This window comes from Mustela nigripes, chromosome 6 (genome assembly GCF_022355385.1).
Source record: "Mustela nigripes isolate SB6536 chromosome 6, MUSNIG.SB6536, whole genome shotgun sequence".
NCBI lineage: Eukaryota > Metazoa > Chordata > Mammalia > Carnivora > Mustelidae > Mustela > Mustela nigripes.
Window position 1 is genome coordinate 44,302,304 of NC_081562.1, and position 72,089 is coordinate 44,374,392.

The window sequence follows — 72,089 nt, forward strand, 5'->3', positions numbered from 1 at the left end:
TAGAGTTCCTGGACTGATGATGGTTTGTTTTTATTTAAGCAGATAGTTAAGTTAATGGTAATTCATTTTGTACTTTGAGAGAGTTGGTTTTAGACTCTATTAGGACAAACTCTGGAAAATTCAAGGTTTTTAGTAAACACCTATAATTCAATAGGACTCAAATGCCAAATGCTATCTCTGTTCCTTTGGCCAAAAGCTGAAATCTGTTCTTAGCCTTTCAGTATTTCAGATTTTGTATGTGTGTATGTATATAGATATTTTTAACACATGGCTCTTTGGAATGTCCCACATGGGTGCTCACTTTAGGGGTAAGCCACAGTTTTAAAGGAGTTTATGGACATATCTGGGGACAGGCCCTATAGAATTTCATCATTTCTGAGATTTATCTCCTTAATTTATAGACACTCTGGTTACCTAAAATTTCATCTTGTGAGACAAGGTTATAGGACTGTATCCTTCCACTTGACTTGTCACCTCTCCATTCATAACCTGAGGAATATCTTCAGAGAAATGCTAGGTGTACTTAGATCTCATCCAGTTAAGTTACGTTATGAAGTATATAGATAACATAAAGTTTCTTCCTGCTTTGGATAGCTCTCTGATACCTTGTAAAATGGTTCCCTTATTCTAGAGTTTATAGTGATTATCTTTGGACTGGTTATTCCAATACAACATACTTTGTAATTTCTGGAGTTGTAATTCACTAATTTATTTTAAAAGTAGGGTAAGTAGGCATTGCTTTATCATTCACTTATTACATTTTTTAATTCTGATTTTTTACCACAGGTATTTAGATTCTGATAAACCACAGGAAACATATATTAAGGATCACATCATTTCAGGAAAGTATTCAGAGTTCAGTTGTAATACATTCAACTACTATGTGACATATATTTACCTGAATTCACTGTCAAATTCCTCCAAAAACTAGGTTTAAAATAACCAACTTATATTTTAATGGTGCTCACTCATTCAAATTTAGTGACCTGAGATTTGAAATGTAAAATAGCACAAATAGATGACAGCTGGTTTCTTAACTTACAACATATTTGTTGTATTCTATATACCTAGCTCTTAATGTTCACAACACACTCAGAGAGATGCTCTTATGCTGATGTTCTTAGAATGGGTTAATATTAAAAAAATAAAATAACAGAAAATCATAAGAGAAACAAGTTTGCTAATCACAATAGAATTGTTAAACTTCAGTAATATCTATAATTAGATTGATGATATATTTGCCTTTCAATACAAAGAAAAAATATGGGTCTTACAATTTAGCATCCAAAAATCACAGGTAACTTTTTTCTTTTACTCTTAAGGAAGTGAATGGTTAAAGATAGTTATTTTTTTATGCAGTAAGTTATTTTGCCAAATAGCAACATCTTCCTCTTGCAAAGTCTCAAAAGTTTGAAAGGTGGTACTGGTTAAGGGAAATTTCTTCCTGGCATTCATCCAAGTTGACTTATACTTGTACAGATTCTTTTACGGTTGCAGAAGCCTCAGACCTCAAAACCTCTTAACGTCTTTTCCAATAGTAAGAGGAAAAATCCTTTCCCTAAATTTCAAGCAAAAGTTATTTTTAATTGACTGTTATTTATCATATGAGGATTTTCTAGTCACAGAAGTTGAAGTATATGATGGTTTGCTTCTAAGAGGTTTTGTTCATGTAAACTTGATCAAATCTTGTCAAAAGTCATGGATGGAAGTTCACCCCCAAGATACACAACTGAGAATGGATACATGTGTGATTTTCTTTAATGAAAATTGGAGGAAAATAGTCACTGGGCCACAATATAACTAATACCAACCAACTAGTCAATTCAGTGTTGTGGTTTCACATTTGGGCCTCATCTAGAAAGATTTATCAATAACCCTATTGCAGATGCGGTTTTAGTTGGAATGCATTCCCACATCATGAGTTCTATCAATTCAGGTTTCTGTTGGGGAAAAGAGAGAAGTAAGGAAGGATGGAGGGAAGGAAGGAAGGATGGAGGGAAGGAAGGTAGGCAAGAATGAAAGCATTACTTCAGTTCTTAACAGCCTGTGAAGTAGGTTAGAACCATTCTATTAATAATAGGACTCACATTTCATTACTCTTAAGCGATGTTCCTTCTTTTATACATATTAAGCTTCTCAAATGGTGCATAACAAAATATCCCCACAACAAAAAAGAAGGTCATAATCAATATGCAATTCTGATCTTTGTTTTTTCTCTTTGATGTTTGTATGTTGGATTGGGGGATGGAAAAGCTCATGGTAAAGTTATTTTGAGGTACCTTTGTGCTCCTTATTAGTAAGTCTTTATTAGCAGCTTTTTATTACCAGCTTCCCAGGCCATTTTGACATGTTTTGAAGATAACTCTTTTGTTCCATCGAAACCATAATGCTTACTTTAATCTGCAATGAATTAAAAAGAGAGAGAGAGAGAGAGAGAAGAAAAGGCCAATTAAATTATAAAATACCTTTAAAGTCACTGCTATGCACAACTAGCTTTTATACCTTAGATAATATTAAATTATAGATCCTTTAGTGAAAAATTATATTTTGCTTTGAACCCAGTCTGGCAGCAATAATATGTGCTTCCATACAATGATAGATGTCAATAACCCCTTTAGAGCTAAAAGGAACCGATAAATGAATTAACTTTAGAGAAGCCACTATTTACTATATAAGCACCTTAACTAAAAGAAAGATCAACTACAGTATTGATGTGTCAAAAAATTTAATGACAACTTATTGTGTGCAATCATTTTTACTAGGTATTGCAGAAATCCATTTTATTTCCTATTTGTTAATGTAAGCCGTTATATGATCCTCACTATTGTTCTTGTCACTACTTTATAAACACTGTGCGTAAGGACAACTTTTTTTTTTAAAGATTTTGTTTATTTATTTTAGAAAGAGGGAAAATGAGCAGGTGGAGGGGTAAAGGTAGAGGGTGAGAATCTTAAGTAGATTCCACACTGGCTGTGGAGCTTGTTGAGGGGCTTGATCCCAGGACACTGAGATCATGACTTGGGTGGAAATCAGAATTGGATGCTTAATTGTCTATGCCACTCAGTCACCCCACAACTTTAATTCTTAAAACCAAATATTGTTACTACTCCATTTTTCCTTAAAGAAATTGAGACCTGGGGAGGTAACAAAATTATCCACTATTGTAACAACAATTACTACAAAATATTACATGTATCATTTAGTTTCAATAATCTAGGCATTAACTCCTAACTCTTTTTAAAGGGTAATGCATGTTTTCTTTCCCCTTCTGTTTCCTTTCCACATGTCTCTGAGGTGATGTTTGACTCTCCCCACTTAGTTGTTCCCTTTAATTTGGCCAAACTTCTTACTAAGCACCTTTACAAAAACTTTCCTCCTCTTCCTAGGACTTTGCTCACAGGATTCTCACACTAATAAAATGATTTCTGTTCCTCACATACTCAATTAGATTCTATTTAATGATCTTTAGTGATACAGCCTCTATGACTTCTATTAACACATCTATCCTAGCTTATTCCCTCAAGATTTTGTTCAACACTCACTTTCTCCAGGAGGCAATAGGTAATATCCTTTTCTTATTTCCTCATTTACCCATTCTCTATTTACTATGACTACAATTTGTGTTGACTATTGTTGATGTCTGTATTCCTAATGCATATACACAGAATTTTATGATGAAACAAAGAATCAGAAGACAAAAGCCAAAGTTAGATAATACTGGTCAAGACATTTTTTTAACTGTCATATTTCTTCTTGCCCCCCAGATATTAACAATAGCAATTATAATTATTTTAATTTAAAGACTTTTTAGTAGGATGAAATATAAAGATACAGATAGACATGCTTTATAAAACCGCATAGCATACATATTTTAGTTTCTAGCCCTTCCCTGTTCCCAAACCACACCCACATTACTGTTAATATTTAATCAGCCATTTGTAACTGACCATGCCTTGTACATAAATTAATATTTCAGACAGGTGGACATTTTAGGAGCATTTTGGTAACATTAGCTAGTGTGGTTTGTGAATGAGTCTTAGCCTATCTATGTCAAAAAGCCTATATGGACAAAGTTGTTTCCTGTTTAACTGGATAGAGCCAGACAGTGATTCCACGCTTATTGATGCTATGAGAGTTCCTCATCATCCTCTTTATCCTCTTTGTCCTCCCCATCCTCTCTCTGCTTCACAGAGTTATTATATCCTTGTTGCTGTACATTAAACCTATTGTGCATATGCAGTGTTTTATTTTTATATATATACCCACATCCAACAAAGCATCCCCACGATCAAGCCAATGAATATACAGATCACCCACAAGTTTCCTCATGCCTCTTTGTTGTCCATTCCTCCTTCCCCAATTCCTTTGTCCCTAGGCAGACATTGTTCTAATTTCTATCACTGTAGCTTGATTAGCATTTTCTAGAATTTCATTTAAGTTGAATCCATTCCAAATGTGTTATTTTTGTCTGGTATCTTTTACTTAATAAAAAATTTTTAAAAATTTATCCATATTGTTGCTGTTAAGTAATTCCTTTTTATTGCTGAGTAGGATTTCATTTAATGAGTATATCACAATTTGTTTACTCATTTATCTGTTGATGACCAGGAGGGTTGTTTCCAGTTTTTAACTAATCTAGTTAAAGCTAGTGTGTGAAAGTCTTTGTATGAGCATAGGTTTTCAGTTCTCTTGGATACATAGAAATGAAATGTCTGTGTATGGAGAAGTATGAGTTTAATTTTTGAAAACTACTAAATTATTTTATATTTTTCGTTCTCACTAGAAGTATATTAATTTGAGTTCTTTCATATCCTTGGCAACACTTGGTATGAACAGTTACCATTCTACTTAATGTTTGGTACTCTGTACTTTATTCTATCTTAAATTTCTCTAATGATCAGTGATGTTAAGCACCATTTCAAAGGCTTGCCATTCTTACGGCTCCTTTGGGGAAGTAATCATTCAAATCCTTTGTCTGTTTTTCACTTTTGTAATTTTTTATAATTTTTTTAAATTTATTTGACAGACAGAAATCACAAGTAGTCAGAGAGGCAGGCAGAGAGAGAGGAGGAAGCAGACTCTCTGCTGAGCAGAGAGCCTGATGCGGGGCTTGATCCCAGGATCCTGGGATCATGACCTGAGCCAAAAGTAGAGGCTTTAACCCACTGAGCCACCCAGGTGCCCACTTTTTTAATTTTTTAAAAAAGGTTTAAAGTATATATATATATATATATATATATATATATATATATACACACACACACACACACACACACATATATGTGTATATATTATATATGTATATTCTAAAGTCAATAATTTGTATGATATTTATTTTCTAAATATTTTCTTTCATTTAGTTTCCTTTTAATTCTGTAGAGCAAACATTTTAAATTTTAGACACATGTATTTACCATATTTCTTCTTGCGGTATTTTTGTCCTACCTAAAAGATCTTTGCCATGCTCAATTTTACTAAGATGTTTTGTCCACATTTTCCTTGAAAGGTTTTATAATTTTACACTTACATTGAGATATATGTTCCATTTCAAGTTGTGTTTTTTAATCTAGTGATAGCTAATGGATGACATTCCTGTTTTTGTAGAGTTATTCAGTTACTCTAGTGCCAATTTTTTCAAAGATAAATTCCTTAGTGACTGGCTTGACAACTTTTGGAGAGTTTAATTGACCATATATATGTGGGTTTATTTCTAGTCTCTCTGTTTCATATGATCTGTTTGTCTATCTTTATACCAATCCCACAGTCTTGATTAGAGTAGCATTACAGTAAATGTGAATATATGATAGTGTAAGTACCCTCAATTATTTTTTCAAATTTATTTTGGTCATTTTTGTTTATTTGCATTTCTATATAAATTTTAGAATTAGCCTACAAAGTTCTCAAGAGGAAAAAACCTTTTTGGGATATTGGTCAGGATTGTGTTGAACTTGAAGATCAATTTGGGGAAAATATCTTAATATTGATCTTTCACATCTATGAGCATAATATAATTCTACATATATTTGCATCTTGTTAATTTCTCTGAACATCTGAACAATGTTTCTTTGTTTTGTTTTGTTTTTGCTATGCATGTCATGTACATGTTTGTCAAATATTTTGTATTTCATATTATGTTATTGCAGATGATATTTTGATAATATTTTATAATTTAAAGTTTGATTGTTAATCACTTATAAAAATAGAGTTTTTTATATAGTCATATTTTATTCTGAGAATTTGTTAAAACTATTTATTGGTTTACTATTTTATTGATTTTTATGGATTTCCTATGTAGATAACCGTATTTTCATAATGAGGAGCATTTGAATGGCAATCATTATTGAATGGAAATAGTGAGAGTTGATATGTTAATTTTTTTTTTTTTAATCTTAGGGGTAATGTATTCACTCTTTTGCCATAAATATTATTTGAGTTGTAAATTTTATAGAAGCCTTTTATAGATTATTATTTTTTTTATTATTTTTTTTTTTAAGATTTTTTTTTTTTTTTTTTTTTTATTTGACAGAGAGAAATCACAAGTAGGCAGAGAGGCAGGCAGAGAGAGAGGAAGGAAGCAGGCTCCCTGCTGAGCAGAAAGCCCGATGCGGGACTCGATCCCAGGACCCTGAGATCATGACCTGAGCTGAAGGCAGCGGCTTAACCACTGAGCCACCCAGGCGCCCCTTTTTAAGATTTTTTTTTTTTTTTTTTTTATTTAACACGGTAAATGTAAATTTAACATTAAAAGATTAGCAAATTGCTTTTCCAAGTGCTATGTCATTTTATATTTCCACCAGGGAATCATTCATGTTCTAGTTTCTCTGCATTCTTACTGACAGACTACTATGCCAGTCTGCATACTATGTATACTATGCCAGTCTTTTGCAGGATGGGGCTGTCAATTAAAATGTTTTTCCATCTTAATTGAAATTTCGAATTCTTTTTTTGGGGGTTTCTAGTGTTCTTTGAATACTTTGGTTACATAAGATATAGGTTTTGCCAATATTTCTTCCAGTCTGCTCCTTATCTTTTTATATTTAGGGATGTCTTTTGATAAGTAAAGGTTTAATTTTATTCATTTTTCTTTTTTTGTGTGTGCTTTTTTGTGTCATATATAAGAAATCTTTGCCTATTGCAAGGTCACAAAAGTTATTTTCCTCTGTGGTTCCTTCTATAAATTTCATAGTTCTAGTTCCTATATTTATATTAATGATTTATTTATTTATTTTTTTAAAAAAGATTTTATTTATTTATTTGATAGAGAGAAATCACAAGTAGACGGAGAGGCAGACAGAGAGAGAGAGGAAAGCAGGCTCCCTGCGGAGCAGAGAGCCCGATGCGGGACTCGACCCCAGGACCCTGAGATCATGACCTGAGCCGAAGGCAGCGGCTTAACCCACTGAGCCACCCAGGTGCCCCTATTAATGATTTATTTTAACTTGATTTCTTGCATGGTGTGAGGGAGAGATTGATGTCCATTTTTTGTTTACAAGTAGATATACCAATATTTTTGTACCATTTATTGAAAAGAATATTCTTTCCTCATTTAATTACCATGGCACTTTTGTTCAAAACTAACTCTCCATATGTGTGAGGTCCATTTTTGGACTTTTCATTCCATTCCATTAAACTATATGTCTATTCTTGTGCCAGTCCTAATTTCTTTTGACTACTTGAGCTTATATAGGAAACTGGGAACTCAGGGAGTATATATGTCCTCCAGCAATGATTTTTTTTTTTCCTTTTGCCAAATTGGTTGTTTTAAAATTCTTTACATGTCTTTATAAGTTTTAAGCTCAGCTTATAAATTTCTACCAAGAAAAAAAAAAGCTACTGGAATTCGATAGAGTTTGCATTAAATCTATGGATGAATTTGGGAAAAATGTACTTTTTAGTATTTTGGGTCTTCCAGATCATAAAAATGGTATATCCATTTATTTGTCTTATTTATAGTCTATCATCAATGTGTTATACTTCTCAGTGTATGGGTCTTTCTCTACTTTCATCAAATATATTCCTAAATATTTTATTCTATTTCAGCATTATTTTGAATGGAATTTCTAAAGTTCATTGTCAAATTTATTTTGCTAATATGCAGAAGTGCATTTGATTTAGGGGTATTTATCTTGTATCCTGCAACCTTCCTAAATTTGTTTATTTGTTCTAATAAACTTTTTTTGTAGATTCATTATGATCTTCTACATACAAAATTATTTTGTATGTATTTTATCTCCCAAGAAAGATAAGTTTTATTTCTTCCTTAACAATCAGTGCACTGAATATTTCATTCCAGTGCCTATCAATTCCTCTGTTATTTCTGTTGAGAAGTCAGACATTGATGTCGTCATTTTTCCTTGTATGATATCAATCATGTTTTTCTTACAACTGGGAGGACTTTCTCGTTGTCTTTGATTTTGAGCCCTTTGACCATTATACATCTGAGTGTGGGTCTGTGAGTTTCAGTTTTTCATTAAAAAGAGTAATAATTTTTGGCCATTTCTTGATTTCCTTCTCCTTTCTATCTTTCCTCTCCTTCTGAGACACTCATTTCACATATGCTGAAATACCTGATATTGTTCCAAAGATTTTTGAGGCACTATTTATTTGTTTTTAAATCTTTGTTCTGTTATTTGGAACGGGTAATTTTTATTTGTCATTAGTTAATATATTTTCATCTTCCACTTCAAGTCTGTGAATGAGTTTATCCATTGAATTTTCATTTTAGTTATTGTAACTTTTTTCTCTGAAATTTCCACTTTGTCTTTTTTTTATACTTTCTATTTCAATTTGAGAGTCCTTTTTTGTAATCTCATCATTACCATATTTTTCTTTATATGTTTGAATATATTTTCTTTTTCTAAAATATTTATTTATTTATTTGACAGAGATCACAAGTAGGTAGAGAGGCAGGCAGAGGGGGTGGGAGAAGCAGGCTCCCTGTTGAGCAGAAAGCCCGATGTGGGGCTCGATCCCAGCACCCTAGGATCATAACCTGAGCTGAAGGCAGAGGCTTTAACCCACTGAGCCACTCAGGCACCCCTTGAACATATTTTCTTTAATTATTTGACTTACTCATTAGTAGCCTTGAAGTCTTCATTAAATAATTCCAACATATGACATACGCAAGATGAGACCATTTTAGGTGTTTCAAAGTTGTTTTTTGTTGTTATTGTTTTCCCCTGAAGAAGTATCACACTTTCCTCTGTATATCCAGGAATTTTACCTAAACCTGGATGTTTCCAATGGTACATTATAGGAACTCTGGATTCTGTTCCATTCGTCTGAGCATTCTTGCTCTTTGTTTTATTATCTTGTCAGAAATTAAATGATAGAACCAGACTTCCTCATGGTGTACCACTCTACTTATCTCTGCTCAACCTATTTTTTTTTTTTTTTTTTTTTTTTGGAGATGAGCAAAAGGTCTTACACTGATATGTTCAGAATTTAGTTATCAGCCAATGATTCAAGTAGATGTTGTGCTCAGAAACCTCAAGACTATAATGCTTCTACCTTTAGCAAACCAAGCTATGTATGACTAGAAAAATACCTTTAAAATCAAAGCCATTTCTCATACCTCACTAGGCTTCTATTTTTTTCAGGGTTCTCTCAGATCTCTTCACACTTGCAAAGTGATATTTGGATATAGAAATTATCCAGAAATATTTGGATAACTCATATAAGCATTTCTATTTCTGTGTCATTTCTAGAACCTCCCTGTTAAGCTCTGATCACACTTCCTCTTACTATACACTTAGCCTATAACTTTAGGATTGAGAAACTAAGTTTTCCTAATATTTATAACTGAGCCAGCTACTTTTCACCAACAGCAGCAACAATAATAAAAACATGCTTTTGCTAGTATTCATTGTCCCTCAGCCTTCAATTGAGTCTTCTATAGTTTCTGGGGTTTGCTCTCAGCCACAGATAAAACTAGAGCTATCTCTGATCAAGCTGTTGGGGGAGCCCAACAAGAAGGCTGCAGATTTGTCACCAATCTCACCTGATATTGTTGGAGTTTTGAAGAATAATTGTTTCTCAACTTGTCTGCGTTTGGTTGAATTTTAGTAGTCTGAAATCATTATAATTTGAGAGGACGGTTTTTACTGTTTTCGCTTATTTTCTGTGGGAGGGGATACCTAGCCTCCTCATATCACAATTTACAAAGCTTCCAATGGAGCTTTACTTTTATGGAAATTCTACTAAAAATCAGTACAATCATGTAGAAATATAACAATATAACAATATGGTATAACATATTGTTATACCTCAATAGGGTACCACTGCATTAAAATAGTAATTTTATAAGTAAAATAATACCTAATCAATTTATAGACATTATTGAATACCTAGATATTGGAGTTCTGTAAACATGTGAGCATGTGCAATATTTTAACAAACTAAAGAATATAAAGGTATTTTGAGGTAAAATAATTTACATGTATAATTAAATAATGTAAAGGATCTTCCATGGTAAAACAACATAAGGACAACTCCAGAACAAGTGACCACAGTAATCTGACCCCATATCAGAAAATGGAAATTATGTGTTGAAAACAACCTTATGAATAAAAACCAAAAAAAAGTATTTTCTTGCTAATACGAAAAAAATCAACTTAACACAAATGCTGTATAAATTGGCATATGCTGCCAAAATTATAAACCCATATTTGTATTCAAAAGAATTTTTAATGTTAAATGATGTCAAGAAGTACCTTGTACTTAACATCAAATACAACACCATTACCTTGTTATCTCATGACATAAGCAGTATTATTTGAACAAAATATACAAAATTTTATCCAGGTATGTATAACATAATCTAACATCTTTGTAGCATTAATATGATTCTCAGATTTAGTATTTCCAGAGGCACTAATATATTTAACATTATTATTTATATCTCATCTCTTCCATGACTCAGAACACCTCAACCCATCACCTTCTCCAAGCCCAGTCACTGATGGTGCTGATATATACTTAGTTTTTTTAATCCATGTAACTTTTTATATTAGTTCAAGCCACAGAGTTACATCTGCAACATGATTACAGACCTTACAACAAGGCAATTGCAATTAACCTATATTTAAAAGCTTTATTGCAAATATATAAATGTATAGTTTGAGGGCCACCTGGGTGGCTCAGTGGGTTAAAGCCTCTGCCTTTGGCTAAAGTAGGGGATCAAGCCTGGCATCAGGCTCTCTGCTCAGCAGGGAGTCTGCTTCCCCTCTGTCTTTGCCTGCTGCTCTGCCTACTTGTGATCTCTCTCTCTGTCAAATAAATAAATAAAATCTTTTTAAAAATGTACAGTTTGAGTCTTTGCCAAATTATTTAAATATCTTGGTCTCAAGAAATAGGGGGTTATTATTTACCTAAGAGGTTTTTTTTTTTTTTTTTTTTAAGAGAAGTAAAAGAAAATTTTTAAGTTGGCTTATGTATAGGAGATATTAAATCCATCCATGTTCCTTGGCTGGAAAAAAAAGCTAAATCCATGCAGTTATGCCTAGAGAACAAATCAAGCCAATCATTTAATGTAAGATGACATTTTTACCTGACCAAAATGAAAGAAAGGATTTTAAAAACTTTCTCATTTCAAACACTGTATTTCAGAACCTGAAACCCCAATGGGTAGGGAAGGATCAGAATATACAGTTTGCTTGTTATTATTTTTTTTTTAACCTAGAAGGAAGTAAATTGTCATTTGAGAGTCTACTTATTTTTCAAGAACAAGAGACAAAGCAACAAAAAGGAAACCATAGTTTCAAATTTCTTCTAGATTACATAAATCTCTAATATCTGATTATCAGAGAGGAAATGAGATAGAGCTCAAAATACTTAAAAGACTATTTTTGTTCCTATTGGAAACTGTCTGATATAATAAAGTTCCTCAGAGAAAAGGTCTGACGCTGAAAAAACTTGACCTTGGAAGTAGAATGGATTATTTGTTAAGAAGATTGTTCCCTCAAATTCATTCTGTTCAAGTATTATTGTTGAACTTCATTGCTGTGTGTGTGACCAGTTACACAGGAGGAAACTGCCCTAAGCCAGAATTTGTATAAAGAAATTGACTTTGATATGAAGCTACCACTTCCAGGAATAACACTTTCAAATCTATTCTTATGGTAGACATGAATTTAAGGATATGGTTGGAGGAAATTTGATCAATTCAGTAAGAATAAACATAATATTTGCTTGAACTGTTGAGTAAGGAATTTGGAAAGGTTGTACATGTGCCAATTGAAAAGGAAACTGAAAGAGAAACACCTCATGGGAGATCTAAGATGAAAATAGCTTGGGGAAAATAAACAACTTTAACGATATGTGAGTCAATTTTATAGAAATGAATTCTGGGAATTTAAGATCTTGAAAAAAAATTTTTTTTTTGTACCTTAACTTGCTAGAGGGGCAAAGAATTTATAAGTTTTAAATTTAATTATTTCTTAGTATATCTATCCAATAGATACTTGGTATGGAAATTTACAAAAGAGAAAGGTGAAAAGAGTTGCCCTGTGGCCTTATAAATAGCATAGCATCAAAGAAAGGTGTGTAAGTAAAAAGAGGAAACAACACTGAAAATAAATGCAACTTCATGGTGATTTTCCCCATAATTTAACTTGCAGAAAACTTATCAATGGTTTTTACTTGGATATCAATGACCAAATCTTAAAGTAACTTTTACCAGATTTCATCAGTAGTAACAATGATTAGAAAAGTCAACTTTAAAAAAGCATGCATCTTGTATATCTTCATCGTATAATAATGAATCAGAATGAAGATAAGGTTTATACCATCTAACTTTAAAATATCACAGTGAAGGATATCAGGGGATATATTGGTTGTATTTCTGTGTATATTTTGCATGTGCAGTGGTGACAGCAGGTATTGACAGCTGGCTAGGGTAATGTAGTACCTGCTAATAAGTTGCACTGCCTGAGAAGGCTATGGAATAGTTATCAAATAATTATATACATTGTTTTTTTTTTTAATTTAGTCATCCCTAGCCAAGTTCAAGATGTTCCATAAATCTGCAGTTGGTACACTGACATTTTGAACAGTGAATTTTTACCCCAGTAAGGTTTTGCACATGAGAAAGAAATTTTACATCAATTTGGCTTTAGGTCTATAAAATTTCGATATTATGCGTTACAATTAAAATATATGTCTTTTAGAAACAAAATTGGTGGGGCACCTGGGTGTCTCAGTGGGTTAAGCCTCTGCTTTCAGCTCAGGTCATGATCTCAGGGTCCTGGGATCGAGCCCCGCATCAGGCTCTCTGCTCAGCAGGGAGCCTGCTTTCCCCTCTCTCTCTGCCTGCCTCTCTGCCTACTTGTGATCTCTCTCTGTCAAAAAAATAAATAAATAAAATCTTAAAAAAAAAAAAGGAAGAAGCAAAATTGGCTAAATAAGTGTCTTTAATTTACTGGTCTGCAATATCTAGATATGTTGGTGCTTGTATTTGCTGCCCTTACAGTTCTCCTGTGAAAAGAGAGAAAGCAAGAAAAGAGAAAAATGGAATAGGATTTATCACTTTTCCAAGTATAACCTGTCTGGATCACATGAAGTATAAGTTTTCCAAGTAACAAAGCTATTTATTTGATTATTAATCAGATACTTGTCAAAATATTACTTTCTCCCACATGTGTCTTCATGTTTGAGCTAAACTCTAAGTAACCTAGTGGTGGAAGACCTTCACTGGAAACTCTACCTCACTTTGTATTTGTATTCAAGGTATTGGAGGATCAGATTTATCCTTCCATCTGGATTACAGATTTGGACCTTTAACAGAGTAGTTCCTTTTTGTTATCTGATAAAGTGATATCTTTTTGGTTTATGTTTTTTTTCAAGAATGACTATGACCAAATCTGAAGTGCTATTAGAATATACAAATTCTAGCATTTTCAAAGCTCTTTCATTTTGAAAGCTACTTTAACAAAGAAGAAAAAAAAAACATGAATAAGAAAATATATTTGATTTCAGGAAGATAACCTCATATGGAATAAAGAGACATGTTTACCATTAATTATAAGGAAATACAGAATGTTTGTAATTAACATAATATAAATCCAAACAGATTGCTCTGAGAATGCCTTAAATGAAAGAAATTAGACATTCTTAAATAAAAATCAAAAGAATATTATAACATCAATATATTTTTTATTAACTTTCTATAAATCTGCTGCAGAGATAGAGACTAACAACAGGTTAATAGTAACTGATTAGAGCTGCGGTGTTTAGATGTCACAGTTTGTACCTAAAAATGTTGTTTTATAATATTTTTAAAATTGGACTCATTAAGTTCAGGGTGTGTATGTGTATGTGTATTCTCAGATCTTTAGAAGCGGCACAGAGATATTTAAAGATTGTGGTATTTTGTTGATTTGGGTTTTTTTAAAAAAATCCAGAGTATTATAAAAATATGAGTTTTTTGAAAAGATGGAAATTCCTTTTGAACCTACAGTAAAAAGGAATATTCACTTTTCTTATTCTCTGTTCCAATAGGGAATATGACAATTTTAATTTTATGTTTCCAAATAGAAAAGAGAGAACCAGACTTTCTGACTGATCTAAGCCCTTTCTAACCTTCCTCCAAGGTATTAGTGTTAAGTATCTAGCCTATAGACCCTCTCACAATCCTATAAAAACTATCAACTATTTCCACATAAGGAAAAAAGGTACTCTAACACAGAATCTGACATTCAATTTTAGAGAACTTAAAGATACAAACCTCCATTCTCAGACCCCAGATTCAGAATGCCTAATCTAGAGCCTTTCTACCTTCAAATGCATTCTACTACAAACAGTAGTAGCTGTTGCACATTTACTAAAATATGCTTAATAATGCTTCTTGATGTATAAGTCTCAGAAAAAAAAAGACATTTGACATTTGACTAGGAAATCAGCTGTATGAATCAGAATTAGAAGCTTTGCTGTGATTATCACTCAGTGAAAAGTCTGGTGCTGAGTGCATTCTCCAAATAAACAGTGAAATTATTTTTCTTATGAAAAAAGTTAGAGGCATTTTTAGTAATAGTCTTTAATTTTGGAGAAATCATGTGATTATTCTTTTTCAGGCCTATGTGGAAAACCACAATTGTTAAATCCTATTGTGGTTTTGTGAGATAGAAGCAAGAATGCCTTGCAGCAATACAATTCATTGGGATTTTTTATATTTAAAACTTTATTGCAAAACATGGAGAGAAATAATATTTATAAAGAATATCTCTGTTCCAGTCTTATACCTTATTCATCATTAGTACTGAAAATACTTTTTTCAAGAAAACTATATAAACATTGTTTTACAGTATAATTTTGAATAATTTGCATAGTATATCTATATACTCACAGTTTATCTCTTATTATACTTATTTGCCTAAACTGATTGATACAAGATTCGGAACTTTTATTATTTTTGGTACTATAGCTCATTAAAAAAAAAAAATCCAGTGTTCAATTAACTTATCCAGGATTCCCAATAATCAAAACTCCTTTCTCAATACTTAATAATTATCTTTGTACAGTCATAATAATACAGAGGCACAAGCCTTCACCATCTCAATAGATGCTGTCCCTTCTCAATAGATTTTTGCTTCCTGACTTTAAGCCTTCATGGACAAAATGTTTCAAATAAGTCTTTATTGATAGGTGTGTGTTTATCAACTTTGACCTATTGGCATTTGGGCCAGCTCATTTTTATTGTCAGGGGATGTCCTATGCATTGTAGGATATTTGAAGCTTCTATAGCCACTCTCTAATAGATACTGTAGCAACTTCTTCATTGTAACATCCAAAAACTTCCCCAGATACTGCCAAATATCTCCCAGTAACAAAATAGATACCCCACCTCTCATTGAGAACTATTGCTATAAGTGATTTTCTTACCTGGGAATTTTGACCTCCTCTGGCACATGGGGTTCATCTGTTGATCTATAGTCTGAACCCCCAAATTAATTTTGCCTAATAAGTGTGACCTGCAGTAAAACTCATTGCTGTGAAGCTTTGAAGTTTAACCATTTATCTGAGATTCACCTGAGACCGCCCGCTTCCTCTTTACCTTTTCATTCATCACTTTATAGGTATCTCTCACTATATGAAGGGATCTAGGATCTCCTGATAGTCAGAAATTAACTCATTGCCTTAAAAGACATTTTTTGAAGTCCAGTAAAATTCTTCTCCTCAATATTGCTTAATGACAGACTCTAGGGGAGTTCTGCATGTGGTAGTGTTTTTATGGGCTTCTCCCACTTTTTTACCCCATCCCTCTTTCACTTGCTTACCAATAATTACAGAACAGATTGTGAGCAGATGAACTAAACTACCAAAAGCATGGTATTACACATACATGCTGATAGTACTTATTTCTTAGGAAGCTGAGGACATGCTAGTCTAGTCTTTTCCATTCTCTTCTATCTGCCCAATTAGTAAGAAGTTACCAAGATTATTAATAGTATATAAACAATGTCACCCTAATTTCTCAAAGCCTTCAGGATTTTCACTCATAAATTTAGAACTTTCAAGTAAGTCCTTATCACTTACTGATAACTTCTCAGTGTCCATAAGGTGTGGGCTTAGGTCAGTTTTACTAGAGTCCTTAATTCCATTTTTGGGACAATGTGAAGCCCAAGATATTTATAATTTATTTTAAGATATCTCTTATCTTCCTCCTCTTTAAATTATACACAAAATTTTACCAAAAGTATGATTTTTGGAATGTGACCTCCTGAATTGGAGTCCTAGCTCGACACTGAACTACGTGACCTTGGGCAAGTTATTTAAGTTTCTAAATATTACCTTCTTAAAATGTGAATGAGGTCTGTTCCTGGGTGCTTGTTAGGATTTAATGAGAAAATTTACATAAAATGTTTACAATGACATCGATTAAATAGTAATGACAGCAAGAGTTGGTCATTATTGTTCCTGTTTGCTACCTCCTGCTTGCTAAATTAAAGTGTTAAATGACTAGTAACTAGTGTCTGGAAATCATTTGAAGAGATCATTTTCTAATAGTTTCCTTTTTCATATATCACTTCAACTTAGAAGCTCTACTCTTCTGGGCTTAGAAATCGTGGCCTTTTGTATTTAACAAAGAATTCATGCCTCTTTTATCAACTTGTAGGGTTGGCAAATTTCAAGTATTGTAAGTAGGGACATGGCTTACCCTTACTGGATATAGGAGAAGAGGAAGCAATGAAGAGATCATCCCTGCTTCTCCAGGAGTAAGGCAACGCTCCTCAAACACTTCTTCATCTCCTGCACTGATATAGATACAGACATACATACATACATAGACAGATGGACAGACAGGCATATATATATATATATATATATATATACACCATGAACATCCAACTTATTTAAGGTTTTAGATATATTTGCTCTAAGTATAAATGGATACTTTGGGATATCTTAGACTATGCCTTTACTTTTTTTTTTTTTTTTAAGATTTATTTATTTGAGAAAGGGAGTAAGTGAGAAAGAGAGAGCATGAAGAGGGGAAGGGCAGAAGGAGAAGCAGGCTACCCACTGAACAGGGAGCCTGATGTCAGGCTCCATCCTGGGACTTCCGGAATCATGACCCAAGCCAAAGGCAGATATTTAACTGACTGACCCAGCCAGGCACCCCAGAATATGCCTTTACTTACAGTTGTTCAGCACTACATTTTTGGATGGCAGCTCCAAGTTATAACCACAGGTTATATGTTTTAGAATATAGGCATTGCACCAATAGAGAATAAAAAGTTCAAGAACAGAAGAAATAAGACTATTGAAAAGTAATTATTCAAGCATCAATTACATTTAAAATATATTTGTAAAATATAAATCCTGGCAGCAAAAAGTTCATGGAAGAGACTCTTAGTCTTCCATGTAAACTCACCCACAGCTCTACTGGCCAGCATTTCTACTGAAAGTATATTCCTAGATCACTATCAAATTGGCACAGAGACTTCTTGTTCATTTAAAATCTCAAGGACAGGGGCACCTGGGTCATTCAGTCAGTTAAGTGTCTGCCCTTGGTTCAGGTCATGATCTTCAGGTCCTAGCATGAAGCTCCACATCTGGGTTTCCCTCTCAGTGGGGAGTCTGCTTCTCTCTCTCTCTCTCTCTCTTGTCTCTCATTCTTTCCCCCTCCTTCTGCCCTTCCCTCTGCTCAAGTTAAAAAAAAAAAAAAAAATCTCCAGGACAACTTACTCCCTTTCCTCTGTGTTGCCAACTTCTTAAATGTCAAAGCATCCCTGTAAAGTGCATTTACCTAGAAATGCATATTTACTTGTGTAATTACACTACCTCACTTTTGGGGTTTAATGAACTTATCCTCTAAATCTGGGTATTTCAAGACCTGTGGATGGAATTTTATTTCTTTTGTTAAAACCTATAATTAAATGGTAATAGGTAGGAAAACATAGTGACTTAAAAAAAGCTACTAAATACAGGGGACTATACAGTATGTTTAAAATATTAGAATAATCATATCAAATGGTCTGGACTAACATGAGGTAAGTAGGAAAAAAATCAATAATGGAAGATTATAAAATATGATTCTTGATTCTGAAGACATTCTTCTTTTATTTATTCCAAAATATAAATATTTACTGAGCAACTAGTAGGCAAGGCACTGGCGTTTCACTGGTGAACAATAGAAGCGTACAAATAAATAACCAGTTATAAATAGTGAGATAATGAAATCCCAAGTGTGATATGCAAGCATAGAAAGAACAGCTAGAAATAGAATAACTTTTATTTAAAAAAAACACAGAAGAGGTCATTTGTAAAAAATGCAAATGATACCCTCCCAAATCACTTTAATGCCTAGTGTTCGACTTGAAACTAACAGTATCTGAAGTCTTTGCCAGCAGGCTTTCTCAGGAGGGGAAGAAAACCATTGTGGCAAAACTCTGGCAGGTTAAGGGTATCAGGGAATTAATATTTTCTCTCATGCCCCAAGAGGCAGCAATGGATCAATGACTAATGGGAGTTAAAGACTCCAGCCCACTTGCTTCTCATGGAATAACTCTTAGATCTGTATTTCATACCATTTCCCAAATATTTCTGCAGATCTAAGCTCCAGTCACCCATAGTGGTTGCTTATGTGATAATACTGTCTTTATTTGTTACCTTCCCTTCCTTGTCTCACTTATCACATTCCTTCAGGGTTTCTTGCACTTTTCAAATAAGCCACTTTCCCTCAAATCTTCTTTTCATGGTATACTGCTGGGAATCACAAACTAAAGCAACATTTAATCTAAAAATTTCCAAAGTGAAGGAATCCTTATCAAAATGAGTACTTACAGATTAAAAAAAAAAAAAAAAAAAAAAGGAAAGAAAAAACTTAGGAAGCTTCTACATGATACAAAGTTAACCACCTCTCTTTCTCTTTGTCTTGTTTCATGAGTTTTTCAATATTTCTTCTTCTTAGTATATGGTGATGAAACTGAGCCAAGAAGATATCTCTTTGGGAGGTGGAAACAGCAATACAAAAAGAGTGTGCCTGGGTCATACTGGGGTATTTTTAGAAATAATTTCAAAACTAGCTAGAATTTTTCTCCATTCTCAAACTTGGTCCCTAGAACAAAGGGAGATCTTTTTCTTGATTTAAAGATTCCAAAAATAAGCTTGATTTCCTTCCTTAATTAAATCATCACTACCTGGTGATTGTCAACAATGCTTAAGAAAGACCATGACTATCTCAGGTTATCTCAAAGGATGTCACAAAATCATTTGGTAAGAGGGAAAACTAAATACATTTAAATAGCTTTCTAAATATTTCGTGCAGTAGGGATGTTTGACTATGAAAAGGGAGGGGAAACATAGAAGTTGTATACTCCTTTACTTTTCTCTGAACACCCCTAAAAAATGTTTGAAAAGCTCAGAGATTTTTTTTTTTTAGAGATTTAGATTATATTGTCACATAGTTTATTTTATTGCTAAATAGATAAAATATCCACCAATTGGCCACACTTCTCCCCCAGTGAGCTGTTTTTTACTGTTTGTTTGGTTTTGGTTTTGGCGTATGGCCCATCCAACCCTGAAGGAAGCTATTTAAATTCCATCTAAGCCTTTTTGAGAAGATTTAGATTAGAAGATTTATCATATTTAGGTAAGAATTGGAAACCAGAAAATGCTGGGAGTTATAAATGTTAGTACCAAACACATATTTTTTTCTTTATCCCAACATATCAAAGAGAAAATATATTCTTTATCACTAATAAAAATCAGCATTCTTCAAGACCTTCAAGCCCTGGTTGAGCCAAGGACAACAAAATTTGCCAAAAAATGATTTTGAAATTTTTCTCAAGTATACTTGAAATTGCTTAAATACATAGACTAAAATCTCACATGCATATATGACTTTAGTACTTCCTTGTGCACATTTAAATGGCATAAAGAAAAATGTACAGAAAAGATAAGAATTATATTATGACTTGAAAATTCACATGTAGACAAGAAAAGGAATTTTTTTGTAAAGATCTGTCCCATCTCTACAGAGGGGTAGATAGTGTTTTTCTAGATGACCCAAGTGATCTTTCTATATAGTTGAAGGAATTCCTTTTATGAACTCATGACACATAGATACTAAGTGCCCAAATAATGACAAGAGCAGCAGCAATAGCAATAAAAATGGCTAACATTTATTGAACTCTAAATACATGCCAAGAGTCTTCTAAGTCCTGTGCCTCTATATGTGTATTAACACATTTCATCCCCACAACAGAGATAGATGCAATTAATATCTATATTACATATGAAGAAAGTGAGACAGAGGATTCATTATCTTGCTCAGGGTCACATAGCTGAAACTGGCAACACTACAATTAGAACCCACACAGTATGGAGCTCCCAGGTGGCACAGTTTGTTAAAAGGTTGACTTTGAGTCAGGTCAGGATCCCAGAGTTCCAAGATGGAGCCCTGATCAGGCTTGCTGCACAGTGGGGAGTCTGCTTCTCCCTCTGACATTCCCCCTTCCTATGGTGTCTCTCTCTCACATTCTCAAATAAATAAATAAAATCTTAAAAAAAAAAAAAAAAGAACCCAGACAGTATGAACTATACCATTATGCTACTCCAAATGCAGTTATATTACAACAGTTATTTCAATAGTATAGAAATTACAATAAAACATTTTTGTTCTAAGGCATAAAATTGAGCAAAATCCTGATTGCCTTTTTTGCTTTGTTTGGACTGACTTGATACAAAAATGTGAAAGGAATAATACAAATATTTGGAGTTACTTTGGTAGGAAGGAAATTAGGTTTGCTTGGCAGAATGTTACTTAGTCAGCATAGTGTAGACATAGAACCTCCAGAGGACTGGGATGTACAAAAATATTCCAACTTTGGCTTTAAAAGATGAGATTTTCAAATAGATGTCCTAACATATAGTAAATGCATACCTCTCAGATTTGATGTTATTCATTACTGATTAAACAAAGTTACCGGTGGAAAAGATGTTCTTGAATGAATTATCAGAGATAAGGAACATAAGATCACAAATTTGACTGGAATCAAGTTACAACAGAAACTGGAAGTATTTATTGAGGTGAAGAAAAGGGTTTGTTTATTTGTTTGTTTGTTTTTCATTTAAATTAATAAGTCTTAATGCCAGCTTTTAAAGAACCAAGTATTATAGCTATATCCAAGTTGATCTATGTTTTCCCAACTCCTGAAATATCAGTTACCATGGCTAAATCAGTGGTGCTGTTAAAAACATGTATCCCCCAACACATCCCTGCTGACATTTGTGGACCACCCGTGCTACAGCCAAATCATTCACTGAACTCTAATTTGGTCTGAATATCAAATCCAGAATCCAAGAGAAACAAAATAAATAAAAATAAAATATTAGCAACATTGACAGTGTTTCCACCCTAAACTTTTCTTCTTAAGGAGAAAATGTATATGGTATAAAACTCTTCTTTTTCATCTTCAAATGACAGACATATAGAAATAGAGTTCCACTGAGGCAAAGATAAGAGAGCAAAGAAGAGAACAAATGAAAGGGTCACACAGAGAGAGCTGCGTTCAGTATGCAACACTGTCAATCAATATGGACTTGTTACTTTAATGAATTCTCAAGTGTCATTATTAGGAGTAACGAGTGTCTGTTATTTCAGAATGTAAAATGAATTAATTCCCTACCAATCCAAGAGACCTCTGACAACTCACTTGTAACTCTATCATTATTATGTACACCAGTGTTAGAATCAGGTATATGTTCACTTTGGGCAAATGCATGTAGTAAGCCTTTGAGGCTGGCAAGACACAGTCCATATTTACTATAAATTCTTCTCAATTTGTGACCCATGCATTACATACCGCTTAGTAAGCAAACTCACTTAATTTGACTAAAAATAACCCAGCAGTCTCAGGTGAAATTAGTCACTTTAGAGTAGGAAAGGCAAGGGCATACTATAACATAGAGCAAGGGCTCTGCTGTCAGAGAAACTAGGATTTCTCCGTGAGATTGAGCTAGTTATTTAACCATGAGTTTAAGTTTACTCAACCAGAAAATGGAGGTAATATTATCTATCTCATGGGTAGATATTGTGAAGATGAGATGACATTCATACACACAACTCTATATGTTCAACTTTGCTTTTTAGCCTATTCATATTTTGCTTTCACCTTAAAAGATGTGAGAATGATGAAGTAGAAGATGATCCAATAATCAAATAAAAGCATAAATCTTCTTATTGTCTCTATGGAATGTTTTAGCTCATCATTCGAACATCTTTTGATCCTTTGGAAATTTAGTCTATTTTTTCCACTGACTTAAGAGGGCAATGTGCCCAGCAGGGCTCCTCATTCTAGAACAAAGGCTTATACAACAGCACACATTCAAACAAATCCCTGTTGATTCAAATGGATAAATGAATGAATAAGAAACTGCACAGGGATCTTAAGGATTGTTATAAACTCCTCACTTCAATCTAAATGGAAAGAATTTTTCATAAAGAATCGTAACAATTAAAAAAAATTGGTAGTCGAGATTTGACAAGTGAATAGAATGAAAAGAAATAGATGTATTCACATGCCCTCAACATCGACAAAGCTGTATCTTAACATTCCGTACAAATTGCTATTGCAGTTTTCAAAATGAAAAATGAAGGCTCATTTAACAAAAAAATAAAACAAAACAAAACAATCTAATCCAATGAAATTTAAATCTACCTAAAACTCTGAACAGTAAAACAATAGTTTTGGTTGTATACCAAGTTCAAGAGGAAAATAGAATGGCTTACCAAATGTGTTAACCTTATACAAGGACATGGTGTGCTTTCAGGTTCAAGAAAGTGCTTAGAAATTATTTTTAATGGTTATCTTTACCAATGAAATTCATAAACAATATAAAAATAAAACATCTTTTACAGAGAAAATTTACAGAGAAAAACAATAGTTTTGATTCTTATGTCTCAGCATTATTACCATGCCACCAGCTGCCTCGCATTTGGTTACTGCTCAGAATTCCTCAGAGTGAGTTTTCTGTCGGCTTTCTACCTTGTCTTTCATCCCACTTTCAGTATGTTATTCCCCAGTATTCAGTGAAGGGATGAGGGTAAGAAATGGCAATTAATGTAGTCTTGCTCTGTGACTAGAAGTCCTTGGAATTTCAACACATTAATGAGGCCTCATTCTACCAATAAATGATGATGGCCTGACAGTTTTTTTCCCTGTCCCATCTTATGGTAATCTTTCCCTCTTCCTGCTGCTTCACCAAGAATGATTTCTTACTCCTAAAAAGAGTTTTCCCAGGGACACCTGGGTGGCTCAGTGGGTTAACTGTCTGCCCTCAGCTCAGGTCTTGATCCCAGGGTCCTGGAATCAAGTTCTACATTGGGCTCTCGGCTCAGTGGGAAGCCTCCTTCTCCCTCTCCCTCTGCCGCTATTCCCCCTGCTTGTGTTTTCTCTCTCGTCAAATAAATAAATAAAATCTTTGAAAAAAAGAATAAGAAAAAAAAAGTTTGCACAATCTGCATCATAGTTTATATGGCTTTCTTATTGTTCTCAGCTTTCTAATATATTCAAGAGAACTGTGATGCTAGTTTGTGTTAGCTAGTTTGTGTTAGAGAACGATGGATGGCTTCTTTTGCAACTCTCTGCATCCTAGTCAGAAACAGAAGGCTTCTCTTCACTTTTGTATGTTACCACTGGAAGTAGAATTCAAGTGTAGCAAGTATTTTCTTTCTGTAACAATACAATCTCTCTGTTTTCTAGCTGTCATCATTAATTTGACAAATCATCTACCAGTACTGTATTTGCTCCTTTGAAAGTAAAGTCTTTTTTTTCACTGGCAGGGTATCAATCTTTCTTTTTCTGCACATTGTCTGTAGTTTCTTCTTGAATCTGAAGGTTCATATCTTTCAACAGTTTTGGACAATTTTCAGACATTCAAGTCTTCGAATATTATTTCTGCTCCATTTTCTCTTTCCCTTTCCTTCAGGCCTCTTTTCATTATGAGATAAAGGATGTATATTTTCACTGTTTCCCACATGACTCAAACAATTTAATGTATATATAATTCCCCCAGATTTTCAGATTTAGCACATGTACTGTTATCTTTCCTCATACAAATCTAGTCGTGTCTCATATATAGTTTGCTTTTAGTAATTTTAGTGACTATATTGCGCAGATCTAGAATTTCCATTTGATTTTTTAGACTCATGTTCTCTATTAATATTTCCATTTTTAAACTTTCTCCTACTTATTTTTAAACTTTTAAACTTTAAACTTACTTTAAACTTTAAGAAAGTTTAAACTTTTTAAACTTTCTACCACTTATTTCCCTAGCTTCTTAAATACATTAATCATTGTTAGTTTAAATAACCTGTCTGCTAACTCTTTCTTATCAGGATTAACTTAGGATCTGTTTTCATTATCATATGGTCATATACTCCTATCTCTATGCAGTCCAACTCACTGGTATTTTCAATATTATCTTCCCCCAGAGAGTGTTACCTTTATCCTATCCCATAACGGGGGCTTATATCTTTAATTAAATTTAGGATGAAAATAAATTAAACCTTCATAGAGGTTTTGAAAAATTTTAATCTGCCTGTTCAGTTTCACCTGCTACTTTGCTGTAGGGCATCCCCAGCTATTTTTTATCCTCCTATTTGAAAGTTATAAAAATAATATTAGATTAGTTTGGGTTCTTTCATTATAGGTCACAACTCCAATTCTGGCTAACTTAATAAAAATATGTAGGCCAAAAGGCACATGAAGGACAAGGCTGGCAATAAAGAATAGACAAAATCCCATAAGTTAGGTTAGTGCTGGGTGGATTACTATTAGCAACTATTTAACCATCTGATGTGAGTGTCTTGAGATGAATTGACTAAAACAGTTTCTTTTGTTTGTATCTGTCTCATTTTGTACAGATACAAATTTGAGATGTTTGAAATTTCCTTTAATTGGGATTAGTCAACAAGTTTGGTAGGAGAATGTAGAAACTCTGAGAATATGTAAAAAGACTCATAAATTTGGTTTCTGATCAACTGAGAAATAAATATGTAGAAGGAAAAGACGAATATTAATATCTCTTGGTATTATTTCATTATACAAATGCTATTGTGCATACAGAACTGCATTCAGGGCATTAAAGTAGAAAATAAAATCCCTATTATGTGAAGCCAACATAAGTGCCTAGTCTTATTTTTAGAATGGCTAGCTATTTTTAATATTTCAAGAAGGCCTTGCTAGGATCCAAAATTGTATGACTTTGATATCTATGAGAAGCTTTGTGTATAACATCAGAAATAGTGAATTAAAAGTTCATGTATAGTTCTTGATATAATAGGCTTAAATTAATCTACTAGAAAAATGATAATGTGAATATATTACACTAACATTTGGAAATATAAAGAAGCTTTAATATTTTGAATTATGAATCATGAAGTGTTATTGCTGGAAGGGACATTAGAGATCAAACAACCCTAACATATTATTTTACATTAATTCTTCTTCATAAAAGTGCTGAGTCAAGATAAACTGTGTATGGAATTGGTTCACTTTTGGTTTTACAAATTCTGAGATTGTTGGGCCTTAGGTACAGTACATGATCTATTGGTTTAATCAGATTTTTTAAAATTTAATAAAATAAATAGTAAATTTATTTTTAATAGGTCTAATATGTGAATTTTCTTTTTTATATGACCTTAGAGGTCCATAGAGAATGCAGTTGAGCATTATCACTAGAAGTTAATATGCTGATAGTAATATTGATATGAATACCAATGTTGCCTGATATTATAATAAAAAATCATGTAAAATTGTTGTAAACAATATGAACTTTTACATAGAAAAAGTATATTATTAATATCCTAAATATTAGATATTCTAAATAATAAAACTGAACAAATCATATGCTATAGTCACCAAGCTTAGTCCTAAAGAACTCTGCTGGTAAAGCTGTAAATTTCATATTTGACATGCAACAATAATAACAAAGAAGATATCAGGTTACTCATCCAAGATTACATTGCTTGTTAAATAGGAGCTATAGAGAGGGCATTCTCATCTTCAAACACTGCTTTTTTCCAAACATTTTTCTCATAAGAAGGATGCTTTTTTAGCAAGGAACATTTATACTCTATTATTATAGTGTGTGGATAAGAAACACATTTTTGTCCTGTTTTGGAGAACTTTATACATTAGTTGGAAGATGGCCCATAAATGTGGAATGTGTTAAAATTACAAAAGGTAAGTAACATCTTTATAAGTGCAAATTAACATAGCAGAAGGTGATGATGTAAGAAATGGCAAGTTATGCAAGGTTAAGCAGGTACTTTATGGAGAAGGAAAATTTCAAATCAGGTTTTGAAGATGATGAAGATAAATGAGTGGAGATTCTAGAGAAAAAATTCCATGATTAAAAACACGAAGGAAGGGGTGCCTGGGTTACTCAGTGTGTTAGGCTTCTGCCTTTGTTCGGCTCAGTTCATGATCTCAGGATCCTGAGATTGAGGCTGCATTGGGCTCTCTGCTCAGCCGGGAGCCTGCCTCTCTGCCTACTTGTGATCTCTCTCTCTGTCAAATAAATAAATAAATAAAATCTTTACAGAAAAACCACAAAGGGAGGAATGAATGAGTGTTACTAAGAGCTTTGTAAAATGACTTCACAGATGAAGATAGAAAAGTAACTGGAGCAGTCACTGGAGAGCTGGAAAGCCAATCAGAAGAAGGCTTTTATTTTATAGAACAGGAAATACTAAAGCCAAGCTGTAGTTTCTTCAGGTGAAAAGGGTATTTCAGCAATAATGGTTAGTATAATTAAAAAAAATAACTAGCATGTACATAGCAAATGCACATTTTCATTCAATTTTCTTGTTATCCTTTACAATTTTGTACCATTTTGTGACATTGAGCACTTACTGTGCTCTTACTTTTATTTCTCCTTTATTCTATTTAATAATGGGACTCCAAAGGTTTAGTTACAACACAATAACCCTGCAAAATATATTTATTAGTTCTTTTAGTGTAGATGCATCCATGTACTCACTTGGAGCCAGTAGTATATACAAGGAAATTAAATGAGGAACTTTTAGATCAGCACCTTAAATGTAAAGCCACAAACCATGGATTTACTCATTCACTTTCTTCTGGTCTCAAAAGTGGATATAGACGCTCATTAACAATGATGATATGCTCAAAGACAGAACACCTGGAGATGACAGAGAAAGATGAAAGGAATCTGGATGCCTCAATATGACTTTTTGGAGGAGGTCAATTTCACCAGCCCTGGGAAATTCACTTCTGTAGTTTTGTGTGAGGTAGACTCTAGTGTCACTCAATCCACATATCTGGGATCCCTTGTCCCAGCAGTATAGCTTGAATACTAATACAGAAATTGATACCTAGAAGTGGGGCTTTGTAGCAACAAAAATTAAAAATACATATCATTTCAGTATGTGGATAGCAAGCAGAAGAAAGAATATGTTCTATGTTGGAATTCTGGTGACACTTGTCTTAAGGAGAAATATTTCATAAACTATGACCTGTTATAACTGGAAGTCACACCAAATGCCTTTGAATTTGTAGTTTGTAGGGGAAGAGGATGGAAAAACAGAGTTCTGACTGTTCCTGCTACTTTTAGCAAAATTCTGTAAGAAAGAGATAAGCCCAGGCAAGAATCTGCCAGTTTGCAAGCAAAGGTGGAAGTGAGGGTCTCTCTGCCTGTGGTCTGCAATCTAAATTACTGAGAATCAGGAGACTGGGAGAGATGGAAAAGTCGATGTTTCTATATCCTAAACAGCAGGAGATAAGATTTTCACTCAGAGCCTTTCCTGATCAAACTTAGCCAAGATTTAAAAATATGATTTAGGGTACAGCCTTATAATCAAATCTGTTGTTTCATTTGGCAAATATTCCTGAATTGAGAGACAGGGGTGGGGAACTTAAAGCTGCTGCTAACAGTTGCCCAGTGTTATATAATGTATTACCTTAGGGAAAGCAGAGTGAAGCAAATAAATGGCATGGGAAGAGATAACTTATGAGTATTGATGATTTGCAAAGGCAATGGAGGACTCCTATCTGTTTTTTTTTTTTTAACTTATTTATTATTTTATTAAAGCCCATAATCTGAGAGTGATACCAGAGAACACAAATAGGGTTTTGTTTGCTTTTTGATCCCAAAAGTCATGTTCTATTGTTTGAAACTTATTTTGTCACAAGCTCTATAGAAATTAGCTTCATCAGAACCACATGAAGTGCTTGGTAAAATGCACACCTTGGGTCTCACTCGACAACTAATAAATCTGATCCCCTGCTTGTGAGCTATTAACACAAACAACCAAGAGCAAAAGTAAAAATAAGAACAAAAACCAAAAATCCCACAAAACACCGTGCCAAAAAAAAAAAAAACCCAAAACCAAAAAAATCCAAAAACACTAGTTGCCATTTTGTATCCTAAAACTTTAAAGCAACTTTACCATTTTATTAAAAATAAGTTAATAGTGAACATGAGAAACACATTTTATTGTTTTTTATGTGACAGTATAGTGTCAATGATAAGCATATAGTAACTGAACATTTTTGATAAGATTGAATATAACTATAATAGATATTTTAAAATATTCATTTAGTCACAACGGTATATGACTATTAATTTAAAGATTGTCAAATAATAGTATGACCATATCTACTTTTCTCAACAGATGACTAAACAAAATTACTTTCAATTAATTCTGCCTTGTTATAGCTTTCAGAAGAAAACTATGCCTACTTTTTTAAAATATAAATACTTTGGCAAAACAATGAACAATTCTGAAACTTTTGATGAGAAAAATCATCTGAGAGAGAATGAAAGAGAGAGAGAGAGATTTATGTAGCCTTTCCTTATGAAAAAGAATAATCTGGTCATCAAGTTAATAGAATAAGATGCCGATAGTTACAAATGAATCTCTCAAAAACACCTTAACTTCTTTTTTCTAAAACTTTAAATAATGATATGAAAGTTAACCACTATGGCTTCAGTAAATGTTGACTTAGAACCTTTTTGTTAAAATCAAACTTATCCTTGAATTCAAATAATTACCAAGAAAGAGTTAAGTTACAAAAGAACATGGATATGAAACATGTCTTTGAAGAACCAATATTAGACATGGTAAATACAGAAATAATCTTTGCTGTAAATCTTTAATGATAATTTTTGCCTGTGCTAATTTTTAATTACATTAGCCTGCCCTTGTGCAATATGTATATTAACCTGCACAGTTAACTCACTTATTAAATCAAATATTACTTGAGATCAAAATAAAAGTTTTTATAAACAAGACTGTATCATGTTAGAATTAAATATTAAAATGTCACTCCAGTCTTTTCCCTGGTAAAATAACATATGGTAGTTACATTATTTACTTAATGGTTTCATCCAGAAAATGAACATATAACTTAGATCAGTTCTGCATCCTCAGCTTTGGCCTAATCACCATTATCATCCCATAGGTCATTTTTTAAAATTACCATATTATTTTGTGAGATTAAGAGTCACTTAATCTCACAAAACAAACTGAGGGTTTCTGGGGGGAGGGGGGTTGGGAGAAGGGGGGTGGGGTTATGGACATTGGGGAGGGTATGTGCTTTGGTGAGTGCTGTGAAGTGTGTAAACCTGGCGATTCACAGACCTATACCCCTGGGGATAAAAATATATGTTTATAAAAAATATATATATATATATTAATGTTTCTTTAAAAAAAATGTGAGACCGTGTAAGACAAAAGAGTGCATGCTAATTGTGTCAGCATTCTGGCTCACAGTAGGAATTTCAGAGATTGCAAGGAAGAGCAAATGTTAAGAAGAGGTATGTTATTTTCTCTTTGTATTATGATAAGGAAAAATAAACAAAAAGTACTCCAAAAAAATAAATAAAATTACCATATTATTAAGCTATTTCCCCTCTTAATCAAATTAAATAAAGCATTTAACACATTTTTGCATCATAAGGAATTAGCTGTAGTTTATATTCAAATGACCACATGTTTTATGTATTTATATTAATCTCATAACAACTCTAGTGATAAATTTGATCTGTGAGAATGGCACTATCCATCTCCTTTGATTGTTTTTTTGAGCTATTTCATATCATTATAAGATGTGAAGACGTGAAGTCTTACTCGAAAGGATACCTCTGAAAAAGGTAAATATCCTAAGCTAACCAAATAAAAATATTGAAGGAGTGAACTTATAAACAAATACATGATCAGCCATCACCAACGGGAACTGTTTGTTTCTATGAAAATGATAATATGACAGTAAGTAAATGACTTTCTTCTTGGAAACATACAGCAAGAGGAACAGTAGTGTTACATAAATTACAAAAAAAGGATGGGGCACCTGGGTGGCTCAGTGGTTTAAAGCCTCTGCCTTTGGCTCAGGTCATGATCCCAGGGTCCTTGGATTGAGCCCAGCAGAGGGCTCTCTGCTCAGCAGGGAGCCTGCTTCCTCTTCTCTCTCTGCCTGCCTCTCTGCCTACTTGTGATCTTCTTCTATGTGTCAAATAAATAAATTAAATGTTTTTTTTTTAAAAGGAAAGGAAACATAGAAGAGAGGGAAATAAATTTAAATGAATAGATAAAAGGTAAATAAAATATGTAAAAAATAAAATAAATATAAATATATGTAAAATATGTAAAAATAAAAAATAAATATGTAATATTTGAAAAAATATAAATATGTTTTGATGAAAAGGGAAAAGCATCAGGTTGGGCTGATCAGAACATAAAATTGAGCAGTGACATGATCTACAGTGCAGTGCTTCTGGGGCCTGGCAGCAGCGATGGTATTGCATACCACACTAAGTGAGTCACCTACTCTGAGTCATCCTTTCAGGAGGGGCTAAAGGGGAAAAATCGGATTTTATATCCAAGAATTATTTTTATTAAATCTGTCTTGATTCTGGGGTACCTGGGAGGCTCAGTTAGTTAAGCATCTCCCTTCAGCTCAGGTCATGATCCCACTGATCCCCTGAGCAGGGAGCCTGCTTCTCCCTTTCCCTTTGCTGCTCCCCCTGCTTGTGTTCTTTCTCTATCTCTAAAGTAAATAAATTCTTTAAACAAAAATATCTGTCTCAATTCTACATTTCTTTTTTTTTTATACTCTTTAATTTTTTATTTTTTTATAAACATATATTTTTATCCCCAGGGGTACAGGTCTGTGAATCACCAGGTTTACACACTTCACAGCACTCACCAAAGCACATACCCTCCCCAATGTCCATAATCCCACCCCCTTCTCCCAAACCCCCTCCCCCCAGAAACCCTCAGTTTGTTTTGTGAGATTAAGAGTCACTTATGGTTTGTCTCCCTCCCAATCCCATCTTGTTTCATTTATTCTTCTTCTACCCACTTAAGCCCCCATGTTGCATCACCACTTCCTCATATCAGGGAGGTCATATGATAGTTGTCTTTCTCTGCGTGACTTATTTCGCTAAGCATGATACGCTCTAGTTCCATCCATGTTGTCGCAAATGGCAAGATTTCATTTCTTTTGATGGCTGCATAGTATTCCATTGTGTATATATACCACATCTTCTTGATCCATTCATCTGTTGATGGACATCTAGATTCTTTCCATAGTTTGGCTATTGTGGACATCGCTGTTATAAACATTCGGGTGCATGTGCCCCTTTGGATTACTACGTTTGTAACTTTAGGGTAAAAACCACAAGGAGATATCACCTCACACCAGTCAGAATGGCTAAAATAAACAAGTCAGCAAATGACAGATGCTGGTGAGGATGCGGAGAAAGGGGGACCCTCCTACACTGTTGGTGGGAATGCAAGCTGGTGCAGCCCCTCTGGAAAACAGCATGGAGGTTCCTCAAAATGTTGAAAATAGAACTGCTCAATTCTACATTTCTAATAAGATTAGTATTTAATGTGGGAATTAATTTTTTTTTTTAATTTTGAAAGGTTGAAAGAGACTTCAGATGACTTAATATCACATATAGCTGTTGGAGTAAAAAAATAGTTCCTGACAACTTTTTTTTCACTCTCTAAATTCAAGTTTTAGATTAAAAAAGAAATTTGCACCTCAGAACAGTACTGTATCCTTTTCTACCATATTTACAAAACAATCATCTTCTCCTAATTTTTGCTATGGATCCAAATTAGAGATCATTTTAAAGTTTGTGCATAGTTCTAAAATTAAAAGTTTAATGGCATATTGCAGAAACAACCTATATCATTTAAAGTATATAACTTTTCAGCTTTGAAGTGTTATTAACTTTAGAGCCTGTGCACATTTTTTAATCTAGTTGAATCAATTTTCTGTGGGTTTCAACATCGAAAGTAATACATCATTTAGTTTAATCAAACATGAATACATATGCCTTTAAATTTAATTCACTGTTTCCAATATAATTGTTACCTAATTTCACAAGGACCTTTTTGTTCCTACACTGTGGTAAAAATTCATAAATTGATGAAGGCCTTGCATAATTTGATTGCTCTGAGATCATCAGAAAAAAGTTATACAAATGATAATTAGAAAATTTCTTAGTATTTAAAATATTTTAAAAACCATGATATACTCATAAGACTTCAAAATTTGTTATTCTAAATATTTTTCAAAACAAAATAATGTCCCATAATATGATTTTTTTTGAAATTCAAATACTACAATCTCATGTGAAATTGGCAGTGCATTCCACATGTAGGCAATGCTATATTTAAGCAGCAAGATGGTCCTACATTCTCACCCAGTCTGACTGACTCATCTCCCCAATCTTCATTTAATAGGAACTTCTCTGTTTATCCACAGGGGTACTTTTTTATTAACAGAGTTTGCTTGCCCTTTGATGTGGAATTACTAACAACAGTGACCTCCTTGCCTAAACTAGGGGCAAACAGTTTCTGTACTAGTTCCATGACTTATTTCTTGGATCATCTAATGGCATTTTGTTCTATTTCAACGTGGTTGATCAGCCTCTTCATAGATCTGTGGGCTCGCACAGTTTGTGCTTGATACAGAGAACAAAGAAAGCAGGTCCACATGAACAATTAATAACCTAGTTCTTTATAAATATTTGCACTGAGGCTCCTGAATTCTGTCTCACTTGTTCATTAAAAATCCCTGCAATTCTCAGCATTCAGCCATGACGTTAGTCTATGGTCATCAGATTTCCACACAAGCCAACAAGAGATCTGAGGTCACATAGTCACACTAACTGTGAATTCCACTAGATGTTATATATAGCATTAATATCTTTATTTTTTTATTTTTTAAAGATCTTTAAATATTTATTTATTTGACAGACAGAGATCACAAGTAGGCAGAGAGGCAGGTAGAGAGATAGAGGAGGAAGCAGGCTTCCTGCTGAGCAGAGAGCCCGATGCGGGGCTTGATCCCAGGACCCTGAGATCATGACCTGAGCCGAAGGCAGAGGCTTTAACTCACTGAGCCACCCAGGTGCCCCAGCATTAATATCTTTAAACAATATTTAAAATGTAACGTTATATATTTTAAATTTAACATACACTGTGACACTGAGGTTATTTCCTAATAGAGGACCAATTTCAACCCCCAATTTTTATTAATATTTAAATATTTACTATTTAAAATATTAATGTTAATACTTTTCACCTTGTTGAGGGATTTTCTTTTCCCAAAATATTAGACTTCTACACCAGAGTTTTTTCAGTGAACATTATAGTTGTGAAACTAAAGCAATAGCAAAGGATGGTAATGTTAGTAATACACTTATGTCTAAACCCTACCATTGTGTGAGAAAACAATGCCTAGAAGTAGATACAAAGTGTGAACCAATGCTATCATCAACAAACAAAATGTGTGAAATGCTCTGAATCTAAGAAACAAGGATCATCACCTGAATTATTGCCTGCTTTTATTTTCTGAAAGTATGACCACCCCAAACTGAAGCAGACATATAATAGATTGTCTACGTTTGAAATCGGTATTTGTATAGCGTAAATTATAATTCCAGATAGCAGAAGTTAAACATGTTTGTGATACTAGATTGTAGCTCATGAGGCAGTTGGGACACTTGCTCATGCTGTATTTTCATCATTTGTGCTGTGAGCTTCTGATGACACAGACAGCAGAAATGAACTCCACATAGTAGAGCTATGTGAGAGAATCAGCAGGGAGTTTTTCAACTTATTGAACAAGTAGATTCAATACAATAATACTTGCCTTATTTCTTCCCATAGGCCTATATTTAAGGAAAACGTGGAGAGAAAGAAAAACATCCTTACCAATACTCATGGCAAGCCTATTCCAAACATCTGTGCGTCCCAGAACAAAAGTGAAAATGGAGTTTCACAAATGGTAAGTCTAAATGTGAAAAAGTTATAAATCAAGCTGAAAAACTATTAAAACTATAAAATGGATAATTCATTTCTTTAGAAAAGTTTTAGGTTCACAACAAAACTGAGGAAATGAACAGAGATTTTTTTCTATATACGCCCAACCTCTCTACATCCATAGATAGCCTCATATCCTTCATCAAAGTAGTACCTCTGCTCCAAGTGAGAAACTTACATTGACATCATAATCATCCAAAGTTCATAGTTTGCATGATGGTTCATACTGGCATTGTGCATTCTATGGGTTTGGACAAATGTATATTTGTACATTTATCCATTGTTACAGTATAATTTTTCATACTTTCACTGCCCTAAAAATTGTCTGTGCTCTGCTATTTCTCCCTCCTACCACCAGTCATTGACAACCACTAATCTTTCTCCTCTCTCCCTAGTTTTACCTTTTTCCGAAATACATATAGTTGGAATTATACAATATGTAGCCTTTTCATATTGGCTTTTTTTCACTTAATAATATTCATTTAAGTCTCCTCCCTGTCTTTTTATGGCTCAATAGCTAATTTCCTGTTGAATACTATTCCGTTGTCTGGATGTACCACAGTTCATTCGTTCAACTACTTGGAGCCCATCTTGATTGCTTCCAAGTTTTGGCAAGTATGATAAAAGCTTCTACAAACATCTTGTGCAGGTTTTTCCATGGACATAAGTTTTCATTTCCTTTGGGTAAATACTAAGGAGTGTGATTAATGAATTGAATGGTAAGAGTATGTTTCATTTTTTAAGAAATTGCCAAACTGTCTTCCACAGTGGCTGTACCATTTTGCATTTCCACCAGCAATGAGTGAAGGTCCTTACTGTTTCACATGACTGTCAGGATTTGGTTTTGTCAATATTCCAGATTTTGGTCATTTGATAGGTGTGCAGTGGTATTTCATTGTCGTTTTAATTTCAATTTCCCTGATAATATATGATGTGGCACATCTTTCCATTTGTTTATTTGCCCACTGCATGTCTCCTTTGTGAGATATCTTCTGCTATTTTGTCCATTTCTTTAATCAAACTATTTTCTTAATGTTGGGTTTTATGAATTTTTTTTGTATATTTTGGATAAAAGTCCTTTATCAGATATGCTTTTTGGGTGAATATTTTCTCCCACTCTGTAGCTTGTTTTCCCATTGTCTTGTCAGTGTCTTTCATAGAGCAGAAGTATTTAATTTTAATAAAGTTCATCTGATCAGTTATTTCATGGTTTGTGCTTTTAGTGTTGCTCTAAAAAATTATCCCCGTACCCAACATAGTGTCAATGTGGAAAGGCTGAGACCAGCAGAAAACACTTTTATGGCTTTGTATTTTACATTTAGGTCCATGATCCTTTTTGAGTTAATTTTTGTAAGAGGTTAAGGTCTGTGTCAAGATTCATTTTTTTTTGTTTGTTTTGCTTGTGGATGTACAGTTGTTCGAGCAGCATTTGTTGAAAAGACATCTTTACTCCAGTGTATTCATCAAAGGTGCATTGACCATTTTTATGTGGTCTATATCTAGGCTCTCTAATCTGTGCCATGAATCTATTTGTCATTTCTACTGCCAATATCATACTTTCTTGATTACAGTAGCTTTATTGAAAGTCAGGTAGTGTCACACCTCTGACTTTGTTCTCGTTAAACGTTGTGCTGGCTATTCTGAATCTTTTGTCTCTCCATATACAGACTTTAGAATCCATTTGTCAATATCCACTCAATAACTTGCCGGAATTTTGATTGAGATTGCACTGACTCTATAAATCATCTCAGGAAAAACTGACATCCTGACAATGTTGAGACTTCCTGTCCATGAACATGGAATATATCTCCATTATTTAGTTCTTTAATATTTGTATATTTTTGAGTGTAGGAAAAAACTGGGCCACATATATTTTATAAAACACATAATCTCAGCTTTTCTTTTGAAATAAATACCTTAATTGAATTCCACCATTTCCCTTGTTATGCTGCTCTAGAGATTCCCATGAGTATTGTATCCATTTAACTCTATCTTGTCTACATTATTGTTTATACTTGCACATATAGTAGAAGGTGATTTTTGATGATTCTCTGAAATTTGGACAATTCCTTTAAAATCTAACATTCGGGGCAGCTGGGTGGCTCAGTTGGTTAAGTGTCTAACCTTTGGCTCAAATCATGATCCCAGGGTCCTGGGATTCAGCCATGAGTAGGTCCCCTGTTCGGCAGGGAGCCTGCTCCTATCTCTCCCTCTGCTGCTCTCCCTGCTTGTGTCTTCTCTCTGGCTCTCTCAAATAAATAAATAAAATCTTAAAAAAAAAAAAAAAAAGAAAGAAAGAAAAAGAGGAAAGAAAACCCCATGCTTATTAGCTATGTACAAACTGCTTAAGCTTTCAAAGTCTCATTTTCCCACGAATGGAATGTTGGTAATACTAATAGAAGTAATTCTTATTTTAGTAATGACAAATATTACATACTTACAGGTTTGTTGTGATAAATAATGAGAAAATGTGAGGTATTTGTTAAAATTTTCTACATATTATAAGCACTCATTAAATTATTGTTTTTCCACTTTTCATTATTAATATTGGAGTCTTTGTTCTTGTTACTGTGATTTAAGACCAGTTTTACTTAAAGTAGAAAGTTTGTGGTAGCTCTAAGTTTGATACAGTTCCATAGATTTTACATTGAAAGATAATAATATTTCTAGTTATTATAAAATATTTTAGATTAACCAGAATTTGTTTTTACCATTTGATAAAATTTTCTCATTTGGGTACTTAATTTTAAATATCTCGTGAACCAATTGCTTCAGTTTTAGGATGGTGGCTATAAGAAAACCTTACCCCAAAAAGCACATTTTCCATAAATAACTGGTAGGAGAAAGTATTATCTGCATATATTATGAGAGTTTTTGCTAGACTTCTAACTTTGTATAATATGCCTAAACCAGTATCTTCCCCATGACAATTCATAAGCAAGATATAAGCATCATTAATAGAGCAAATAAAATGCATAAGAATATTGAATATAAGAGCACCTGGGTGACTCAGTCAGTTGGGTGTCTGCATTTGGCTCAGGTCATGATTTCTGTGTTATGGAATCTAGCCCCCATGTAGGGGCTCCCTGTTGGTGGGAAGTCTGCTTCTCTCTCTTTCTCCACCTGCTCCTCCTCTCTGCTCATTCCCTCTCCCCATCAATCTCTCTTTCACAAATAAATAAATAAAATCTTTAAAGAAAAAGAATATTGAAAATATATACAGGTAAAATATCTATTTGACCAAAAGAATCACAGAATTTTTGCTATCAAAAAGGCTTATGTCTAATTATTTCAATTTTTTTTTTAATTTACAAATGAGCTTAGAAATTCAAACCCTGAAAGATCATATCTGGAACCAAGGTTGTATGTCCTCGATCAAATATTTAATAGAAATTATTTTTAACATTGTTAGTTTTTTCTAATTGTGTTTCTGTATAATGTAAAGGAGAAACAAACTAATCCAGGAAAGTAGATATTCCGTATAAACACATAGTCTCTATCTAGTAACCCAAAACCTTTAAAATGTATTCTCCATTAGTATAAGAAATAAAAATGTGATAGAAATGATATTTTTAAATAGATAATCTAGGACTTTAATCTTAACTCTATTTATTCTGGGAGTTATTATTTTATAAACAGATTATTATGGCTTCCATTTTAAATCTAAGAAAAAGTAAAAAGAGAAGTAAAGTAAGGGTTTTTTTAATAGCAAAGATCATAAAATGTGGCCTGGCCCAGTGATGTACTGGTAAATGTTTAAAATAGTATGGATGGGGGTGGAGTGGAGTAGAGTGGATCTATTTTGCCAATTTCCATGATATAATTACTCCTTCCATGGACCATTTTATGCTACCAATCAAGTGGTCAAATTTTTGAAAATTTAACAATTAGTCTAGTGTTCTAGTATGAGTCATTTCTATGACATCTGCCCATTGGCCCAACTTCCTCACATGCAGGTGATTTCATCTGCAATACCAAAATGTATATTCCAATACAATATTCCTTGTTTGTGGATTGTTCTAAGAGATGTAGGAAAAAAATATTTTTGGAGTGTAAAATATTGTACAAATCTTAGTTATCAATAACTTTTTATTAATAATTCTATAAATTAGCTATATGATTCCTTACACTACCTTGCTTCAGAAACAAAATTTTGAAAGCAATATATGAACTCAGATTTATTCTGTGAATTACAAACACCACAATTTAGTCTAAAAAACAAGAAAAAAGAGAATAAAAAAATTTTAAGAAGTGGTTAGTCTGTGGTAAAGAAATTCCCACCATTTCTTTAATAGTTTGTGATAAATTTTGTGGGGCCTTTAATTGGAGTTGTAAAATGGTTATCTTTTTTATAACATGGGGGGAAGTGACTTCAAATACATTTTTAAATGCAGCAAGAGACTTGAAATATTTAGGTATATAGATAAACATACACAATCTTGTATTTACTGGAATAGAATTTAGAGTGGCATCTCCTTTTTAAAAACCCATCTGATTTTGGATTTTTAGATTGAAAGTGAAAATGGTTTAGCTTCTCTGTTAGGATTAGCAAATGTGGCATTGCTTTTCCATTAGGATTAGCTGTCAACCATCAGCTGTAATACTAGAAAAATCACAACTCTACTCCGAGCCAGCCCAGAAGATGATGCCAGGAAGTTACTATCAGGTTCTATCCAGGTGTGCAGAGCCAGAAAACTTTATGAGGAGGCAAAAAATTCTGTTGGGTGTTTGGCAGAAACAAGTTTGCCTTATACTTCCAGTGAGATCATTTTGATCTAACTTATTTAATCTAATGAAATACTCTAAGGTTTTACATTTCTCTTTATCCAAACTTGGCTCTTTTGCAGATAAGATTGGTTGTCTTTGCAAATACAAAAAGAATCCCCTAAAACAAAATGTCATTTCTGTTCAGGCTTCTGAGATCTGAAACTCAATATCTGCTTAAAATATTACCATGTGACTCAGAAAGGAAATATTCTAGACTTTTCTTAAATCATATATAAATAGTTGTATATATACAATCTTTTATGTCATTTTACATATGTATATGTATATGTATATGTATATGTATATGTATATGTATATAAACACATATATTAGTATAAGTTTGTATATTTGGGTATGTATTTCCAAAGCTAATTTTTATTTAGGAAACGTTTGCTGAATATTTAGTATTTTCAAAACTTTGTGCTAGGAGCTGAAAAGAAAATAAATGTGAATAAAACACTCAGGGGAAAAAAAAGGATTTTAACTTCTAGTAGAGAAGACTGTCACATACCTGGGGAATGAGACTGATACCCCAGGTAGTAGATAGGAAAGAAGGAACACTGAGGATAAAATGGTCAAACTAGAACCCAAATTATTTATCAACCTAACTCAGCAGATTGTTTGCGGGTAGACCATTTTACTAAGTTGGGTGAGGGTAGAACTGAAAATCTGTACTGTTAACAAAAAATACCTGAGTAAATTTAGAGATCAAAATGACATTATTCCTGGATTCCTGAATCAAGCAGTCTCCCATCTAACAAATGGGAAGGAGCTCTGCCCAGCTTTAGAAAAGGAAGGGTTTTTAAGGTGATAAGGGGGCAGGAAAAAATGTACTCGCAAAGAATGCGTTGCTTCAGGCACAAGACTCCATTTGGGGCCTGTTATCTCTTTTTAACTGTTTAATTTCTTTTTTTTTCCCCCAGAGAGATCCTTCACCAGACACAGGTAGAATGTAACATCATCAGTCATTGGGCTGAATAAGAGATAAGAGATTATGAATGGAAATTTTATAATACCCATGAACACTTAAAATGTACATTTGCTATTGCAAATTCAGTTTTACGAACCTCCCCTTGTAGCACCTCCAAGGAAAACAAGAAAAAATGGCATGTTTTTTTTTTTTCCTCTGAGAATACTCAAATGCCTTTTACAATATGATAAATTTAGAAAACTCCTACCTAACTGTCCAAGACAGGAAAGTTGTTAAATGACATATGTTAAATCCATTGTAACAGAATTTGTTGGGGACCAAAAAAAAAAAAACAAAAAACAAAAAAAACAATGATTTTGTTTTAAAGCATATTAGTATGACACAATGTTCATAAAAGATTATCTTCTAGAACAGTGCCTGCAATAGTCAGTACTCAATATAAAATCATGTTGATTAAATACCTTAGACATAGATGCATTTAAAAACAATTTTGTTTACATTTAAGCCAAAGTAATACCTAATGATTTTCTCATGTTTAATGGATTTTAAGTAGCACATACATGAATGGTAGTTAATATCTCATACGTAATATTTCACAATGTTTATCTGTGTTTGTAGGATAGGATCCCATAGTGATGTGGATTGTACATGATTTCAAAATCAAACCATAACCACAAATAAGAAATAGTTGCCAAATCATAGTTTGTCATCTTGTACCTCTACCATGACTGTGTGAAGGAAATGAGAATGCTATCTAAATCTAGATCAGATTTCCACTATGGTGAGTTGATTATTTAGAGGTAAGCCCAGTAGGGAGAAAGTAGCCTTAGGTAAGCAGTATATCATATCTCCTGTTTAGATGGTTACAATTTCCAAGTATTGAAAAAACTGTAATTGAAGTTGTGACTAACTTCTTTTGCTCTCCTAAAACAAACAAAAGTCTCTCTTGAAAGTGTTTCCTTCAATTTTGGAACCCTTTTATGCTCTCCAAGGCTTTTATTTTCTCTTACTTATTTCTATAAGCACCTTAAGTCTTCTAGTTGCTTCAGTGAAGTGGTAATATAGAAAAGCAACACTTAGGCAACTTAGTAGATAAATGCATTAGTATTTGTTGCCTCAGATGATATTTACAAGATATGCAAAGTATTTTCTTCTTTGTTTGTTGATACATATTTCTGTAGCCCTAAAGCTTTCCTTTATACAAACAGCCTTCTGGCTTTTGTACTACAGATCAGGCTTTCCTTAAATGTCATCAATTCCTTACTGTATGCCAAACAAATATGTTTATCTGGCACATAAGACAGAGTCAAAAGAAACTATCTGGTGATATTCATAAGTTAATTTGTCTCTGTATAGTTATTTATAGTACTTTCCAAAGCCTATCCAAGCACAAGTTTAATTTAAAGACATAGTTGACCCAAGCCCCTTTAGTAGAAAAGCACTAACATGCAGGTCCAATGTAAAAGTAGTCAATGAAATTTACCTGCTTTTGTATTTAGTGCCCCTTAATACTTTGAATTTTATCTAGATACTCTATGACTTTGACCACTAAAGTTGGGTACCTCTGATCTAATGTCAAAGCAAGGCATTTGCTATCACTATTGAAAATATTCTTCTGAAGCTTTCTAAAATGTTATATTCAAGAGAAAAAAAATGATTTCAATAGCTCCTGGCCACGGCTAGAAGTTTTTCTTTCCTTTTATATATTTTTATCAACTCAACTCTTCATTTTATATAAGATAGAAAGGATAAGATTCAAGGGTGACCCACTTTGCACCTGCTAACAGGGGAATGTGGGATGGGGCCAGAGAGAGTCTGGAGTTAACAGGTTCCTTTCAAACCAATAGAATCTAAACTAGCTTCTTACATTTAATCCATTGCTTTAATAACAGTTCCTGTCTAGGTAGGCATCTCTAATAATACATTTAAAACAAGACAATAACTATTAAATAATTGCCTCTAATTATAAGGTCTTTCATAATGGTTTTTCCAGTTCTTTTCTTCAGTAAATTCTGTATTTTGAGTTGGTCTTGGACGTGACCCCATAAGCAGCATAGCTGAGAATTCACAGTTAGGAGTCTTATTCAGCCAAATTAATTAAGTGCCATTTTCCTTTCAGGAAGAAACTAGCTGTTTAGGTAAGTATATTAATTGAGTGTTTGTTTCTGTTTAATCATACACAGAATCCCTTGGCATAGTTATATCTTGTTCAAAACTATCTTTTAAATATTTCTTTCAGATATTTCAGTTGGCTTTTGAAGATACTTATAGTTTTCTCACTTATAAAAATAATTTATGATATACTTCTCTTCCAAATTTACTATAGGCTTACCAGCTTTATATTACTTCTTGGCTTTAAAGTAACTTAAAGAGACTGTTGATCTCAGAGCAATTCTGAATGCAATCATTCATACAAAGCAGGACTTGGGTCAGTTTCCTTAGTTCCTTGAAGTCTGATGACTGACATTACTGAGCTGAGTCCGCCATTATCCCTCAGAAGAGGCCACATCACAGGTACTGCACTATATGAAATAGAGTACACAAAGGTGGGTATAACATGATCCTTGCCTTCAATAGAAATAAACCACACATAACATGAAATAGATGTGAAAGGTGCATTAAGAGGGGAAGAAAAATGTTTCACAGGAGCACGGCTAAACATTCTATGTTCAGGCCGGTATGTGAGGAGAGTGTAGTAACTGTATTCAAAATACTGTGAAGGATGAGAAATTTGATGACGTGTTTGAAGAAATGGTCAAAATCCAGTTTGGCTATTATGTCTTCCCTGGGCACCTAAGTATATACAATAATCAGTAAAGGTGAAGAGTGTACTGGAATCCAAATCCTGAATCACTTTTAATTCCTATCTGGGAAGTTGAGTTTTAGCATGCAAGGACAGTCTTAGAAAGTGTTCAAGCTGGAAAAAGAACTGGGAGATAATTTAACATTGTAATTTGTCTTTAGCAGCATCAAGGGATAGTTTCCTGAATAATGGCCATACTTACTTCACCCACCATCCTTCATTCATTGCATCATTCAAACATTCAAAAAACATTTACCAAGTGCCTAGTACTATATTGGTAATATAGTAACAGTAATCTAATCTGACAGAAATGCTGTACTTATTACCATGGTATACAAAGATGAATTAGACAGGATACTATAATTCATAGTCCAGAAGATAAGAAAGTAAATAAATAATGAATTTCCAGAGAGGTGGGGATCAGGGAAGGTTCAGGAAATGGTGGGCTAAGCATTGGTATCAAATAAGTTACATCCTTATGATACTTGTGTTATATATCATTCTAAAGAGAAACATACACATAGATGTATAAATTGTTTGATTTGAGGGCTTCTACGTTAATCTACTACCCCCAAATACCTGCTAAAAATTTTAGCTTCCAAAGTTCCTAGTTTGCGTTTAGGAAAGGGTCCCACTGAGTCATCTCAAAGTACTTCAGAGGCATTCAAGACATTTCAGTGTAATTTGGTTTTTTTGTTTTTAATTTGTTTTTAATTTTTTATTTTTTATAAACATATATTTTTATCCCCAGGGGTACAGGTCTGTGAATCACCAGGTTTACACACTTCAGAGCACTCACCAAAGCACATACCCTCCCCAATGTCCATAATCCCACCTCCTTCTCCCAAACCCCCTCCCCCCAGCAACCCTCAGTTTGTTTTGTGAGATTAAGAGTCACTTATGATTTGTCTCCCTCCCAATCCCATCTTGTTTCATTTATTCTTCTCCTACCCCGTTAAGCCCCCATGTTGCATCACCACTTCCTCATATCAGGGAGATCATATGATAGTTGTCTTTCTCTGCTTGACTTATTTCGCTAAGAATGATACGCTCTAGTTCCATCCATGTTGTCGCAAATGGCAAGATTTCATTTCTTTTGATGGCTGCATAGTATTCCATTGTGTATATATACCACATCTTCTTGATCCATTCATCTGTTGATGGACATCTAGGTTCTTTCCATAGTTTGGCTATTGTGGACATTGCTGCTATAAACATTCGGGTGCACATGCCCCTTTGGATCACTACGTTTGTATCTTTAGGGTAAATACCCAATAGTGCAATTGCTGGGTCATAGGGCAGTTCTATTTTCAACATTTTGAGGAACCTCCATGGTGTTTTCCAGAGTGGCTGCACCAGCTTGCATTCCCACCAACAGTGTAGGAGGGTTCCCCTTTCTCTGCATCCTCGCCAGCATCTGTCATTTCCTGACTTGTTGATTTTAGCCATTCTGACTGGTGTGAGGTGATATCTCATTGTGGTTTTGATTTGTATTTCCCTGATGCCGAGTGATATGGAGCACTTTTTCATGTGTCTGTTGGCCATCTGGATGTCTTCTTTGCAGAAATGTCTGTTCCTGTCTGTTCATGAAAGGAGGGGATTATCTTTGGGCTGCTCACCTTTATAATCTCTTAGTGTAAGTTAGGTTATCAGATCACATTTTTTTTCCTTAAAGTAATCTTACACAAGAAGAAATTATAATTTTGATAAGGATAACAAAAGGTAATGCAGATCATAGAGTTAAAATGAGAATAATGATGCAATGAGTGGACCGTAAAGGCTAGTAGGAAGCTTGCAAGTAATAGAACACTAGTCAGGGACCAGATAAGTGAAAGTTAAGAGAAAAGGTAATTGAAAGAGAAAGATGACAATCTTTCTCTTTGGACTAAGCCAGCCTCACTATCTTGCTCATCACTGGTTTTACTCAGGATTAATGGCTACTGGGCAAGTACCAATTCAGTTGTTTATTACCAACATCTGTTCTAATTGGCCAGTGTCCATGTGCTGTCATTATATATTATGGTTCTACTTAAAACCTACATAGTACCCATAGTTCATGAGATACCACCTGAAAAATATTCTAATTCTATTCCAAGTGCATATTTTTAAAATTAAATTAAATTAAATTTTTCAGTGTTCCAAAATTCATTGTTTGTGCACCACACCCAGTGCTCCATACAATACATGCCCTCCACAATACCCACCATCAGGCTCACCCAACCCTCAATCCCCCTCCAAAACCCTCGGTTTGTCTCTCAGAGTCCACAGTCTCTCATGGTTTGTCTCACCCTCTGATTTCACCCAACTCACTTCTCTCCATCTCCCAATGTCCTTCGTGTTATTACTTATGCTCCATAAGTAAGTGAAACCATATGATAATTGACTCTCTCTGCTTGACTTATTTCACTCAGCATAATCTCTTTCAGTCCCGTCCATGTTGATACAAAAGTTGGGTGTTCATCCTTTCTGATGGAGGCATAATACTCCAGTGTATATATGGACCACATCTTTATCCATTCATCCATTGAAAAGCATCTTGGTTCTTTCCACAGTTTGGCAACTGTGACCATTGCTGCTATGAACATAGGGGTACAGATGGCCCTTCTTTTCACTACATCTGTATCTTTAAGGTAAATACCCAGTAGTGTAATGGCAGGGTCATAGGGAAGCTCTATTTTTAATTTTTTTTAAGATTTTATTTATTTATTTGACAGAGAGAGAGGTCACAAGTAGGCAGAGAGGCTGTCAGAGAGAGAGGGGAGGAAGCAGGCTCCCTGAAGAGCAGAAAGCCTGATGCGGGGCTTGATCCCAGGACTCTGGGACCATGACCAGAGCTGAAGGCAGAGGCTTTAACCCACTGAGCCACCCAGGCGCCCTATTTTTAATTTCTTAATGAATCTCCACACTGTTTTCCAAAGTGGCTGTACCAACTTGCATTCCCACTAACAGTGTAAGATGGTTCCCCTTTCTCCACATCTTTACTGTCTTGTTGATTTTGGCCCTTCTAACTGGTGTAAGGTTGTATCTCAATGTAGTTTTGATTTGAACCTCCCTGGTGGCTAATGATGATGAACATTTTTTCATGTGTCTGTTAGCCATTTGTAGGTCTTCTTTGGAGTGTCTGCTCGTATCTTCTGCCCATTTTTTGACATGGTTATCTGTTTTGTGTGTGTTGAGTTTGGGGAGTTCTTTATAGATCTTGGTTATCAGCCCTTTGTCTGTAGTGTCATTTGCAAATATCTTCCATTCCGTGGGTTGCCTCTTTGTTTTGTTGACTGTTTCTTTGCTGTGCAGAGAAGGTTTTGATCTTGAGGAAGTCCCAAGAGTTCATTTTTGCTTTTGTTTCCCTTGCTTTTGGAGACATATTCTGGAAGAAGTTGTGGCCAATGTCAAAGAGGTTACTGCCTATGTTCTTCTCTTGGATTTTGATAGAATCCTGCCTCACATTGAGGTCTTTTATCCATTTTGAGTTTACCTTTGTGTATGGTGTAAGAGAATGGTTGGGTTTCATTCTTCTACACATAGTTGTCCAACTTTCTCAGCACCATTTATCAAAGAGACTGTCTTTTTTCCACTGTATATTTTAAAATTATGAATGAAAAGGGATAGATCATGACTAACACCAAGGAAATAGAAATAATCATCAGAAATTATTGTCAACAGTTATATGCCAATAAGTTAAGCAACCAAGATGAAATGGATGCAATCCTGGAAACCTATAAACTTCCAAAACTGAAACAGAAAGACACTGACAACCTAAATAGACCAATATCTACCAATGAGATTAGAGCAGTGATCAAAAAACCCCCAAAAAACAAGAGCCCAGGACCTGATGAATTCCCTGGAGAATTCTACCAAACATTCAAAGAATAAATAATACCTATTCTCCTGAAGATGTTTCAAAAGATAGAAACAGAAGGAAAATGTCCAGACTCTTTTTATGAATCCAGCATTACCCTGTTCTCCAAACCAGGCAAGGACCCCACCAAAAAGAATTTCAGACCAATATCCCTGATAAATATGGATGCCAAGATTCTCAACAAGATCTACCTAATAGGTTCCAACAGTACACTAAAAGATTATCCACCATGACCAGGCGGGATTTATCCATGGGATGCAAGGGTGGTTCAACATTCACAAATCAATCAAGGTGATAGAACAAATCAATAAGAGAAGAGAGAAGAACCACATGGTCTTCTCAGTTGATGCAGAAATAACATTTGACCATATAAGCATCTATTCCTGATTAAAATGTATAAAAAGTATCAGGATAGAGGGAGCATTCCTCAATTTCATAAAATCTGTTTATGAAACACCCATAGTGAATATCATCCTCAATGGGGAAAAGCTGACAGCCTTCCCTTTGAGATCAGGGACACAACAAGGATGTCCACTCTTGCCACTGTTGTTCAACATAGTATTAGAAGTCCTAGCAACAGCAATAAGACAACAAAAAGAAATAAAATTATTCAAATTGGAAAAGAAGAAATCAAAATCTCTCTCTTCACTGATGGCATGATACTTTATATGGAAAACCCAAAAGGCTTCTCCCCCAAACTACTAGAACTCATATAACAATTCAGTAATGTGGCAGGATACAAAATCAATGTACAGAAATAAGTTTCTTTCTTATACACTAACAATGAAAATATAGAAAGGTAAATTAGAGGATTAATTCCATTTACTATAGCACCAAGAACCATAAGATACCTGGGAATAAATTCAACCAAAGAGGTAAAGGATCTGTACTCAAGGAACTACAGAACACTCATGAAAGAAACTAAAGAAGACACAGATGGAGGAGCATTCCATGCTCATGGATCAGAATAATAAACATTGTCAAAATGTCTATACTGCCTAGAGCCATCTAGACTTTCAATGCCATCCTAATCAAAATCCCACAGGCATTTTCCAAAGAGCTGGGACAAAAAATCCTAAAATTTGTATGGAACCTGAGGAGACCCTGAATTGCTAAGGAAATGTTGAAAAAGAAAAACAAAACCAGGGCATCACATTGCCTGATTTCAAGCTTTGCTACAAAGCTGTGATCACCAAGGCAGCATGGTACTGGCACAAAAACAGACACATAGACCAGCGGAACAGAGTAGAGAGCCCAGGCATGGACCCTCAAATCTATGGTCAAATAATCTTCAACAAAGCAGGAAAAAATAAACAGTGAAAAAAATACGGTCTCTCCAAGTGCATATTTAAACTAAATCCTTCATGCAAAACCCAAAACTTTTTTTAAAACTACCATCTGATTAAGTCACGATATTTTTCTCCCCTTGAAATTCTCATTTGGTTTTAGGAGATTATAGAGTAAAGCTCACTATAGCAACTAGCTTTAGAGTTTCTTATTCCATCCAATCTTTTCTTTCTGGTGACTGGCTCATTTCCCTGTTTCACAGTTCACTGAAGCCCTTTGTGATCACTGAGTCCCATCCATCTTATTTTAGGTTGACTTTGTGAATCTCACACATTGAGAGTAGATGTAGGTATAAGTAGAATCTGGGAACAAAGGTTTTACATGGGATAGGCATGTGACACCTAACAGCAGATTTGACAAGAATGAAGGATATAGCTTTGGAAATGATAGATATGATAAATATATAGCACATCCTGTGACCTTGCAAAGAAAATATTAACAGTTTCTTTTGCAGCACAAACAACATTGATATATATTTTCAGAATGTCATATTCTTAATGAATTAATACATATAAGCATCATTTTAATATATTTGATTTCATGTATGTTTGTATAGGGTTAAATTTTTCCAAACTCATAAATCCTGCCCCCCTTTTGTATCTTCCCAAACTTTGACTTCCATCTCTTTTATAAGCTTATTTTTCTCCTTTCATCTCTCTGACTTGTGTATTTTCTGATTGTGTCTCTTTGGTTTTGTATTTTATACTTAGCACTTATTAGAGGCTTTTAATCTTCAAAGCTCCTGAGAACATTAGCTAATTAATCCTCCCCACAGTCTTATAAGGAAAGTCATTATTAGAATTTCTACTTTTACATGTGGGAAAAAAAATAAGGCAAAGGTTAAATGACTTAACCAAAATCACAAAAGTGAGTTGCAGCCTGGACTGAGATTCCTGTGCGTAATCATATCTTTCTTTTTGGTATTTTCTGTCTGGTGTTCTCTGTTACAATGCATTTGCTTTGATGTTGTAAACTTTATTTATTCCTATTTTAGTTTCTCAAATACAACAGTGAATTAATTTCCTTTTCTAATAGGTTTTTTATTGACTGTCTATTTTCCATTTTCTCAATACTTGGTTTTAGCTTATCCTATGTTTGTGTTTATTCATATTTTTATGTCTTTTATAATCTTTTCATATTCTTTTAAACTACTTCCAGTTTTACTTTAATACAAGATACAATTAGTTAGTCCATGATTATAATGGAAAAAGCAATTGCTTTAAAATCATAAACTCAGATTGAATACTGGCTTTTCCATTTGCTTTATATAAATTGGTCAAATAAATTAATTCACCTGATATATGCCTTTATATATTAGATAAACACATATTTCAAAGTACTGTTAAAGGATGAAATTGTTAACACATATAAAATGCTTAGCACAGCACCTGCCCACAATTTTTTTAATTATTCTTTCTTCTTTTTTTAATCTCTACTACTTTTAAAAAAAAATTAAAGAGTATTTACATACATATAATATTTACATACAATTTTATGACTTTTGACAAGTGTGTACATTGGTGTAACCACCATCTGGCTCAAGATATAAGACTTTTTTATCCTCCCTAAAGGTTTCCTAATGACTATTTCCAGTAAATATCTCTCCAAAGGTAACAAGTATTCTGATTATCATCATCCACTAGTCTTAATTATTCTAAATCTTCGTGTAAGTGGAATCACTCAGTATGTATGCTTTCTGGTCAATCTCCTTTCACTAATCATGTGTTTTGAGATCTATCAACCTTGCTGATGTTGTATCAGTAGTTTTTTTTTAAGATTTTATTTATTTATTTGACACAGAGATAAAGGGAGAGATCACAAGTAGGCAGAGATGAGGGAGAAGCAGCTCCCTGCTGAGCAGAAAGCCAGATGTGAGGCTCAATCCCAGGACCCTGAGATCGTGACCTGAGCTGAAGGCAGAGTCTTCAACCCACTAAGCCACCCAGGTGCCCTTTTATCAGTAGTTTTGACCTTTATTAGTGCTTTTAATTCTATTAATACACATTCAGATTGTTTCTAATTTTGAGCTACTATAAGTAAGGCTTCTATGTACATTGTTGTGAAAGACTTTTTGTGGCCAATATTTTTATTTATTTGTGCAAATATCTGGGACTATAATTGCTGAGCCATAAGGTTTGACTTTGTAAGAGTCTGACAAAAAAAAAAATTATAGTGGTTGTACCATTTTACACTACTCCCAGGAATATATGAGTTTTGCTGTTCCACATTCTTGCCAACACTTGGCACTGACAGTATTTTAAATTTTAGTCATTCCATCAGATGTGTAGTGAATTTCTTTTGCACTTCTGTGGTGACTAATGATGTTGAGCAACAATTCCCCAGTCCTTTTTATAGAACAGTGCTGTTATTTCTTTTCAGCAACGTTATTTTTCTTTAGTAGATCTTTATGCACATTTTGAGAAATTAATAAATAGATTAGAATTTTAATTTACTTCTTAAGCTTTAGTTATCACAATAGAGATTGTTTTATCAAAAGCAAGAAAAAATATATGGGCATCTCTCCTATTTTAATTATCAGTATCCTTGATACAAAGCTGGTGAGAAACTTTGTCTCCTCCTGAAGAATAATAAGCATTGAATTTTCTTCTGAAAACAGAACTATCATTACATTTTCTAGGGTTTAATGAAAAGGTTTTTTGTGTGTGTGAAAATGGAAATGATGCTGAAAAAATTAGAACAGTGATTTTCTTTAAAGTTGTGGAGGAAGTTGGAGGGCAAGCCATATCAAAAATGGTGGGAAAAGTTATTTTTTATGCCTATTAAAAATAGATGTCGATTAAGTGGTTGGAGAAATAAAGAGAATGACATTTCAAATTTGTGTCTGCTTATTAGAATAGGATGCATCCAAAGATAAGTATTCAGAGAGGAAGAGAAAAAAATCAAGAATCACTTAATTGGAGCTCAAGTTCCCCCTAAGAAAAAAGCATGAGCATTTTTGTTGTATCTTCTCTCACTTTTCTAGCAATTTTTTTCCTCTGAATAGTAAATACTTAAAACAAATAAATGTTATTTTACTAGATGTCACTGCAAAATAAAGTGTACTTCAGATGTTTTTCTTTCAACCTTGCTTTTCCACTTGTTATTTATCAACCACTCAGTTTAAAATGTACAAACCCAAGGGTCTTTTAAATAAGATAAACATATATATGTCATGGAATTTCTACAACATGGTATAAAGCCAATTGCGTTTAGACTTTTTTTGTCTGGTAACATGATAGTGGACCAAGGTGCCAATTATAGCTACCTAAACCACTCAACCAAGTCAGCTATTGGTGGGTGATACTCTTGATTTTTCAATTGGCAGCCTAGAATGGGAAAAAAAAATCAAATGTCCCCAAATCAATTAGTCCTGTTATTTTGTGACTTGAGAGTTATACATCATATAACCCATCTGCTTATCTGCAATAGATATAGAAAAAAGAAAATAAAAAATAAAATCTCTTCCTATTAAAGTACCATCCATATTTTTCAAAGAAATGGAACAAATAATCCTGAAATTTATTTGGAACCAGAAAAGATCTCGAATAGCCAAAGGAATATTGAAAAAGAAAGCCAAAGTTGGTGGCATCACAATTCTGGACTTCAAGCTCTATTACAAAGCTGTCATCATCAAGACAGCATGGTACTGGCACAAAAACAGACACATAGATCAATGGACCAGAATAGAAAGCCCAGAAATAGACCCTCAACTCTATGGTCAACTAATCTTTGACAAAACAGGAAAGAATTTCTGCCTCTTCAATAAATGGTGTTGGGAAAATTGGACAGCCACATGCAGAAAAATGAAATTGGGCCATTTCCTTATACCACACACGAAAATAGACTCAAAATGGATGAAGGACCTCAATGTGAGAAAGGACTCCATCAAAATACTTGAGAGAACACAGGCAGCAACCTCTTTGACCTCAGCTGCAGCAACATCTTCCTAGGAACAACGCCAAAGGCAAGAGAAGCAAGGGCAAAAATGAACTATTGGGATTTTATCAAGATCAAAAGCTTTTGCAAAGCAAAGGAAACAGTTAACAAAATCAAAGACAACTGACAGAATGGGAGAAGATATTTGCAAACGACATATCAGATAAAGGACTAGTGTCCAAAATCTATAAAGAACTTAGCAAACTCAACACCCAAAGAACAAATAATCCAATCAAGAAATGGGCAGAGGACATGAACAGACATTTCTGCAAAGAAGACATCCAGATGGCCAACAGACACATGAAAAAGTGCTCCATATCACTCGGCATCAGGGAAATACAAATCAAAACCACAATGAGATATCACCTCACACCAGTCAGAATGGCTAAAATTAACAAGTCAGGAAATGACAGATGTTGGCGAGGATGTGGAGAAAGTGGAACCCTCCTACACTGTTGGTGGGAATGCAAGCTGGTGCACCACTCTGGAAAGCAGCATGGAGGTTCCTCACAATGTTGAAAATAGAACTGCCCTATGACCCAGCAATTGCACTACTGGGTATTTACCCTAAAGATACAAACATAGTGATCCAAAGCGGCACGTGCACCCGAATGTTTATAGCAGCAATGTCCACAATAGCCAAACTATGGAAAGAACCTAGATGTCCATCAACAGATGAATGGATAAAGAAGAGGTAGTATATATACACAATGGAATACTATGCAGCCATCAAAAGAAATGAAATCTTGCCATTTGCGACAACGTGGATGGAACTAGAGCATATCATGCTTAGCGAAATAAGTCAAGTGGAGAAAGAAAACTGTCATATGATCTCCCTGATATGAGGAAGTGGTGATGCAACATGGGGGCTTAAGTAGGTAGGAGAAGAATAAATGAAACAAGATGGGATTGGGAGGGATACAAACCATAAGTGACTCTTAATCTCACAAAACAAACTGAGGGTTGCTGGGGGGTGGGGGGTTGGGAGAAGGGGGGGTGGGGTTATGGACATTGGGGAGGGTATGTGCTTTGGTGAGTGCTCTGAAGTGTGTAAACCTGGTGATTCACAGACCTGTACCCCTGGGGATAAAAATATATTATATGTTTATAAAAAATTTAAAATCAAAGATTAAAAAAAGGAAAAGAAAATCTCCCAGTAAAGACGGCTCTCTCTTTGCAGCTATATTTACATTATCCCAATTAATAATATAAAAAGATTATATTAATTGATTCCTAACATTTCTTGAGTACCCATAATATTCCAAGTCACTGCAGTCAAAATTGAGTTAATGATAGGAAAATAACCAGAGATAATCCATACCCATATGTCCAGCTTTTTCTGTCCTGGCTTTAGAGAAGTTGCTCTGTGTGTGTGTGTGTGTGTGTTTATTGTTCATAACAACAAACAAGGAAACAGATGCAACTTGATGACAAAAATTTTAGAGAATTGCAGGCTAATAGAAAGAAACAGTAAATTCTGTTGTTACTTAAGGGCAGAAGGCTAGTGAATTTTCAAAAATATCATTGTCTTGGGGCGCCTGGGTGGCTCAGTGGGTTAAAGCCTCTGCCTTCAGCTCAAGTCATGATCCTAGGGTCCTGGGATCGAGCCCCACATTGGGCTCTCTGCTCACCAGGGAGCCTGCTCTCCCTCTCTCTGCCTGCCTCTCTGCCTACTTGTGATCTCTGTCAGATAGATAAATAAAATCTTTAAAAAAAAATACATTGTCTTAGTTCAAGTTCCCTAAAAATATGCTATAAATGGGGATTAATGTTCAAGTGATTTATTAAGGGAGTGCTCTCAGGAAAAACCAATAAAGGAGCAGGGAATGTAAGACATAGAAATAGAATCCAAACAAAAGGGAGATTCCAGATGATTCCAGTTCTAATCATCTGTAAGTCAGTCTCTTCTCAGCAGGGGAAACTGAGTTGTAAATTGTACTTCAGTCCGCCCACCCTTGAAACATGAAATTGAGCATCAGTACTCCTGCACCACATTGGCTATAATCAGCCTCAAATGATATAAATAAATTCTCAGACACTTGTATCTTTCTGAGTATCTCCAAGGGTAACCTGATCTATCAAAGTCCCCAAAATAAGAGGACCAGAAAATAGAAAAAAGAAAAGGAGAAAAATTCAGTGGGTGTGACCTGACCATTAGCCTATTTTTAATATATTTCAAGAACTTAATGTTGGTCTCAAAAAAAAAGAAACATGGAAACCAGAATGTGTGTGAGATAAGAATATCCATTCTCAGAAATACGCTAAGAGCGAGCAAGTCTGAAAAAGTATATTCTATGATTTGGGGTTTAACAAGGAAAAAAATAGGTGCTTTAGTCTAGGCATTGAAGCTCTTAGTCTTTCCAAAGAGATAGCTATTGATCTAACTGAATTCTGTAGGAAAACATTATAACCCTTTACAAAGCTATTAGAAGCAAAGCACAAAGAGACTCAGGATGCATGCACAGAACCTATAAAAAGGATCCAAGAGGACCTAGACAGGGCACTAACTGTGTTCAATATAGCTCTCAAGTTTGGAGAGAAGCAGACTAAACAGTTCAGTAGACATACCAGGGTGTTGGACTAGTGCTGGAAAAATCTCCTAAAGTAGAGTTCCTCTACCCTGCCAAACTATCTCAGAAACAGGAGAAATAACTTTTGTTCATCATTTATCTCTGTGCATCTTTGGAAGTAAACAAGGTAAAATAATTATAATTATATAGTGCTAATTACCCCAATAATAGGAACTTTATGGACTTAAAAGAGAAAATGCTGAAATGAAGAGCCACAAGAGCACAGCTGAAGATTGCCTCTTCAGTGGACCCATGGACCACCAACAATCTGGTGAAAAGTTCACAGTGACGGAGATGGAACCATGGCCAGAGGCAACTACTGTGAAGAGGGAGGTGCAGTGGAGGAATATGCCACCACCCAGTAGGAATCATCCCAAGAATATGATTCTCTCATATCTATTAATATTATAGACAGTAAGATAGTTTCTTATACATGGATGTAAAAGGCTGTACATACAAAACCACTTAAAAGGAAACTTGAGATATTTAAAAATTATTATGTAAGACCTAGAGATAAATTTACTAGGAAAGTCAGGAAGATTGAATTTGAGGACTCTCGCTTGTATGGTCTAGGTTCAGAGTCATAGGAGCAACACATATCAACACCACAAGTGTGTGGCTTTCTTCCTCCTCCATTGCCAACTGGCTTGTTTGGATTAGGGCTCAACCAAGACAGAAGGAGTAGGAAGCAGCCAGTAGAGGAGCCTTGTCCGCCCAGGAAGCCTCTATATTGGACGAGAATTCAACTTCATAGTAAAAGAGACACCAGTGCTTCACTTATTTGGGAAAAATTGAAGAGCCATCCATAGATTGTCATGAATTTGAGGAATTATTTTCTAAAACTGCTGTGAAGGAGAGGAAAAAACCTATTTCTGACACCATCACAAAGACCAAGGCTAAACAAGTGGTCAAGTTATTAAGCAACAAAAGATCACAAGCAATTGGAATATTAAGGTCTAGCCTTCATTTAGATATGAAAGATATATAACATGGATAGGCCTCCACGGAGAAGTCCACAGAAGCATAAACATCATGGATTTTGGTTGGAGAGGCTGCCACAGACTTTATCTAGACCTCCAGTATCATCTTCTGGAGGAGCAAAGGGAGACCTTGTGGTGGTTAGGTTTCTCTTCCAACATCGCAGAGCCCATTAGCAGAACAGACTAAACTGGGGCCCAATCTTCTTCACCCTCTGGGCCTGTTCTTTTCATCACCGGAGCTACTTTTTCAAGATGGCGCTTTGTCTACAACCAGCCTTGGTATCTTAAAAACTAAGTATGTGCAACATTGTAAAACAGAAGGAATTTTCCCCCCTCTTTTTCTCTTTTCCAGAAAAGGCTAGGGTTGGGTTTCCTTTGTAATGTTTCTATTTTTAAAGTTCCGCGTTAAAAAAAAAAAAAAAAAAAGTCCCTCATAGGAGGGGCCTTAGCAATGTGTTCACGTAGTTTTATATTTTTGTTAAGTTTACAAAATAAGATATTTTCATTCAATTGCTTGAGGACAGTATCTCAGTGATTAATCCTATTTCCCTCTACCACTCTACCCCTCTGACTGGTAACATTGGAATGAGCATGTACGTTTTAGGATTTGGCTGAGGGACAACAGGCTTGGGGACATACTGTGTTTCGTTTATTAGGACCTACTGATACGAACTGCAGCTATTTCCCTACGTTACTGGCAACCACTCTGGTGTAAGTTGCCTTCCAGAAAAACTCCTACCGTCGTGGCACTTGGTCCTGGAAATAAGTAGTTTAGTAGAGGAGAAACAAGATTTTAAATGTTTGGAGCCAAAACCTAATCTATAGAAATTTCTTTCAGTTATAAAATTTGCAAAATTGTAAGAGAAGAATTCGGTTCACATATACTTCTGGCTTAAGTGATCGACAAGAAAAATTACTTTTAATCAACCTTTAATGCTGAAGAAACACAAATTCATATTTCCTCCCTCTTAAAAAACTGTAAAATCCCTATCCTATGAATAGGTGATCTAAAAAATTCTTGTCCAAAATATGTAAGGGAAATGTATTCTATAAATATGTTAGACCATTAATAAAAATAAGTTAAATTTTATGCCTGCATTTTGTGATGCATGTGGTTTTTTTGTTTGTTTTTGTTTTGCATTTTAAACATGAGGCTCTTCTGATTTCTTTTTTGGACTTTAAATATATATTAATTGGAATACCTATTTATGTATTTTAAAGTTAGGAGGGCTATAGGTCAAGTTAGGAGGAAAATGCCTTAATGAACCATTACAGCAAATAGAAACAAAGAATGAAATTTAAATACTGCATTTATGAACAAGAGAAGACAATAATATAAAAAATTAATCAACCTGAATTTAGCTACCATTTGATATGATCTCAACTAAATTACTGAAATAACTATTTAATTCAACAAAAGGACAGTAAATTATATTTAAAATTAAACATGAAATCATCGAGGGATATCATAATCATCACTTCTTCAGGCATGGTTAGATCCAGGACCTCCGTGGACTTCATATGAACTCTTGTTTCTCCATCTTCCATACATGCCTTTGTATACATTTCTTTAACACTTATTCTCATTAACTACACATATTCAAAGAAAATAGTTTTAATCTGTTCCAGCAAAAATTAATCAAGCTTCTCCTGATTCCAGTAGAATCAACTCTTCTAAGACCAGTATATTATATTTTAGAGAAGACTCTGGTTGACCCTGATTCATTATCCAACCTATCTAGAATCAGTCATGACCAGGGATTTAAATATTCTAAGTAGCTGACTTGGATCATACTCACCTTTGTGTTAAGAATGGGAAATCCACGAATGACATCCCCATTGGTGAAGGGATGGTAGTGTTCTGACTGACTTACTTGGTTCAACACTTACCCTTGTCATAAATATGGGGTCATATAAGTGACTTTCCCACCTGATGTTGGGGTGATAATTTTTCCAAAAGCAGGAATACTAGATAAATAAAGAGCATACACTGTTTTATTGAAGCTCGAATGCCATCAGTGATAAGAAACACTATTATTTATGTCACACTAGGAAAGAAAAAATACTGCTAGTGAAACTATGTTACATTTTCTTAATGTTTATACTTTTTAAATTTACTGTGATTCTCTAGACATAAATGTTGTTTTTGTTTACATTAAAATATATAAGTGAGGGTCATGTGGCTGACTCAGCCAGAAGAGCATGATGCTCTTGATCTTGGAGTCAGGAGTTTGAGCCTCACATTTGGTATAGAGATTACTAAAAAATTTTTTAAACTTTAAAATAGATATATAAGTGAATATATTGGTTAAAGAACTATTAAAGCATTTTCATATGCAGTGTTCAACTCTTCTGAAACTCTTCAGTGTAGTGTGTGTGTGTGTGTGTGTGTGTGTGTTTCTACATATCCTCTCTGCCAGTGGAAGATTCAGTACTGCAGCATTTCTTAAAAGAGCCTTTCTGTGTCTCTGGATTTTCTTCTTGTAAGCTGGAGAATATATAATAAAAATATATGTTGTTGTGAGCCACTAAATCTGTGGTAATTTGGTTACAGCAGCAATAGCAAACTAATACAATTTCTTAACTCTCCCAAATTTCAGAATAATGCTAACAATTAGACATTTGTTGAATTTCATAAAACCAAGATTTTTCCCCATAATTTCATGTTTCTAGAGAAATATTTCAATGCAGTAAGGAGAACCAGTGAGTAGGGCTTGATTCTTCTTTTAAGAGTTTATAGGAAAAAATGCCTATCTTGATCTTGAGCTGGCTAGTCTCATTATTATGATTGAAAGGGAGGAAAACACTCAAATCTTCCTGAGAGTGTCCTTGATTAGATAAATCACAGGTTGGTTAATCTGTCAGGCTACCTTTTCAGAGAATCAAGGATCTCATTACCAAGAATCTGTTCAGCAAGAACCATTGCCAGTAATCAAATATCAAGACACTTTCTGACAGTAGTAATTAATAATACATATTTGTTTATTGGCCTGTAAAAATTGTCAGAGTATGTGTTTCCCCTTGCAAAAGTATCTTTTAAATGAAGAAACACAAAAGCAACCTGTCACAAAGAGAACCATCAAACATTGTACAATTTGTAATAATTTGCTGGGATATATTTCCACTATTCTTAAAAATAAATTTAACTTTATTCTCCAGTTTACAAAAAAAGGTGACTTTGTGCTAGGTGTAAAGACATTTGGCATTCTTTTTCCAAAAAGTTTCATAGCCTGTCATGTCAAAGGAATATGCAAAGCAATAGAAATAGTTAAGTGAACATAGGAAAGCAATCATCTCACTAGACAGCTTCTGCTTCTCTCATTAGAGGTTCTGTATGATCATAATGATATGTGCTGGTTTTCAGAATCAGAGATAGTGTAAGATCAGCCATCATTAACCCACATACCCTACCGTGTTCACTGACCAATTGCAGCAATATATTAATAGCAATATAAATCCCAGAAGTGGAACAAGGGTTAGGGGATGGGGGAGTGTGTCCAGGGAAAGAATTACAGAAGTGTATGCTTCCTAGCAACTGTTTCCATAGTTATCCAAAACAGAGCACTGCCTTCCTACCTTTCTCCTTCGCCCTGTTTCCCCTCTCATTAAGCATCATTTTACTCAACAGCAAAGACTAATAAAGCTGAACCTTTTGATGAACTCTGGATTTCTATGAATGCCTTTGGCATTTTCTCAGTAGCCAGTTACTATAACAATTGTAGAGTCGCAGTGAGCAATCCTGGAATGGTTATAAAATGGAATTATTTCTTTTTCTTTTAATTACTATTATAGTGGGTCAATTAAGGAAAATAGAGAGCTATAACTTTCACAGATTTACCATAGAATCTTCCAGAAGGTCACTTTGCTTTATCTTATCTAGAATTCATTGGGTGTATCATAATCTATTTTAGCTAAGGTAATAAGAGTTGTCTAGAAGGAAATAGTTTAGTTAATAGGCTTTTAAAATGTTGGGGAGAAAAGGCAAGCTGTTGAGTGATGAAATAATCTGTATAATCCTGCAAGAAATGGACACAAACGCCGTATAAGAACACTATACCATAACTCAAATATATATATATATATGTACATATATATATATATATATATATATATATGTATGTCTCATGATATATACATGAATCAGATGCATATTTGGACACTTTTTAAAATTGCTCTAGAAGTTAAATTGGGATTGTTGTCTTTAATGGATGCATCAAAGCTCTAAGTAACAATGTTATTTAGGAGAGATGCCACTTTGTCACCCCTCCTAACATAAGCAAATGCTTATCACTCAATTAGTATTAATTTAATTACCAAAGTTTTCCTCCTGCATTATTTCAAGTTTGCTCCCTACATTTTTCATTCTATGTTTAAGAAAACATTGCATTCTTCCTTTGATTCATTCTGTTACTGACAGTCCAATATTATCATGCAATAATGAATGAGGTGCTTAATTCCCAGGATTCATCTAAGCTTGTCTTCTTGAGGCGACAGTTCCTGCATGCACTGAAGCTCTTGCTCAATCTCTGTTTACTACCACCACGCTTTATCAAAACCAGCCTGGCATGTATTCCATTTCCTGAAAACATTTTTCCAAGTTAGATGAAAGCTATCTAATTTGATATCCTATTTCAGGTCTTCTTAGTGGTTGATAACAGCTCAATATTCTAAGACTTTGTGGGCAGCATCTAGGTAAATGTTACCAGAGCTGTGTTAGACACACCATGATAATGGAATAGTAGCAACAATAAGAAGAACTAAATTTATGGAGCCCTCACTCTACTAAGCCTCTACTAAGGACTTTACCTTTATGCTCACCTGGATTTCTCACACCTCTACGTGAAAGAGTCACTTTTATTCACTCCATTAGTGTCACAGAAGAAACAACAGAGGCTCAAAAAGTTTAAAGACATTGTCAAAAATTACCCAGTTTGAGCATATAGGAATCAATAAAAACCAGAAACTTCTCATTCCAGAGCTTTAGAATATAATCACCATGTCATACTTCCTCCCTGCTTTAACCCTGAGAGTGAACTTAGTTGGACAATTTCAATCTGGTAATCCAGTCTGGTAATCTGATGATGGAGATACTAATGTGGCAGATCTTAACACAAGTCATGTCATTATTATATCAGGTATTGTCCCCCAGATTCACTGATGCTCAGTTTTCAGTAACTTTTAACTTTTGTTGTTGATTATAAAGGAGCCAAAATATTTGTTCAGGGTCAGTGATATGTAACAATAGCCCATGTTACTTTAAAAATTTGTTCAACCAACACACACACATGCAATAGGTAATCCACAGTTAATGATCAATAGTGTTACTGATTGCTTGCAGATTCTGATTTCCTAACATTTGTCCAGCTTTCTGATTTTAAAAAGAGTTTTCTTTTCTATTTAGTGAAACAATATGTGGAAAACCATTTTGTAACTCAATTTCTCAGCTCTTTCTTCCTGTGGAAGTATAGCTTTTAAGGGCCTATGTGAAATATTGGTCTTGATTCTCATTATCACCTGCTAATTACCTACTGTGAAAAATGTGTTACCTGATAATGACACATTGTAAAACATTGATCAAAGCCTTCTCTGGCACACAGAGGTAACAGTGTGAACTTCTTTGTTTTCAGCGACTGGGTTGTCACCAAAGGGGGAAAATTTTAGGGCTAACTAATGTCATAACCACCATTTTGTCTCTATACCAGAATTTTATTTATTTCTTTTCATTAATTTTGTATCTATAAGAGGATAAAAAAAATCACCTTCAAATAGAATCACTAACAATGTAAAGTAATTAAATAGCTATAGCCTGGGGAAAAGCTGTGTAGCCTAATTACAACACCCAAAGTTCATCAGACCTCCATACTTGGTGCATGCCATATATATTTATTCATAAGGTAACACATAGAGCTAGATATTAAAAGCTTGTGCCAAGAAATGTTTTACTGAAACACACATCTATATCCTGTGGGTATCAACTGAAAAGATGGTAGCAACTATAGAAAATTCCATTCTTCTTTTAAAATTAAAGAGATCAATGGATCCAGGCCAAAATGTGAAGACTTGTGGATGATTGAATTGCAAATCTGACAATAATACTGTAACTAGAACTGTATTAACAGAATCTAGAATAAGAAAAAGTCTACAATAATATACTAGGAAATAAAGAAATAAGAAAAAAAGGGTTTTTTGGTGTTTATAAAGTTTATTACAAGTTTAATATTTATTTTTGAATTGTCCAGTGAGTGTAGGTATAACTCTTTCAACAGTAACTGTTTTGGAGAAACAAAAACAAAGCAGAAGAATTGCTGAAATTTCTAATTTTTATCAACTTGCAAATTACCAGAATGTTAGAATAAACAGTAACCCGAAACCAGAATAAACAGCAGAGTTATTTGAATTAAAAAATAAAAATCCAATTCTTCCTCCCTGGATATCATTGGCTTCTGGTACACTGCTGCCATCACGTGGATAAGCATGTGTATTGCAGGATTAGTCATACTAAAGCTGAGTTGCACAAATAAACTCTGGAGGGGAGAATGCTGGTGAAGTCTAGATATTTATATATTTTTAAACACTCCCCAGGCGTTTGTAGACCTGGGTTCTGTGAAAAATTTATGAATCGTTTTGTTTTAATTTTGCGTTTCTCTCTAGGTTTGATTCTTTTCTGAAAAGTAATTTTATTTTCATCTCCTGCAACGTTAATGCAAGCAAACTATCCTTACAGTCTTCGTTATTTTTCCCAGGCAGGAGTCAGTTTATGTCCATCAGTCTTTCTCTCCCTCCTCTATGATTTGTGACCACTCATAATAGTTTCATATATCTAGATACATCAACTTCCTTCCAGTTAAAAAAAATCTAGATCAGTGATTCTCAGTTGTTGTTTTACTTTAGCAAGCTCAATATGGAGGGCTCGTTGAAATTCAGTTTGCTTGGCCCCTCACCCAGGATTTCTGATTCTTTAAGTCTGAGATGATGGTGCCTGAGAATTTGCATTTTGACAAGCTCACAAATGATGCTAATGCTACAGGTCTGAGGATCACATACTGAGAACCACTGCTTCAGAATATTGGACTATTTCCAAACAGAAGATGAGGCACAATTTTGGGCAATATTTTTGGTAATGGAATTTTCAAATTCCTTTAGGCCTCGCTTTAAATTAAAAATGGTATGGGTGCTTAAAGTCTAGATATTTTATTTGTCTCCACTTTTTTTTTTTAAGATTTTATTTATTTATTTGGCAGATAGAGAGATCACAAGTAGTCAGAGAGGCAGGCAGAGAGAGAGAGAGAGGAGGAAGCAGGCTCCCTGCTGAGCAGAGAGCCCAATGTGGGGCTCGATCCCAGGACCCAGAGATCATGACCTGAGTTGAAGGCAGAGGCTTAACCCACTGAGCCACCCCGGTGCCCCTGTCTCCACTTTCTAATCAAATCTGACTTCTTTCAATCTCTTCTGCCAAACAAATTCTTCCTGACATGGAGGAAAGGAACAAGCTGACTCTTTTGATTAAAATGTTTTCTTTCCCCTAATACCCTTCAGATTTTAGGTCAATCAATACTACCACAGGAAAAGTTTTGTTTACCTTAACGATCACGTTAAACTCTTCTATTATAGGAAAAAGTTGGCTGTCATAACATTGGTCATGACCAGTGGTTAACCTTTGCTTAAGTGAGTAATTGTTGCATATTTTCGTGACTAGACTGCAAGTTCCAAGAGTGAACTCGTACAAGTTTTTTCTTCTATGCTTTCCTTCATATGCTTAGTACCTAAAAGAAGGTCTGAAACACAAGAGTAACTCAACCAATTATGTATCAGGTATAATAGAATAATAAACAAATAATTAAAACTGACCCCTACACTTCAGCAAGTTCACAGTATACTGCAAATGATCTATACTACAAGTTCAGCATAATAAATTACATGCTCTGTTAGAGTTACAGTTTTAACACATATACATTCTGTGTATATTTCTGGATAATTAGATATTTTCTGGATAACTAGATATTTTGCAATATCTTTATGGGCAGACACACATGCTCTGCTGTACACATTATTACATGGTATGGTTATTCAACCATCAATTTTTATTTTTTAAAAATTTTACTTATTTATTTGACAGAAAGCAGGAGAGCACAAGCTGGGGCAGTGGCAGAGGGAGAAGTAGAAGCAGGCTCCCCGCTGAGCAGGGAGACCATGTGAGGCTCAATCCCAGGACCCCGGAATCATGACCTGAGTTGAAGGCATTTGGTGAACCAACTGAGCCACCCAGGTGCCCCTCAACCATTAATTTTTAAATTATTTATATGACTATGAAACCTTTCAAATAATACAATTGTACTGTAAAGTTTATGCTTTTATTCTAGTTAGCTCATTAGTTATTTATCCCATTGGGATAAGCAGAGATTCAGACAATTAGAGACATAAAACTTTTGCTCTTAAAATTTTAAAGGGGACATGAAAAAATACCATGATTCTGTCTGTAAAACAAAAAAATAGAAGTAAAGTTCTGAAATTATTGGTTTTATGCATATTTACAGGAAATGTAAAATACAGAAGCTACCAAATACAGACATAACAAATCAATCCTATTGCAATCTACCCACCTTCTTTTCATTGTGTATCAACTAGATCTGTCTTGAGGGTGATATATTTTAAGATATTCTAGATGCTGCTTTGCTAGCTAATATCAAAATTTAACTCATTCTTTGCTATAAACACACACACACACATATCATGAGACAAATACTCATCTCTCAGGATTTTCATTTTTAAATGCAGCCATCACAATTTATCTCCAAATCATTATGACAGCAAATCATCTTTCTGCAAATGTCCAACCAAAAAATTCAAGGAAGCTTGCAAAGACATAATTTACTGGCTTGTGGGCATAAAACTAATCTAAAAAGCTTATGTATATTCATATGGTTTTTTTAAATGAAACTCTGATAAATAAAATATCATAGAATTATATGATATTAAAGCAGTAATTTTCCTTCAGAGAAATCTGGTGAAAATGGTCCATTTAAACAAGTGGACCAGAAATATTCCTAAAACTCATGTCTTTCAATTTTTAGTTCTCAGTGATTTTGTTAACATGATGGCACTTCTACAACTATTTATTTCATTCCTCTACCAAAAACCCTGAGATATTCTTCAAATGTTTATCTTTTACACTTAATATAAAATCAAATGAGTAATTTTGAGGTAGATTAACAGTTACTCAGAAGCAGTAAAAAAATACTGCATTGAACTTTTTTAAAAAATATTTATTTATTTATTTTAGAGAAAGAGAGCAAGAACATATTGGGGAGGTGCACAAGGAGACAGAGAATGAAACAGAACTCTGCTCTGAGTGTGGAGCCCAAAGTGGGGCTTCATCTCAGTACCCATGAGATTACAACCTGAGCAGAAACCAAAAGACAGATGCTTAACTGCCTGTGCCACCCAGGTGCCCCTGAACTTCTTTTGTTAAGGGCAGTTTACCTTCTGTTCCATCTTCTCTAAGCTAGCCAGAAGCGCATTGAGAATTTATATGAGACCATCACTTCATCCTCTAGAAACAAACTTATAAAATTACATGAAAATCTTTTTCTTTTTTTTTTTCAGTCAGGCAGCAGGATCATTCATAATTTTCAAGGAAGTTTCATGTAGAAATGTTAAAATCACAAAATAAAACCATATCTATATTAAATTATTTTTTCTTTGTATTCAAACACATATTCTCCACTATCTCATTAATGCCAACATTAACAAGAAATATTAGAGACTTTACAATCTTTTAGATTTTAAAAATTAGTTCAGTTGTTTGGAACTATTGCTTTTAGACTTTTTTGATTAGTTTCTTACAACTTATGGGGATTGATACCTTGAGGCAAACCAGGTAGCATAGTGTCTTAAACATTTCTCCTTTGAGAGGTGATCTTTCAAAAACCCGTTATCCTCTCCACTGACCTGAGAAACCTGTTTACAGCACTGAATTCAAAAGAGAGAGTGAATATATATATATATATATATATATATATATATATATATATATATATCGGAGTGCAGTTTAAGTCCTATTTTCTAGACATTGAATCAGTTTAAGATTATTGGTGATTTTAGATTTTCACTTGATGATATAACAGTTTGAAAATTCATCTTAATTCATTGTAAATATCTGATTTAAGTTATATTCACAATACAATGTTGGAAAAAATGGAATAATTAATAAGTATTAACTCATTCTGTTACATTTAGAGACAGTTTTAATTTAGAGACAGTTCTAGAGTCAATTTGAATAATTTTGTAAATTTTCTGAATTTGTCATTCTTTAAAAAATGACACTTGTTTAGTTGGGTTAATCATGATAGTAGAAATCTAGGAGCAAATGCTAGGACATGTTTAGAAGACTATGAAATGCCCTTATTCATGCAATGTATAAAATACAAATAGCAAAAAGTATCATCTTCATTATTGATGCCTTGAAATAACCAAAGTTAATATTTTGTCTCATAGATTGAGAATTTTTCTAAGAAATCATATTTTTAATGAATGGGGATAGTATGCTTTATACTGTTTTGTGAAATGCTTTTTCTCCTAAAAATTAAGATAGAATATAAAATACCAAGTGTGATCCCTAATATAAACTATGGACCTGGGGTGATAATGATAATGGTACATTAGTGTCTGTTCATCTATTGTAGTAAATGCACTACTTGGGATGTTGATAGTGGGGAGTGCATGATGGGACAAGGATAGCATAAAAAAACTCTCTGCACCTTCCACTCAATTTTGCTGTGAACCTAAAAAATGCTCTCAAGAAATAAATCTATTGAGTGAGAAAGAGATCATCCTGTGTCTAATAAATATATGTTACATAATTGTAATAGAAACTGTTTAGTTTATTTAAATATATTTCTTTGTGTATATATATGCCTTGTGGCAGTGAACATACTCATATTCAAGACAAATTCCCAGACAGAGCTGCTGAGTCAGAAAACCACATATTTGAAATGTTTTTATTCATATTATTTCATTCCTTCTATAATGTTTAGTCTGAGTTCATTTTTGCCTTAATGTAAAACCTATGAGATTTTATGGTTATTTTAATTTTTACTGTTATAGTTATTTATGAAATTGACCATGTTTTTATAAATTTCATTCATTTAGTTATTCATTATTTCAATTGAGGTTTCTAGCACTAATATACAACTGGCAATATACTAGACCCTGTATATTTAGCCAAAACAAAAACAACATAAACCCCTACCCATGAAACTTCTGTATTTTTTAAAGACTTGTTTAGTTAGAGAGAATGAGAGAGAGAGTGAGTGGGGGGAGGAGCAGACGGATAAAATCTTGAAGTAGACTCCCCACTGAGCATGGAATACTAAGGCAGGCTCCATGCAGGGCTTCATCTCACAACTGATGAGATCATGACCTGAGCTGAACCCAAGAGTCAGATGCTTAACCAACTGAGCCACCCAGGCACTCCAGAACTTATATTATAAAAAGGAAGAAACAATTTACAAAATGAATAAGCAAAATATATAGCATGGTAGTTATTGATAAATGCAAGAGAAAAATGTAGTATGCAAGGGAATACTCAGATGTTTATTGTGCTGGGGTCGATTCCACGTTAAGACATGTTAACCCCCTGGGCCTGCCTGGGCCTACTTAGCCATAGTGACTCCATGTTGCCTAGGTAGACATTTTGTTGTCTAGAAAAGTTACTGCTCTCGGTTCCAGGTAACTGTTACTAAAACACAACACCTAAAACAAGGTAACTGTTACTGAAACACACACCTAAAACAAGGCCAATTCCAGGTAACTATTACTAAAACACATACCTAAAACAAGGCCATTGGTAACCATTGCTAAAACACACAGGTGAGAGACATCCAATCAGCCAAAGCCACATATGCAGATGTCTGTGATTGTGCCCTATAAAAATAGCCTGTAAGACCAAGGGGCGTCGCTCTCTTCGGAGGCAGCCCTGGCTGATCAGTCTGACTTCTAATGCTTGGCATAGAATAAAGCTTTACATAACTTTCACTTTGTCTCAGCCTCATTCCCCTGGCCGGTCAGCCTAACTTCTAATGCTTGGCATAGAATAAGGCTTTGTCTCAGTCTCATTCCTTTGATAACGGACCCAACGATTGAGTTGTACTCAGTATGTCACTTAGTATATTTACTCAGATGTCAACTGGTTGTTGAAATTTTACGTAAGATATTTAGAGAAAACTCACAGAGAATATGACACCCAAATAGAGATTGAAGGGGTTTGGTGGCCTGATCCAGGACAATAATGACGGAAGTGGTAAGAAGTATTCATATTCTGTTTAAAGGTAGACCACTGAGATTTGTTGACAAGTGAATAAGGACATGAAGCTTGAAAGAAAGAGAAATCAAGGAACACATAAAGGTCAAGCAACCAAAGGGTAAAGTGACCATATATTTAATGAGGAAGGAGTTGGTGAGAAAGGTATGTAAAAAAAAAAGTGAATTTAGACATATTACATTCTAATACCTATTAGACATTGACTAGAAATGTTATCAAGTCATTTCAGTATATGGGTCTCCAAGTCAGTGAGAGGTAGTCTAGACTAAAGATATACAGTTGGACATCGTTAGCATACGAACAACATAGAACCATGTGCCTATATAAAGACAAAAAGGGACCAAACATAGAAAAAAAAGGCAAGAACTGTAGCACACTAGGATGCTACAACTTTAAGAAGTTGGAAAAATTTTGAATATTATGGAGAAATAGCAAAGTAAAATAGGCAGCCAAGAAATTGTGACATGGAAGAATAATAAAGATAATGCTTTATGAATGAGGGGATAATCAACTGTATCAAATGCTGCTAGTGAGAACTGGCCACTAGCCTTAATGTCATGGTGATGTTCATAAGCAGGTTCATTGAAGAAATGAGAGCAAAAGCCTGACTAGAATAGGTTAAAATGATAAGGCCAGAGAAGAACTAGAGAATAGGGTGCCTGGGTGACTCGATTGGTTAAGCATCTGCTTTCAGCTCGGGTCATGATCCCAGGGTTCTGGGACTGAGCCCCACATCAGGCTCCCTCCTCAGCAGGAGCCCACTTCTTCTTCTCTTTCCCTCTTCTCCCTTCCCTCCCTCCTTGTGCTTTCTCTTGCTATCTCTGTCTCTCTAAAATAAATAATTAAAAAATCTTTAAAAATAAAATAAAAATGAATAGTAAGTACATATAATTCTTTCCAGAAGATTCTATATAGAAGAAACAAAAATAATGGAGCAGTATCTGGACCAAAGGATATGAGATTTTATATCGTTTTAATTTGTATTAAAATTCTAGTTACTTAATGTACAGTGCAATATTGGTTTCAGGAGTAAGGATGTGAGATTTTAAGAAACTACTTTCAAAATAGGAAAGATTACAGTATATTTGTGTGGTGATGGGCATAATCAGTTATGATGTAAGAGATAGGCTGGGGAATTAGGACCATTGAACAAGAAAGAGGTGATAAATGACATTATTGAGGAAGTATATATTCTTATTCTTTCTTTCACCCAGTAATTTCAAGTGTGTGTGTGTGTGTGTGTGTGTGTGCACGCCTGAGAGCGAGAGAGAGAAGCAACAACAAAGGAAAGCTAGAAACAATCTGAATTTCCATTCAACAGAAGAAGGGATGAAAAAATTGTGGTGTATTCATGAAGTGGAATACATAAAGAAATGAGAAATGGGCAAATTGATGCTCTGTGCATCATCAGGGGTGAATTTCAAAATCACAGGTTTGAGTAAAACTGTAAGTTGTTGAAATACACACAGAATGCAATTTCATTTATAGAAATGTAAAAAACAAGCAAAACTTAATCATAAATGTCTTACAGATACATACAGTAGTGCTAACACAGTAAAAAAAAAAGAGTGGTAAATAATTTTCATAAAATTCAGAATAATGATAACTTCTGACAGAGAGGCAGATACAACCATGAACAGGGTCCATGAACAGTTGGAGTCTTTGATTATTTCATATTTGCTTATCTTTTTTAAAAATATTTTATTTATTTATTTGACAGGCATAGATCACAAGTAGGCAGAGGCAGGCAGAGAGAGATAGATGGGGAGGCAGGCTCCCTGCTGAGCAGAGAGCCTGATGCGGGGCTCAATCCCAGGACCCTGAGATCATGACCTGAGTCGAAGGCAGAGTCTAAACCCACTGGACCACCTAGGCACCCCAATATTTATTTATCTTGGTACAAACATATAAATGTTCATTTTATTATTCTTCTTTAAATTGGGCTTATATGCCACTTGTATAGTATTCTCTATTTTACTTCTTAAAATTTTATATACTACTAATACTAATGTGTTGCTAGTATATTAATATAATTTTTTCCTTTATACCAAGACTCTCTTGAGATATTTCATTTCATATATTGTGACATCTAACAAGTTGGTCCTAGTTGTTTCCTCCTTTAACTCAGAAAGTTCTCTTTCCCTTTACTTAGTTATCTCACAGGTTTTTTTTTTCTTACTTTATTATTGCATCTCTAATTTCTTTGAAAACATAAAGTAAGTGTACCTAAGATAGCTTCAGTTTTTTCAAAGTAATTTTTAAACCTATAAATACTCTCTCCAAACTTCTTTGTATACTAAGTTTATCCCCTTACTTTGCAGATTATTTTTGGTATTCCATGTTTTATGTTGATTCATTACTATTGTTACTATCTTTATTTAACCTGGAATGTGGTTACTGCCTTTCCTTAGTCTGGTCCAGAGTCATACTAAATTATTGTTAATGAATTTCTATTATGTGTTTTTGTTACTCATAGGTTAGAATTTCCTCTTATTCTTCTCTCTGAGTCCCCCAAGTAATTGTAAATTCACAAGGAAATTCTTATTTTAAAAAAGAAAATAATACACATAAAGCAAAATCTCCTCCAATAGTTGTCCCCTTGTTGAGGGGCTATTAATATCTTCTTTCAAAATTAATCTTAGTATATTGTAGATCTAATCAAATTAAGAAATTATTTTTCAAAATTGAAGACTGATCCCCAAAACTAATGTATAAACTGGCTTATTTATGGCTACTTCATGAAAAAAATCTTACCCTTTCTATTTTAAGGTATGTAATTTTATTCTCTGTTAATAATGAAACTTTATTTCTCTCATTGTATTGATTAACACTTTGATTTTTGTTTCATGCTTCAATTCTTTGGTAACAAGAATGCAGATAGAACCTATCTTTGTTCTATCTACTATTTTAGTCATTAGTCATTAAATAATGATATTGGCAATTGGCCTAAATTGTTAATTTGGTCATTGTTATAGTGACGATGATGACGATGATGACAGCTAACATTTATTGAGAAATCTCAACCATATGTTGTATACCAATATAAGCATTTTACATGCATTATCTCACTTCTTTTTAACAAACACAATGGCTTAATGCAGAAACTAAATTTGAGGCCCAATCAGGATCACTCTGCTTGTCAGTGGTAGAGATGATGTTCAAACAGTCTGTATGAATACAAACAGCTCCTGATATTACTTAGTTACTATGGTATTTATATCATATTATTTTTTCAAAGGTCCAGAACTTATTAGAGTAGAGGTTAAATTTCCAAAACAAGTACATCTTAGGCACACTAAGATGTGCCTAAAGCACATTTGGTGATGCTTCAAATGTCATGGAATAAAAGGTGTATAGATTATTTTTTAAAATAAGAGCAAGATTAGTTGAACTTTCCTTCTTGGCCATTTCTTTTCTTCTTTTTTCTCTTTCTGTTTCATCTGTCTCACTTAAATTACACTTCCACAAAATGGAGTTATAAACCTTTGGGACAGATGAAGTCTATAACCTTTGAGCTGGGTTCATTGCCTTGCCCGGGAGCCATTGTACGTTTGACCACCACCTGTATTTTCATTACACAACATGGTCACTTAAAGTTCTAGGCTTGTTTTATTTTGTGTGAAAGTTGTACTAGAGTTCTTCTCTCACAAATAGTCAAGCTTTAATCTTCTTCATCCTACTAACTTATTATTTTTTCTCATGGAACCAAAATTGTATTTATTTATATCCTGCACCATTTCCTGGTTGGAAGCAAGGCAGAGTGGATAAAA